This window comes from Grammomys surdaster, unplaced genomic scaffold (genome assembly GCF_004785775.1).
Source record: "Grammomys surdaster isolate TR1022 unplaced genomic scaffold, NIH_TR_1.0 126176, whole genome shotgun sequence".
Lineage (NCBI taxonomy): Eukaryota > Metazoa > Chordata > Mammalia > Rodentia > Muridae > Grammomys > Grammomys surdaster.
In genome coordinates this window covers 217,894-284,530 of record NW_021620983.1, presented here as the reverse complement: position 1 = coordinate 284,530, position 66,637 = coordinate 217,894, and the positions used below count along the sequence as shown (strand labels likewise).

General features: G+C 41.3%; 1 protein-coding gene and 1 long non-coding RNA gene across 4 annotated transcripts; one reads left to right on the top strand and one right to left on the bottom strand.

The window, feature by feature from the left end:
- Positions 1–11,437: 11,437 nt before the first annotated feature.
- LOC114612630 lies at positions 11,438–20,432 on the bottom strand. The gene is made up of 2 exons (XR_003710053.1): positions 20,205–20,432; positions 11,438–12,696 (listed from the first exon to the last, which is right to left on the bottom strand). It is a non-coding gene; the product is annotated as an uncharacterized LOC114612630 (long non-coding RNA).
- Positions 20,433–30,475: 10,043 nt separating this feature from the next.
- Resf1 (retroelement silencing factor 1) lies at positions 30,476–58,282 on the top strand. Of its 3 annotated transcripts, XM_028757597.1 has the most exons (6): positions 30,476–30,744; positions 31,160–31,219; positions 41,469–41,503; positions 48,435–52,776; positions 54,421–54,504; positions 57,374–58,282. In XM_028757597.1, the coding sequence occupies exons 4-6, from the start codon at positions 48,489–48,491 to the stop codon at positions 57,529–57,531; spliced, it is 4,530 nt and encodes a 1,509-aa protein (XP_028613430.1). In that variant the 5' UTR covers positions 30,476–30,744; positions 31,160–31,219; positions 41,469–41,503; positions 48,435–48,488; the 3' UTR covers positions 57,532–58,282. The 3 variants fall into 3 exon arrangements, with proteins under 3 accessions (XP_028613430.1, XP_028613429.1, XP_028613428.1); XM_028757596.1 differs by lacking the exon at positions 41,469–41,503 and having other exon boundaries at positions 31,160–31,201; XM_028757595.1 differs by lacking the exon at positions 41,469–41,503.
- The last annotated feature ends 8,355 nt before the right edge of the window (positions 58,283–66,637 follow it).

Genomic DNA, 66,637 nt, shown 5'->3' with positions numbered 1-66,637 from the left:
ACACACACACACACACACACACACACACACACACACACACACACACATTTTTAACCTGTCTTACTTAGTGGCTGGACTCTTCTAAGCCCTTCTCCTTACTCCTAGCTCAACATTTCTAAATCTGTTCTCAGTTTAGTTGCCCAGCTACCTTCTGTGAAGCCCATTGGTCTTGCTGCCCAAGATGCTTTTGAGCTGTCCTTCTGTAGGCTATTTTCACTTTCCACCTACATTTTGGAAGATCTCCCCTGCAGCTCTGTGTCTATTCTGTCTCTCTCTCCCAAGTATGTTGGAGATTGGTTGTAATGCTTTGAAACTATGTGTCCAGACACTGAAGGTTTTTGTCCCCAACTGGTTTATGATCTATGAATAAAGATGTCAGTGGCCAATGGCTGGGCATGGGAGGGACACTGAGAGTTGTGCTGTAGGATGCAGAGAGAATCAGGAGGACTGGGAAAGAAGAATCAGACAAATAGTGGCAGGAGATAAAGCCAACCAGCCATGTGAGTTTTCAGGTAAATGGCCACTGACCACTTCCCTGATTGGGCCTGGGGTAGCAGGGGAAAGTTGAGGAGGAGTGCCCAGCCTTTGAAGTAGTCAAGGCATTTTAAAATTAATTGGTGTGTGTGTGTGTGTGTGTGTGTTTTCTATTTGCAGAGCCAAGATAGCTCCTGGGTGGTTAGCATGGCCCACCCAAGATCATAAGGTAGAGTAGCAAAAACTACTCATAACAGTATTATTCTCAGGATTTTCCTGGGGAAGGCTTATAAGCAGCACTCCTGGGAGAAGGTATAAAGGATTCATTGAAATTTTCTATCAATCTAATATATCCAAGTTGCACAAATATTAAATACTCCCCAAGCATTCGAAACCAAAAGTGAAAGATAGCACAATGGCAATTGCAATGTGTAGCTCAGTTTTGCAGGATCTTTGTCAAACAGCTGTGCTGGTTTCATGACTTTCACTGTTCCCATCAGATATGGCTGTGTCAGACAAGAGGCCCAGCTCTTACAGCCAAGGTATCTCAAGGTCTGGCAAAGGTATTAAATATTAATTGGAAATTACATTGTGCATATAGGCCCTAGAACTTAGGTCAGGGAAAAAGGATGAATAGACTTTTTAAAGACATTCTGACCAAATTGGTCTTGGACATGAGAAAAATTCGGGCCAACCTCCTCTCCCTTCTCCTGTTCACAGCTTAATGTACTCCTTCTTACTAGAAGGAGCTTACTCCTTTTAAAATTATGTTTGTGATACCACCTCCCATCCTCTTCAAATTCCAAGATATTCCCCAGGCAGAAATATCTAATCATTTTCTTCTCAAGTCTTTGCAAGAAGCTTGCCAGGCCATTAACTGGACCATGAAGGAAAGTCTGCCATTTCTTACCTCTAAATCTGCCCAATCAGGAAAGCTTGTTTGAATAAAAAGCAACCCTTCCACCTTGGAATCTGTCTGGAAGAGACTCTTTATAGTTATAGTGACAACCTAACCACTGTCAAAGTATCTGGTCATCTCTTGGATTCATTACTCCCAACTGAAAGTGATCATATTGAACAATGACTGATGGGTGGATCACTACCAGAATCTCCAACTACCTAAAAATAAGGTTGACTTGAACCCCTTAAATGTGGATATCATCTTTTTTCCTCACCTTATAACCCTCATAGTCCAGAAATTTGAATTTGGGAAATGAGTTAAACAGAAATTGGAAAGATTCTCTTCAACCTGATTTTAGATGGTCAATCACTTTCCTGGTGGATCTTTGTGCCCTTGTGACCCTGCCTCTTGTAGGGCTAGGATGAAAATGGGGTCTAAGAGGATGGGTTGTGGCTCTGTTGCCATGGATAGGGACTTTAAGAGTCTTAATACTATGCATGTCCTGCAAATGATCCATCCTTCTGTCAAGAAAATGGTAATTATCGCTGTGCTGCCCATGGTTGCAAAACACAATATTCCTGGGATACAAGGATCTCCATATACAAATAGGAAGGGAAAAACCCCTTCAACCTATAATCATGGAAGATGTAGCCCCATGATCATTAAGGTCAAGGCCTGGACTAGGATAGGCACCACTATTAGGTCATGTGTAGAATGTAGAAAATCTGGCTTTATGGCAGTGGAAATTACCCAGAGAATCCATTTACTATCTATAAAAAATAGCTACCCAAGAGGGTGACTCTCATTGGGTCCAATTTTGCTATGTTCTTCCTAATCTGAATCCCAAAAGTGAATCAAAGCTCTAGAGATCCTACCCCACTTTCCATGCTTGTTTTGACTACCAGAGAGCTTAACTCACACTCCCATTCTACTCAGAGCACCCCCTTCCGTGTCAGACATGTTACTAAAGGTCTATTGCTTTTTAAACACTTCTGATTCAGAATTAGGGTAGGACTCCTGGTTATGTCTGTATCCATATCTAACTTTCTTTTTTTTTTTTTTTTTTTTGGTTTTTCGAGACAGGGTTTCTCTGTATAGCCCTGGCTGTCCTGGAACTCACTCTGTAGACCAGGCTGGCCTCGAACTCAGAAATCCGCCTGCCTCTGCCTCCCAAGTGCTGGGATTAAAGGCGTGCGCCACCACCGCCCGGCTCATATCTAACTTTCTTTATAGGAGTAGGATCCAATCAAACACTCTCCTGTTAAGGACTCTACCAATTGTGAATGGAAATAATCTAAAATTTGAAAATCTGCAAGAAGGCACCTGTATCATGTCTTCGTATTTTAATCTTGCTTTCTCACCTTATAATAAGATTTGTTCAAATGTTGAACAAATGAAAGCTGAACTAAAGGAATACATATTCTTCAATGCCCCTGAGTCTACCTGACTTTCTTACACTACTGATTTGACTAACTTTAGAATCCTCTGATTGGCAAGTCATACCTCCCACTCTCTATATACTGGTCTGCTATCCTCCAGATGTTACCTTCCATTATAGACGTTATTTCATCCATTTTAGACATATAGACATACAATGTCTATAATGGAGAAGACAGAAGAGCTCATATGGGCCTTGACGCAATGTTAATGAGGGTTTAAAAAGCCCCAATTCTGGTCTTGATCTTAGTAATGACAGAAATAGTCAATGCAACTACCCTAGGCACCTCAGCCTTGACTATTGGGATCTAAAACTTTAGGAGACTCAGTTCCAAGACATATTTTAGATCTAGGCCATTTGGAGAATTGTATTTCCAAGTCAGAGAGCCAAGTCAACTCCTTCTCAGATACAGTCTTACAAAACTTAAAGGGATAGACCTTTTTATGAAATATAACCCTCTTTCCCAGATTGAGTCCATAATTTGCATGCCCATATAACCAGTGGGAAATGTAACAAGGGCTGTAAATTTGACCCAACCTGCGGGTCCTAGTTATTTGTGGGGGCGAGGAGGACCACAACTTGAAAAAGAACGGGTGCGATAGAAGAACAGACTCAAGGAAGCAATTGCTATTTGAGCACAAAGCGCCTTTTTATGGTATGTTTTACAAGGGGGGGGGGTAAGAGGGGCCAGGTGGTGGAAAAGTACAGAATCTTCTTGGCCTGTGCCTTGAAACATTTCATGGTCTACACGGCACACTGCCGTGTAGAATTATGGTCTACCTGCTTTCCTCAGAAGATATGGTACACTGCCTTGAATCTATCTGCAGCTGCCAAGCAGGATCTTGCGGTTGCCAAGCTGCAGGGAACATTGTGCAGGTGGGGAAAAGTAGGGGGTGAGGGTAAGGGCGAGGGTCCTGGCTTCTGGCATAAATTGACTATGGTAATTCCATTTTAGTAACTCAGATGAATTTTGTCTTGTCCAATAAAGTCCTAGTAACTGAAATAGAGAACTTGAGAAAAACAATTTCAGGAATAAAAACCAGTAAAGGATATGGACTCTTTCCAAAAGTCATATTTTTGCATATTTTTAGCTGTTGTAATTATTTGCTTAACTTGCCATTGTGGGAAGGAAACTGTGATAGGTATTCTTGGCTGTCAACTTGGCAACTGGCATTAACCAAATCCCAAAAATGGAGGGCACCTCTATGAAGGATTTCTGCTTAATTTAAAGTGGGAAGATCCTCTTCTAATCTAGATATTTGGGGTAGGAGGACAAGCCTTTAATCTGGGTCAGCTGGGCTAGAAAAAGACACACTTTTAATCTGGATATTGAGGTAGAAAGATGCGGTGCGCAGCCTTGCTGATAAGGAGAATGCCACACTCAGGATTCTTCTGACAGCAATTTATTGTACAGCTCTTTTAGATGGCAGTGAGGCGAGGGACCCCAAGCCCCAAAAACCTGTGGCTTATATAGAGCCCTAGGAGACGTGCCACACACTCATTGGCTCTTATGATATCGCCAAATTAGCATACTGGTTTTCGCGCCTTGCGCAGGCGCACATTCAAGCAAGGCTCTCAAGAAGAACCAGGAAGCAGGAAACCGGCGCCATGTTGCAATGGCGAACGCGGCTCCTAACAGAAAGACATCTTTAATTTAGGTCATTTTAGTTGGGAAAACCCATCTCTAACTGCTGGAGCCTGCCAGTCAGTCAGTCATGAAAACCACAACTGGGAGAGTGAGGATGATTATAAGAAAAGCAGAAAGGACCCAGCTATACCACTCCTGGGCGTATACCCAAAAGATGCTCCAACGTATGCTTCACTATGTTCATAGCAGTCTTATTTATAATAGCTAGAATCTGGAAAGAACCCTGTGTGGATACTTTGGTCCTTCTTAGAAGGGGGAACAAAATACTCACGGGAGGAGATACAAAGTGTGGAACAGATACTGAAGGGAAGGCCATCCAGAGACTGCCCCACCTGGGGATCCATTTCAGAGTTAGTGATGGATGCAAGCTGACAGCTCTGTGATCCACTCAAGATAACTCTCTCTTGCAGACCAAAGCCCAGTCTTTTATTTGTATAAGCTACTTCCTTAGAAATTGCATACCAGTTTAATTATTTGCTCTAGGTTCCTGTTTGATCATTTATGAATCAGCATTTTATGACCATAACCCATTGACTCTTAGAAATAGAAGGTGAAATACAGAACACATTCAAGGCAAATGAACCAGACAACAGGTACATTTTTTTTTTTAAATATATCAAGTCTTATGTGGCTCACTGGGCACACAGCTTGTGGTTGTCAAGTCTAGACATAGAGGCTATTTTGTGAGAAAATTAGCTTTAAGTATATTTTTTTTGCAATTTAGCCAGCTCTTGTTTGTGCCAATGTAAGCAGCATTGAGGCTCTTAGCTACCTCAATAGATTCTTTAATCTTTGTCAGTTAATGTTTACATTGCTGGGATGAGACACCATGATCCTGGCAACTCTTATTAATAACAAACAAACAATTAATTGTAGCTGGCTTACAGCTCAGAAATTTATTTCATTATCCTCATGGTGGGGATAAATGACACCATGTAGGCAGATGCTGGAGGAACTGAGAGTTCTACATCTTGATCCAGTTCAGAAGGGGACTGGATTCCACACTGGGTGGAGGTTGAGCATAGGAGACCTAAAAGTCTGCCCTCAGAGTGACACACTTCCTCCATCAAGGCCACATCAACTTCAACCAGGCCACACCGCCTAATAGTGCCACTTCCTAAGAGCCAAGCATTCAAACATGTGAGTCTATGGGGGCCATACCTATTCAAATCACCACAACGATCAAAAAAAGAGGGCCACTCATGGGTAAATTGAGGCCCTACTGGCAGAAGGGAGATGCAATCTCTGTGGATCAAATCTTGAATAGCTGTAAAAAGGCATATTTATTGTTACACAGATATTGTTACACAGAAGTTGTATTTTGAGTAAAACAAGTTCCTCATACCAAAGCCCCTGATCAAATCTATATGCTTTGTGAAGGAAAATATCACACTTGTGGGACTATAGTCCTTATTGTGTACCAATTGAAGTACCCAATGATGCAAGATGCTCTAGGTGTGCCAGGGTTGTTTTGTGATCAAAGTCATGCCAGGGTTGTAACATTTTCTGAAGGCAGCAAAACAACTCTATAACTTTTTATGCCCAGATCATGAGGTCCCCACAGACCACCAGATACCACCAAGAATCCAACTTGTATGCAAAAACAATGAGTCTTTATTCAAGTCTGAGCTCAGATGCTCTAACCTCTCCAATGCACTGGATAAATGTGGAATTCCCTGAGCTGGTGAAGGCCTGCCTTTTTATCACAGTTATAACAGGGTAAAGGACTGTCCAATTTGGCAGTTACATGATTGGTTGATATTTGAACATTGTAGCTTGACACATTTCTATGGGCTAGTAATGATTTCAACTTAGTATGAACAACAGTGGCTAGCTGAAGCAATCTATTACAAGACATCTGGAACATTACGTGCATTCCTCCTAAGAGCTAATTGGTTGTTACTAAGGGTGGAGTAGCTGTTGCTAGGAATATCTCAGTTTCTGGAACAAGTTGGGGTTTTCCCAGTAACTGAGTTCAATCTAAGAGCAAGTTAAACATGAAATGGAATCTAAAAGTAAAATAGTGTTTGTAATGTTAAACAGGGCCCTACATAAATCATAGAAAACAATCACTGTTTTCTACAATGATTTGTTGAAGCTCTAAGTACTTGTAAAAAAACAACTATTCATTTTAATATTTACCATAGATACCATGAAAAACAACTTTCCCCCCCAATGTTTACCCTAGATACAATGGCTCTATCAGAATTCCACCGTGTGTGTGTGTGTGTGTGTGTGTGTGCATTCATTCTTTAAGTTACGTTACTCTAGAAAACATTAATACAGAAAACTGGGTACTTTCCAGCCAGGATGTTGCTTTTTTGTTTAAATGTTTGCTTTTTTGTTTTTTGCTTTATTTTGTTTAAATATGGACTCTAAGAAAGGCTCAGATCCCTCAACTCCCTAAAGTTTACCTAAATTTTTGTTTATAAGAAGTAATAAAAGTTTTATATATATTAGCATTACAAATGCTTGTAATCTTACTGAGATCCACATTGTAGAAAAGCAACCAACAGGTGTAACAATCTTTAATCTTAGCAATGAAAGAGTTCATGATTCACAAAGAATGATCCCCAGACTCAAACAGTATGCAAAAGCAAAGAGCATTTATTCTTCAGAGAACCAGCATGGAGGAGTCTACCATACATCAGGATGGAAGACAGAGATATGGACTTTGCAGGGTCAATTTAAAGCCTCTTAGGGTAGTAGTGGGTGACATTTACCTTTCTTCCCCTTGATTGGTTGGCTCTGTCTCCAGGGTGTCCTTGTGATTGGTTAAGGCTCTGGGGGATTTGGGGGACTTTTGCTGATTAACTATCTGCTCAAGTTAGGTAGTGGGGCAGCTTCTGACTGCCCCTCATTGGCTGCACGTGAGGGGTGTTTTTTCCTGGAATTGATTTGTTTTGGACTTTTCCAGTGCTGGAAAACAGAAAATTAGGCCTAGTCTCCCAAACTGCCAGTTTGTAGCCTGTCATGGAGTCAGCCTGGCTCAGGCTAACTCAGTCCTCTCAGTCCCATTTCTCTTTGGTTTTGTACCCTCACTAATAGACACATGTGGATAAGTCAGGCACACCCTCCAGGAGGCCAAGGCAGCCTGTGCACAGAATGTTTGCTTCTAGGAGAGCATTGGTTATTTTTAGAAAACTCTCCCTCTTGCAGTAGTGGAAATGGAATTCTAGACCTCATGTGTGCTACATGCTCTGCCCTTATCTAACCCCTAGTCCTGTTTGTTTTTAAATCCTAATGTTGTATATATAATTTTCATTGGAAAAGTACATTTAAAGTGGAAGGTAGTGAAGATTTTAATTTTAAGGATTATGCAGAAAGTTCCTTGTAGATTCAGCTTCTGTATTGCTGCCAGTCTTGTAGGAAACACCTACTTAACAGCTTTTTTATGCAGTATTAAAGAATATATATGGTTATCTGAAAATGATAGTGCAATTGTTTCTATGGGAAAACACTGTGTGAATGGAAGGCTGAGGCAGGAAGATTACTGCTACTTCAAAAATTGGGCTAGGGAGTAACATCTTCCCCAGTCAAAAGAAAAAGTAAAGAAGTATATGAAGTCAGATGGAGTCAGCTTGGTTCTGGCTAAGTTAGTCCTCTCATTCCCACCTCAGATTTGTAACGGAATCAAACCATTGATTTGCCTTTTTTTTTTTTTAAGATTTTTCTCCTTCTCTTTTCTCTTTCTCTCTAGCTTTGCTTGCTCCAAACCCCACTCGCTCAAAGGTTTTTATTTGTTTATTATATATAAGTACACTCTAGCTGTCTTCAGACACCCTATAAGAGAGCATCAGATCTCATTATGGATGGTTGTGAGCCACTATGTGGTTGCTGGGGTCTGAACTCATGACCTCCGGAAGAGCAGTCAGTGCTCTTAATCGCTGTTGGGAGCCGACTCTTAGCAGAAAGCAGCTATCATCTTTGCAACCATCTCGAGCCATATACCCTGACAAGAGACTTGTTTTCAACAGCCTACAACAGCTGAGCACACTCTGATAATTATCGTGATATACCCATAATTTCCTTTCAATCAAGGCCAGGCAGTGGTGGCACACGCCTTTAATCCCAGCACTTGAGAGACTCAAGGCGAGACTCAAGGAGAGACTCGAGGCGAGACTTGAGGCAAGATTAAAGGCGAAACTCAAGGCGAGACTTGAGGAGAGATATAAAAGGAGAGAACAGAGCATACTCCGTCTCGTCTCCAGGGCAGACTCTGTTCTATCTCCAGAGCAGACTCTCCAGATCAGACTCTGTCTCGTCTCCATTCTTTGTGTCCCCATCCCCACTCTCTCTCTTGCTAGGCCCTGACCCGCGGACCGGAACAACAGAATGGGCCGTTACAAAGTGGTGCCCAACGTGGCATATCTTTGGATACTCAACAAATAGCTAAGCCATCTCACAAGCACCACCCCCCCTTTTAATATGTTAAGAAATATTAATGTTATTTAACCAGGGTTAGGGTTAGGGTTAGGGTTAGGGTTAGGGTTAGGGTTAGGGTTAGGGTTTGGTTCACAGCCAAATATTTATTCTATAAAAACTTTACAGAGTGTACAGTTTATATATAGTTCAAACTACTGAACAAAAGAATAGGTCCCACAATTGCAAAAATACTGTAGCAATCCATCCAAGGTAAAGACAGATTTACACACTACACAGCCCTCCACATGGCCAGGGAGGCATCAGTTCTGAGTATAAACTTCAAAACTATATAAAAATGGAGTGGAGAAATGGCACCCCCTCTCCCTAGAGGCATGAACATGTTTCAAACATTTCTACATGTTTCAGTAGAGGGAGGGAGACAAGGCTAGCTTGCATTCTTTAGGGTCTGTGATCTAGATTTAAGAAAAAAAAAAAAGAAGAAGTAAAACAAACATTATTCCAAACTCTTTTTTGTTTGTTTGTTTCGAGACATGGTTTCTCTGTATAGCCTTGGCTGTCCTGGAACTCACTCGGTAGACCAGGCTGGCCTCGAACTCAGAAATCCACCTGCCTCTGCTTCCCAAGTGCTGGGATTAAAGGCATGCGCCACTACTGCCCGGCTATTCCAAACTCTTAAGTCATGGTTTGAATCAAGGAGCTGGCCTTGTGTAACCCAAAGCCCTGGTGTGCTGCAATATGAAGATGGAGCTGGAGCAGGGCAATGAGAGAGAATGTGAAGTATTGAAGAAGATCTGGGGATCAGCCCAAGGCATGGATCCCAGGTTAAAGTCATTACAGAGGAAAATCCATGAATTTTGATTGGCAGGCTGAGCAGGACACCAGTGACTCCCACTTGCTACGGTCATCCTTAACAGTAGCTTGTGCTTGGAGGCAGAACTGGAAACATCCAAGCTATTTATTACCGAGGAGTTTTTAAGTACTGTAACTTTACAATAACTACAAAGCTTCTTTGTCTAAGCGTCTTTATTTTATACTCATGTATACACAAGTATAAAAATGTAATTGAGCACTAGGCTGCTCTTGGAAGCTCTAATTTTCTTGTAAGCTAGTTGTGAATTTTTTTCGTTTTTGTTTTTAAAAGGAATTATGTTTTCATTTTGGATGACAGAAGAGTTTTATTTGTCATTTCTTTTTTTCCCCCAAGGTTTTAGTCATTGCCCAAGGGGTCAATTGGGACCTAAGAATTGTAGTTAGTGCCAAAATAGGAGCTTTCTTGACTTAGCATCATATCTTGTAAGGTGGGGTAATGGACATTGTATTTTTTCCTCTGTAACTGCTTCCTGCTGGCATTAGGACATTGTCAAAGAGGCCCAAGAAGGCTGAAATGCTAGTCAAAGGCTGGAGAATGGGTCCTTTATCAGAAACATCTGATTAGGTGATCCAGCTGAAAGACAGGGAAACTCATATTGATTGTGCTGGTTAATCATCAGCTTTCAGTAATCAGCATTCAGTAGTTTGCAGTCCTCAGGTGGTCCCTGGATATCAGCCAGGTGAAAATCTAAACAATTATAAAGTAGGGTCAGAAGTTAAAAATTTGTCTAATAATTGACAAAGGTAAGAAAACCTTAAGATCAAGGGAAAAATCCCACTCTCAAGGATAAGAGGCACCGCTGGGCACGCCTTTAATCCCAGCACTTGGGAGGAAGAGACAGGTGGATTTCTAAGTTCGAGGCCAGCCTGGTCTACAGAGTGAGTTCCAGGACAGCCAGGACTATACAGAGAAACCCTGTCTCAAAAAAAAAAAAAAAGAATAAGAGGCACCCATTTGTAGTCCATCTGGTTTGCTGCAAGTAGCTCCAAGTCTTATGACTCTTTGATTCCCTGAAGTTTATGTGATCTTTAGTTATAAGAGGATATACACTAATATTTATCATTGCACTGAAATCTGTATATTAGAAAAAGCAGATAACAGGTGTCTGTAAGACAATAGGAGTAGAATCATGTCTTTGAGACCTAGAAAAAGCAATAGTTTTGAGTTAAAAGACAGAACATTTTGTCTCTTAGTCCAGAGAGCTAGATATAGAGATTGAACTGAGATTTTTTGTTTGTTTGTTTGTATTATTTTGTTTTTGTTCTGTTTTTGCATGATAACAAACACCTTTAAGTCTATATTTAGAAGACAACCAAAGTAGATTTAAAACCTTAAGCTTGTGACTGTATTGTAAACAACCAATGCTCCATTTGCTTATCAGAATTCCTTTGATTAATGTGAAATTTTTGACCTTTTGAAATCTTAGTATAATAATACCACAGAAGAGGGAAAGAAATCTGAAACATTTTCCGTTTTTCAGATACCTTAAATTATAAGACTCGACCCTTGGTCAGTGGTACTTACTAAAAGAAATCCCCAAGTGAGACACCAAGATGAATATCGATGCAAAAGCAAGAGGATTTTTTTTTCTTTTTTCCAGTGCATCAGGATCGACCTTCAATTAGTCCCTCAAGACAAGTGACTAGAAGGCAACCCCAAATGGCTATTATAAGGAGTTTTTATACTTTTTAGGGGCACAGGTTATATCAGCAAGGTTACAGTTTAAACTTATTGACTAAGCATATTTATCTTTTTTTTTTTGTGGGTGCAGTGGACTTTATTGATGGTATTCAAGAGAGTAGGGAGGGCTCCCTAGTCCCCTCCTGTTATTATGGGGGTCGGGGATGGAAATTGTGAGGGAGATGCTCAGTGTTGGGGGCTCAATTGGGCAGGGACTCCTCAGCAACCGAGGGCCTCTCTCTTGCTCTCAGTGTCCTTGCTAGGGTGGGTGGTCTAGGGTTTCTTACTCCTTGGAGGCCATGTAGACCATGAGGTCCATGACCCTGTTGCTGCAGCCGTATTCATTGTCATACCAGGAAATGAGCTTTACAAAGTTGTCATGGAGAGCAATGCCCCAGCACTAAAGGTGGAAGAGTGAGAGTTGCTGTTGAAGTCACAGGAGACAACCTGGTCCTCAGTGTAGCCCAGGATGCCCATTAGTGGGCCCTTGGATGCCTGCTACATCAATTTCTTTATGTCATCATACTTGGCAGGTTTCTCCAGGAGGCATGTCAGATCCACAACAGACACATTGGGGTAGGAACACAGAAGGCCATGCCCACCCATTCCCATTCACCTCTGGGATGACCTTGCCCACAGCCTTGGCAGCACCACTGGATGCAGGGATGATGTTCTGGGCAGCCCCATAGCCATCATGCCACAGCTTTCCAGAGGGGCCATCCACAGTCTTCTGAGTGGCAATGATGGCATGGACTGTGGTCATGAGCCCTTCCAGGATGTCAATTGTCATGGAAGACCTTGGCTAAGCAATTGGTGGTGCAGGATGCATTGCTGACAATCTTAAGTTGTCATATTTCTCGTGGTTCATACCCATCACAAACCTGGGGGCATTGGCAGAAGGGTCGGAGATGATGAGTCTTTTGGCCCCACCCTTCAAGTGGGCCCCGGCCTTCTCCATGGTGGTGAAGATGTCAGTAGACTCCACAACATACTCAGTATCAGCATTACCTTATTTGCTGTTAGTTGGATCTCGATCCTGGAAGATGGTGATGGGCTTCCTGTTGATGACAAGATTCCCATTCTCAGCCTTGACTGCGCCGTTGAATTTGCCATGGGTAGAGTCATACTGGAACGTGTAGTTGAGGTGATTGAAGGGGTCGGTGATAGCAACAGTCTCCACTTTGCCAGAAGGCAGCCCTGGTAACCAAGCCCCCAATACGGCCAAATCTGTTCACACCGACCTTCAGCATCTTGTCTATGGGTCGAGGCTGGCACTGCACAAAAAGATGTGGCTGTCTCTAGAACAGGAAAAAGCAGAGAGCCACATATTGACCTTTAAATCTATTGGCTAGCAAGCATGGGCAGATCATGACACGTGTTTGAACTCTATCTGGGACTTTCCAGAGGGTCAGGTGACTATCAGTCAGTACATTCTGTGTTTTTTCTGAGGATTGTTTACTCAGGAATGTTCCTGTAAGTGGAGAATGGAATTTGGCCTAGCCTTGACCCCAGGTGGGAGGGGGAAGCTGAAGGAGGAAGGAGTGTAAGATTGGCAAAAAGCCCTTAGGGTCCTTCAAAATCACTTTCTTATACCTCTACAACTTGTATTTATACACCTTAAATAATTTTCAGACCCTCAGATCTTACCTAAGCTTTTTTTTTTTTTTAAAGATTTATTTATTTATTTATTTTATGAGTACACTGTAGCTCTCTTCAGACACACCAGAAGAGGGCATCAGATCTCATTACAGATGGTTGTGAGCCACCATGTGGTTGCTGGGATTTGAACTCAGGACCTCTGGAAGAGCAGTCAGTGCTCTTAACTGCTGAGCCATCTCTCCAGCCCCCTTACCTAAGCTTTTACACCCTCAAACCTTTATACACTTTAGAACACTCAGAACTTGCATAGACTTTAAATCTTTTTCTTTCCATTTAATCACTTATGAGAGACAGGGGTAGCTATTACTGAGAACAGTTATTGCAAAGCACATTTATTTTATTTTTTATTTTGGTTTTCTTGAGACAGGATTTCTCTGTGTGTAGCCCTGGCTGTCCTGGAACTCACTCTGTAGACCAGGCTAGCCTCGAACTCTCAAACTCAGAGATCTGCCTGCCTCTGCCTCCCAAGTGCTGGGATTAAAGGTGTGAGCCACCACTGCCCGGCCGCAAAGCACATTTAAATAAAGGAACAGTATAAAGCCACATCTGAAACCTGTTTATATTTTAATTTGGAGCCTGTTAGTAAAGCAAATCTGTCTGCCTTTTTAAAACAAGAGACCTAATGTTCTTATTTAATAAGTTTACCAATAAACTAACATAGTAGTGGATTACTTTGACATAGTAATGGATTAAGGAGCTAGTAGTCTGCTGTCCAGCTGTTAAGCTATAGGTAGCCATCAGTGTGATCAGAGAACTTGAAGGATATATTGTAATAAACTGACTAAATATCAATTAAAAAATAACAGATTTACCCATTACCCAGACAGCCACCACCCCATTAGGTTCCTGTGATGTCAATGGCTTCATTGGGAACACAGGTCTCAAGGTAGGACCAATCTTTGGCTATCAGGCCTGGCTAATCTGAGAGGCATTCCTGAGGAGGAATTTGGGAAAGATGACCTTGTGCCAGGGAAATGTTAGTGATCCCCAAAAAGATAGGAGCCGATCTGATGCAACTCACAGCAGGGTCTTTATTCTACTCAAGCGAGCTGGGGCCTCTACAACCCACCACCGTCACACAGGACGGTTTTGGTAGTGAGGGAACCCTGAATGTCTATCGGTTCAAGGCTTTATAGTAAGCAGCAAGCAGGGAGTACATGTGCAAGCATCTAATTGGAAAGCTACTGTGGCCTTTAACATAATTGGCTGGTGTTGGGAGTCATACCCTAAACTTAAATTCTGCTCCCCTCTGCACTGGTGCTCATTAGGCAAGGAGTGGGCTTGTAACCTGGGGTGCAGGTTTGTTGGGGGGAATAACCTGGAGACACTGGTCTTGTTAAGGATATAACCTGAAAACTCTGTTCTTGTTGAGGATTAGCCTAGAAACTGGAGCTAGGCTCAGATTTTGTTGGGGGTCAACTTGGAAACTAATGCTAGGTACCAGCCTATTAGTCTACCTGTGTTCAAACTTAGGTCAGGTTCTCTAAAATGGAGTCTGAACTTAAAAGATTTGTCATCTCAACCTCACCTTGTTAGTCAATTCTCAAGGTGTCCTTTGTTTGTTCACAGTTCAAACTAGGCCCTGGCAATTGGATTGGCGAGGCATTGAGGCAGTTATGTACAGTAGTTAGAATACCATAATCCCAGTGGTATCCTTGGTTGTTGTACCCTTTTCTTATTGGAGGCTTGGGGGGAGTGTCATTGTTAGGATTTGGGAGTCTCTGTTATAAGTTTAAATATATTAAATACCATATTCAGCAGTTCTCTGATTGGTTTGAGGGCTGGTATCTGCTGTGTTTTTAAAAAAGATAAAGAAAGGAGGAATATGTTTTGGTGGATGTGTGGTAAGGTATGGGGGAAGAGGGTGCCTTTGTGGGCCCATGGTGAGGCATCCCTTCCCCCTGAGGGACCAGCCACACGACGGTATAGTATAGAATAGAGTTGGGCTGGAGAGATGGCTCAGAGGTTAAGAGCACTGGCTGCTCTTCCAAAGGTCCTGAGTTTAATTGCCAGCAACCACATGGTGGCTCACAGTTATCTATAATGGGATTCAATGCCCTCTTCTGCTGTGTCTGAAGACAGCTACAGTGTACTCATATACATATCATAAAAATTTAGAATAGAGTTTATTTAGAGCATGGGGAGGGGAGTTGAGAGGGTAGTAGAGACAGAGAAATGTTGGGAGCTGACTCTGAGCAGAAAGCGGCTATCATCTTTGCAGCCATCTTGAGCCATATACCCTGACAAGAGACTTGTTTTCAACAGCCTACAACACTGAGCACACTCTGATAATTATCTTGATATACCCATGATTTCCTTTCAATCAAGGCCAGGCAGTGGTGGCACACACCTTTAATCCCAGCACTTGAGAGACTCAAGGCGAGACTCGAGGCGAGACTTGAGGAGAGATATAAAAGGAGAGACTTGAAGAGAATAGAGCAGCTCTGCCTCATCTCCAGAGCAGACTCTGTCTCGTCTCCATTCTTCGAGTCTCTGTCCCCACTCTCTCTCTTGCTAGGCCCTGACCCTCGGACCAGAGCAGCAGAATGGGCCGTTACAGAGAAAGACAGAGAGAGCAGAGGAGTAGAGAAATAGAGGCTGGCCATGAGCACATGGAGAGAGAGGGAAGGAGAGGAATGGGGAGAGATGGGGGGAAGGGGTGAGAGGACAGAGTGGGAGCAAGAAGGCAAGAGCAAGAGAGAGCAGAGGGGGCATTCAGCCCCTTTTATAGTGAGTCAGGCATACCTGGCTGTTGCCAGGTAACTGTGGGGTGGAGTTTAGACAAAATGCTAACAGTATCTACTTAGCATTTCTGAGTTAATCTTTGTTCTTAGTTATCTGCTGTAAACTGTTCCTTCCAACAGGAGACTAAATAAAGCTTTAACTTATAATTAACTACATCAGTTTTTAGCCTATCAATTCGTTACGTTTGTGCCTTAAATTCTGTTTTGAATTGACACTCTTCTAATATTAAAATAAAAATTTTTAACCCAAAAAACATACTTCATAAAGAGACATGACAGTTTCCCATATAGTTTTGTTTAAGCTGAAGCCACTGCCAGGACAGGAAAAAGTTAAAATGGCAGGTGCTTGGCTGAGAGAATTCTCTCTCTGGGCTGCTAAAGCCTTGCCAGAGCTCAGGCAAACTTGAAAGGAGAAGGTGGATTTTAAAAGCCAGTTTAAAACAAAGAAACAAAAAAACCAAACAAACAAGAAACTCCTTAATTATGTAAACTGTGCTTATTTTTTATTCTTGGTATTATATTTGATATAGGAAAAGGAAAAAGACAAAAGCTTCTCTTTTGAATACTAGGCCATCTCAAATCCTTGTGATGCTTCTAGGGGCTGGTATTGCTGTTTGAGAACCATCAACTGAACAGTGGAAGTCTGCTCTTTAACATACTTGACTAAAGCATTATTTGTACATGGTCCACAATCCAGGGCCAATATCAGAAGGATGAATGGGCTAGTCAACATTGAGACAAGGGTGGTTAACCAAGAGGACCGGTTAAAAAGAGACTCATACCAACCTTGAGACTGTTCTCTTTCCAATTTCCTGTCATTTAATCTTTTTCTAAGCTGAGCCATATTTTCTCTGACTATTCCTGAATGATCAGATCAAACACAGCATTCTTCTCCTAGAGCTACATATAAACTACTTTGCTGAATAATAAGTCTAAGCCTCTTTCTATTTTATAAAACTACTTCAGCTAGAGAGGAAAGGGAGTCTTCTAGAGAGTTAATAGATTTCTCTATTCTTCTTATATCATTACCTATTGCAACATGTAAGGTTCTGTGATACTTGTCTTGCTCCTGTGCCAGCTGCTCTAGCTACTCCTATACCAAGCTATTATGGATAACGTTGCACAGCCACAGCAACACTTTTCACCCGGTAAGCTGGAAAGTCTGATTGACTGGGAATGGCTTCCCCTGTATAGTTATTCAAGAAACTAGCCATATCAGAGTAAAGAAATCAGGGCATATATTTAGAACTAGAGTGTGAATGCAAGGGGTGAGTCCTGACACACAAGCCAAACAAGCATCCTCTGGAGACAATAGTTACCCATATTCTACACTGGTAGGTGTTGCAATGGGACTGCAGAGGTGTGAATGTTCTGATGGTATCTGACTTCCAACACAAGGGCCTTGTTCTTCTTCTTCTTTTTTTTTTTTTTTTGGTTTTTCAAGACAGGGTTTCTCGGTATAGCCTGGGCTGTCCTGGAACTCACTCTGTAGACTAGGCTGGCCTCAAACTCAGAAATCTGCCTGCCTCTGCCTCCCAAGTGCTGGGATTAAAGGTGTGCGCCACCACCGCCCGGCTGGGCCTTGTCCTTCTATTGACTGTAGGGTCAGATTACCTCTTTCTGATTGCTGCCATCTACTCTGTTGTCTGTGAATAGTTCCTAGGAACAGCTATTCCTTCATAATAGGGGAGTTGAACATTTAAGCATAACCAACAGTCTGTGTCAAATCTGGATGAGAGGAGTTAAGTACCTGGAATGAAGCTTCCAACCATTGTAGGGGTGGGTTCTGATCCAGGTGGTGAAGTGGGGTTTTGTTGGAGTAGGAGGTTGGTGAGGTTGCCTCTTTTTTTTTTTTTTAAAAAAAGATTTATTTATTTATTTTATTTATGAGTACACTGTCGCTGTCTTTGGACACACCAGAAGAGGGCATCCAATCTCATTATGGATGGTTGTGAGCCACCATGTGGTTGCCGGGATTTGAACTCAGGACCTCTGGAAGAGCAGTCAGTACTCTTAACCGCTGAGCCATCTCTCCAGCCCCGAGGTTGCCTCTTGGTGTAGGGGTGGGAATGGGAATACACGTAGGCAAGGGCTAGGGACCTGGCCTTGCTAGGACTTTATTGGGTCCAATGGGTACCTCTGGAATCTGTCTAATAACTAGTTGGACAGTGAACAGAATTCCTCCATAAGAGATCCCTACTCCTTAATAGTCTCTTAATCCCCAAATATAACCCAAATCCCATTCTGTGGCCTGTTTTCCTCTTTCTGTGAAAGTTTAGTATCAGGGGGTTACAAGGTTATTATGGATAAGGAAGAAAGGATGTGTTCCATTTCTAACTAGTTTGATAAAATCAGATTTTAACTGGGGGAAGGGTCTCCAATAGATGGAGCCTCTGCTTTCACAACCCCAGTGTGCACAGTAATACTCAGAGGCTCTTACATAGCCTCTGGCAAGCCTGATGTTCTGGGCACACATAAAAATATTGTTCTTGGAGATCTTTTCTCCCATAGGGGTCTAACTGGTAATGTTTTGTGGCAATTTTTAACAAATCTTTCAGATCAAAGTATAAGTCTAGGAACCAAAGTATAGTATAAGCAGTGTGGCTGACATGGTGGACAAATATCTTGGTCAAGGTTAGTGATTACCCACGTGATGTTGAGAGGCTGATGGGTGTTGGGAGCCAACTCCTATCAGAAAGCAGCTATCATCTTTGTAGCCATCTCAGGCCATATACCCTGACAAAAGACTTGTTTTTTCAACAGCTCACAACAGCTGAGCACACTCTGATAAACATTTTGTTTTTCTCACATATCTTGTTTTGTTGTATAGTGTCCACAGGTGCAAGGCACGTGGCAAAGTGCCTTCAGCTGTGTTCCTCTGCTTGTCCACAGCTTTGAGGCACGTGGTAAATTATCTTCAGCTGTGTTCTCCTGCTTGTACCTATAAATACCCAGGATTTCCTTTCAATAAATGGGACTTGATCAGACTCTCTTGTCTTCATTCTTCGAGTCTCTTGCCCCTCCATCCACACTTTCTCTCTTGCAGACCCTGTTTACTGACCCGCATGGACTGGGTCACCTGGCCCTCAACATGGGGCAGTGCAGGCCGGATCAAATGGGGATTAGAGGTAACAATTGCAAGATGCAGGCATCTAGTGAGCAAATTTTGGAATGTTGAAGTTACAGCTTTAGTGAATCCACTGGGTGAGAGATGACCTTCCACTGCTCTTGTGGCAGTTGTCTGGGAGCTTTGTCTTTCTCCTGGCAGCCTTAATATGGGAGTGGTGTATCCACATTTGGATCCTGTCCATCTTAATAGCTGTTGGTATGATCAGGATCACAGTGTGAGGCCCTTTCCAGTGAGGTTTTGGAGTCTTGCAGTTATGTCTCTTAACCAGGACTTTGTCACCTGGTTCCAAGAGCAGTGGAGGTTAAGGGAAGGGACTCGAACCTCATGTATGATGGACAAAGTTGCTTCTGGACTCTATGGAGACCCTCCAAGTATTTTAAGAACTTATGTTGGTCATATTCAACTAGAATGTCAGACTGGAGATTAGGCAGTATGGGAGAAGGTTTCCCAAATAGGATCTCAAAGGGTGTAAGACCTAAGGAATAAGGAGTATTCCTGGCCTTATATAAGGCATAAGGTAGGAGAGACACCCACTCACTGCCAGTTTCAAGGGTTAATTTGGTCAAGGCCTCCTTCAGGGTCCTATTCATCCTCTCTACCTGCCCTGAACCCTGGGTTCTATATATATATAATGTAATTTCCAATTTGTGGGGAGCATATCTGGAGTCAACTTTGGCTGACTTCCTGCTTATGATTAATCACGAATGAGTCTGCTGACATCTCTCTTTGTTTTTAGTTAAGGCATGTGTCATATCCTGCCAAGTTCCTCCATTTACACATATGTCCTTGACAGACTGTCCAAGCCTGAAGGAAATGGCCTTGGTCAAACATAGATACTATGTACCATAAACTCGCTGTGTAAGCGTTTGTGGTCATTGTTTAACTTCCTGGAATTGGTGATGCTTTGTGTTGCTTACCTTTAAAAGACACTGAGAGAATAAACTTGGAGCACAGTACTTGCTATCAGTCCTTCTGACATCTAATCTCTCTGATTCTTCTTTCAAATCCTCACTCCCCTAGTTGTGGTTTTCCTATTGACTGACTGGCAGGCTCAGGCACCACTTGGTCCCCAGAACCTGTGCTAAAGATTGAGTTACCTGAGAGATGAAGACTGGTCCATTGTCAGACCCAAACAGAGTAGGCAAACCATACTTGGGTATAATATCTTTGCCACTACACTGGCAGTCTTCTTTGTAGGGTAGGCTTCTACCTATTCTGAAAAGGTATTTATAGAAACTAGCAGATATTTGTATCCATATATGCCTGGTTTTACCTCTGTGTAGTCCCAATAGGCTCCTGGTCATTGGCTTCTGACTCTGGTTTCTGAAATTTCGATTGGTGCCAGAGGGGTTCATGGTAGCTGCCTGTGGCCATGGATCAACTGGGTTCATCTGAAAGTGGGGCTGGGAATGAAAGGTGGACGGAGGGTGAAAAGGGATGAAGCCAAGACAAAGTTCTCTGATCAAGGCTCAATTCTTTAATGTTCAGCTCTCAATTTAAAGGGAAAGGCCCCACCAAAACCCTTTCTGGTTTAAGCTGGAGATGGGTGGGATAATCTGTTCTCAGTCAGGCCAGAGATATCTCAAGGCAAGACCAGAGGCAGTTCTTCTTCTAAGTTCCCTGCAGCCAAGGTGGGTAACTCCATCTAGATCCTATCACTTGGTCTGTTGTGGTAAACAAGGTCTTTCAGGCCTGCTCAAGGCTGGGGGAAGGGCACACTGACAGGTAGGACAATTTGAGATTATCTAGTCTATCAATTGACCCATATTAAATATTTTGTATCATGACTCTTAGAACAGTTCCTTCAGTTTTTAGTGACCCAGGTGTGATGCTTGATGAATCTGATGGATGGGTTGTTTAGTGAACTCCTAGGTAAGATGGTGCAGCCCTTTGCAGTGTGTATATATACTATCGATTTCCCTTATAAATCCCTTGACATTTGGCCTGATCCTATTTGTCCTTTGCAGTATATTCAGGGATGGCTGGGAGTGCTGTGGATGTTAAGGCTACCAGAATGTTCGTAGTGAATGTTTGCATGGCCTCCCTTCCTGCTTCATCAGCTTGTCTGTTCCCTTGAGCTATATCTGATGTTCATTTTTGATGCCTAGAGAAATAGATTATGGCCACTCTGAAAGGAAGGCATGTCTTCAGAAAAGCAAGTATTTCTTCCTTATTTTTGATGATCTTTAAGCAGTTAATAATCTTCTCTCTTGTTATATAAACCCATGTACATGTACAAAGCTATATCTGTTTTCAGTTTAAATGCTGGTTATAGTCCCCTCTGCCAACTTCAAACTTAAGTTAAAGCTATCAACTCAGCCTTTTGGGCTGATGTTTCTGGCATCAGAGCAGTTGTCCAAACAACAGAGTTCCAGTCCACCACCACTACTGCATACTTGCCTCTGTTCTTGATGAAGTTGCTCTCATCTGTGAAGTAGTTGCTGTTCTGTATCTGGCTTTGGTTTAAAAGCATGAATATTTTTCCTCTGTTCAGAGAGCTGAACATACAGATTGGATGGAGATATTTTAGCATGATGAGAAGCACATTTTTGTCTATACCTAGAAGACAATCAAAGGAAATTTAAAATCTTGAGCTTGTGACTGAAATTAGTAGTTAGTGCTTTATCAGCTTAACAAAATTCCATTGATCAATATTAAAACCCCAAACCTTCAAAGTATCAGGGGTAAGAAATCTGAAACATTTTTTCTTACCTTAGATTGCTTTCTTATACCTTTATAACTTGCATTTACATACCTTAAAACACCAACTTTCACATTCTCAGACACTTTCCCAGACCCTCAGAACTTACTTAAGCTCATACATTTTCCATCTAACCATTTGCCAGAGACATGAGTAGTTATTACTGAGAGCAGTCATTGCAAAGTAAATTCCTTTAAATCCTTTTGTCTTTTGTTTTGTCCTTCTCTGTCATAATCAGGTGGCCTTCTAAATACAGGACAGAGTTTGGAGAAAGCCTTTAAGCAAACATGTTTTGGTCTAGAGGAGAGGGAGCTATAATCCAACTTCAGAGCCAGCTTCCAAATAATGAGGAACAGCATAAACCAACTTTAATATTATCCATACTCAAAAGACATCTGAATTCTTGCTAAACAGAATCCAGTAACCAGAAAGCACAGAGATAAATTCTGAGTGCTGGCCACCAAAGCAGCCAAAGCAAGTAGCATTGGTATTAATGGTAGTTACTAGTCCAGCAGGATCAGAGAAAGCGGAAACAAAACTGTCCTGTCCAGTGGGGTGGTGAACTGGGACTAGGGGACCACCTGAAAGATAGAACTGAGGGACAAGGGCACTCAGAGAACTTCAGCAAGTCAAGAAGTCTGATCAAGCGGTCAAATTTTTATTGTTCCCACACCAGGTTATATACACATAGAAGCAGGATATGGGGAGGGGGATGACATAGGGTCTCTTTGTTTCTGGGGAGTGCAGGTGTTCTCAGGGGGAGTATAGATGTTCTCAAGAACAGGATATTGGCTGGGTGAAAAGTTCGCAGAAGAAACAGAGCAGAACAGGTTGCTAGGTACCTGTCCATAAGATCTATTGGTCATTTGTTCTTATCTAAGCTAGTACTTTCCCACCAAGGCTACCTGTCCATAAGATCTATGATTATTTGTTCTTAACTGAATTAGTCCTTCCCCACAGAGCCCAAGACTTTGTGCTAGTAGGCACATATAGCTGACTAAGGAGTTGATGTTTAAGCAGGGTTGCTCCTGATACAAAACCAATAAACACAGAACCTAGAAAGCTCACACACCCAAAAATCAAACATGTGATGTCTACCATTATTTATACATTCAGTTGATTCTGAGCAATTTCCATCTTGAGTCCCATGTTTGCCACAAGAAAACATAACTTATGTCTAGAAAACAAGGACACACCAGAAAACAGGGTCCCACCTGTACACACAAAATAGACAGATAAATTTTCCCAAACAATCAGGACTAGGTGGGTAGGAGACATATCACTGTTTTGCTTTTGACAAGAGTAAAAAGGGATAAGAAGAGGATGACATTTGGCCATAGAGGGCTTTTAGGTACTCCATACTCAGGGATGTACTTGGGAAGTTGGAAAGGGAAAAGGTATATCAGATTGTGTGATTTGGAGGAGAAAGATGAAGGGAATGGCTGGTGAGCCTGAGGTCAAGCTGATGGGGAAAGTGAAGGAAATAGAGGCTCTTGCTTTGACTAGGAAGTCCATCCCCAGCAAGAGGACAGGACAGGTTCATGCTACTAGGAAGAAGTAGGTAAGGGTGATACCCCTAATTATACAAATAAGCGATAGAGTTTGGTGAAGTTGATGAGGCTGTCCTTACCATATGGCCTTATATACATCCTGATAGAAAATAGGGGGTTAGGTCCATGACACTTCACCAGGACTGAGTAGGTAACCCTCCAGAAAAGAGGTGGGTTGCCCTGATACTGTTATGACTACCCAAGTCTCTCAGAGATGGTAATGGTTGGGCAAGGGAACCTATATCCCCTCAGTCATCCATGGTCATGCCTAAGAGGGCAGCTAGAGGGCAATCTGGGCCTGGTATGCCCACACTGTGAGGGACATGGAGCAGTCAACAGCCCAATGTCCCTTTTGATGACATTTTAGACATTATGGTGGTCTGAATGAAAATAGCTCCCATAGACTCACAGAAGTGGCATTATTAGAGGTGTGGCCTTGGAGTAGATGTGACCTTGTTAGAGGAAGTATGTTACTTGGAGTGGATTTTGAGGTTTCAGATGTTCAAGCTAGTCCTAGAGTCATTCTCATTTCTCAGCTACCTCTCTAGCACCATGTCTGCTTGCATGCCATCATGCTTCACACCATGATAATGGACTAAACTTTTGAACTATACATCAGCTCCAATTATATATTTCTTTATAAAAATTGTTAAGGTCATGTGTCTCTTCATACCAATTGAAAGCTTAAGTAAGAAAGACACAGTAGAAGTGGTTTGTAAAAGTAACTTTTATTCACTAGATGTAATTGTTTTCTTGGAGGCTTACTGCTGAATAAGCTCATCCCTTCCAGCTCTTACTGAACTTTGGCTGACTGGTTAACTCAGCTCTTCTGGCTCAAACTTTTCTCCAGGCTGACAGATTCAAACTGGTATCTGTCAGCTTCTGACTGAATTGCTCTTCTTGGCCTCTAACTCTAGCAATCTGTTCTAATCTTCTGGCTCCTTCTCATTCTTTGGCTCATTCTGTCTTCATTTGTGTCTAGCTTGTTCTCTCTGCAACCTGTCTCTATAAAACTGTTCTGGTAAAAACTGCCTTTGAACTCCACGAACTGAACTGTCACCAACTTGGCTCCCTTGCACTGCATCTCAACTGAATTCCAACCGACTGACTCAACTGAAAAACTGACTTCAACTCCTTCCTGTGCTCTCTTAAGGAGCCTCTCTTTCCTGTGCTGTTCTTGTGAAACTTGATTATATCTAATTCTGTCAAAGCTTTCTCTGATCTGTCACCTTATCTGTCCCTTAATCAGACAACATTGTTTGGGACTGAAGGTGTGTACTAAGGGCATGTCTGTATTCAAGCCAGAGGGATTAAAGATGTGTGGTATATCTGTATTCCATCCAGAGCACACAGACCTAGATAGTCTTTGAATGTGATCAGAGCAGCCATATTTCTGGATTATAATTCCTTTACAGTGGTTTAAGAGGCCCAGTGACTAGGCCCGATGTCCTCTGGCTTTGGGAGGTGAGAAAGCCTGGGCAGTTGCTATAGCCAATTGAGAGGCCTTAGCCAACATCAGGTATTTTTGTTTGGGGGCTTTTAAGTCTCTCCCATGGTACACCTTGAAGGCTACCTCTAAGACTTCTTAATTTAAGTTTGGCTCTAGTGTCAAGGAAACTGTGGGAGAAGTAGGTCATGAGGAGTTGTTTTCCAACTGGGGTCTTGGGATCCAAATTGCTATTGTTGGGGTTCAAGAAATGCCCCACAAACTACTCAGACACTGATACCAGTTAGACAGGGATAGTTTATTGAATGCATACCCTGAGACTGATTGGTTATGGACTCTTAGTTTGGGTTTCCATTGCTGTGAAGAGACACAGTGACCAAGGCAACTTAGGGCTGGCTTACAGGTTCAGAGGTTCAGTTCATTATCATCATGGCAGGAAGCCTGGCAGCATCCAGGCAGGCATGGTGCTGGAGGAACTAAAAGTTCTACATCTTGTTCTTAATGCAAAGAGGAAAAAGACTTGCTTCCAGGCATCAGGAAGAAGGATCTCAAAGCCTACCCCCACAGGACACGCTTCTTCCAACAAGGCCACACCTACTTCAACAAGATCACATCTCCTAATAATGCCCCTCAATGGGCCAAGGATATTCAAACCACCACAGAGATTCAGGAGCTAAAACTGAAACTCTAAGCCAGAATGCTACAGATATTTTAAGCCTGAAATTCACAAACATGTGCCAAATTATTCTACCAATCAGGATTTAGGGATAGGGGACTTCCTTAGGGACATGTCTTTGTGGTACACTTATCCTGTTCCCATTTGTTGGGTTATTCAATTGTGGTGGGGTAACTTGCCTAGCATTCATGTCTCAACTTACCAAACAGGATGTCAGTTTCCACGGGAGGTCTTAAGGACTTAAACTTTACTGTGATTGGTTCTAAAGTAAGGCAAGGATTTGGGGGAGTTTCCAAGATCACCAAAGCATAGAATATAACAGAATGTACAATCAATTCAGGCATGAGAAAGTTTCCTAGTAACTGTACATAAGACAATTTCGTCATAACAACATAATATGGCTGGCTGTAGGCATAAGAAAAAATGGCTACAGTGATATCAGATAGCAGCAGTTACTCAGGCCTTAACCATATATTAGAAAAGGGCATTTAGCCGGGCGGTGGTGGCGCACGCCTTTAATCCCAGCACTTGGGAGGCAGAGGCAGGTGGATTTCTGAGTTTGAGGCCAGCCTGGTCTACAGTGTGAGTTCCAGGACAGCCAGGACTACACAGAGAAACCCAGTCTCGGAAAAACCTAAAAAAAGAGAGAGAGGGGGAGAGAGAGAAAGAGAGAGAGAGAGAGAGAGAGAGAGAGAGAGAGAGAGAGCGAGAGGGAGAGGGAGAGGGAGAGGGAGAGGGAGAGGGAGAGAGAGAAAAGGGCATCTATAAGGGAGTCTACGGTTTTTATGATTTGTCTTGGAGGACTTCTTGTATTTTTCATAATTTACTGCTTTAATCATAGCTTTAGAGAGACCAACCAAGTGGCAACTAGCATACCCATATTACTTCCCAGAGTATTGTAGGTTCTTCCAAGGTCCCAGTTGGGGACTTCTGGAGTGGTTCTGATGCCTTGATCATGAATCTGCATGTGAACACTGAAGGTTCTGTTCCCCAATTGGTTCTTGATTGGTCAATAAAGATCAATAAAGATCAAAAGAAAGCCAATGAGCTGGGTGGAATAGGCGGGACCACGGACAGGCTAGCAGATGGAGGGGAGAATAAAAAATATTTGCCATGCTTTGGAGGAAAAAAATGCCACCAGCTATGTGAGATCTAGGGTGGAGTGGCCACTGGCAGATTCCACAACTGGGCCTGGGTTAGTAGGCAGGAGATTAGGAACATAACTAAAACTGAGGGCAGATTTAGGGTGTTAAGCTGGGAGTTAAAAGAAGGGCATGATAGCCAAGGAAGGCTTAGAAGAAACCAGCCATTGAGCTAAAGCATACAAAAAAATAAGCTACTGTGTGTGTCTTTCATCTGTGGATCCGAGGGAACCAGGGCAGGGTTGGTAGCAAGGTCCACCTGGAGCTTAAAGTGGGGTAGTAAAAACTATATATTACAGGGGACTGCCTCAGCCCTGATTGAGTGAACAGCATTAGTTTGATGAATTTCATTTGCATATGCCCTAGGTTGGTATCAGACTAGCCTGTGTTCCTCAAGGAGAAAGTTGTTGGTGAGAATCGTTTAAATCTCATGGAAAATAAGGTTGTAAGAGTAGATGATATATTGGAACTCTTTAATTAAAGAGGTTGGATTAGCAATGTAAGATCCCAACCTCCTTTTTCTACTTGAGGGAGGGAGAGGGAGAGGGAGAGGGAGAGGGAGAGGGAGAGAGAGAGAGAGAGAGAGAGAGAGAGAGAGAGAGAGAGATCAGTAAGAAAGTGCCCCAGCAACCTCCTGCAAAGGGAGAACTGGAGCTGGGTTAGGTCAGGTAGAGGGAGTTCTGAGGGGATCCCTTGGTGGAGCAGGAGCAAGTAGCAGAAGGACTGAAGCCTGTCAGTGGGCTAAAAGTGGGTGCCAGAGAGCGATGATTAGGGTGGCCTGACCCTGGAGAGGGAAGAGTGACTGGAGGGAGAGAAGGAGCTGAGGGTTGAGGCCAAAAATGATTGCAAAAGTAAATAATTTTGGGACCCTTTAGTTGAGTGCCAGGCAGAGAGGCTGGAGGTTTTTAAAGAGGCATCTCAAGGGCCAGTGAGTGGGTATGGATGATACAATTCCCATGGCTGGGGGTGGTGTCCAAGTGGCTGTAGATGATGGTGTCCTCAGGGAGGACCAAGCCATTTAGTGGGCTATCACAGCACTCAACAGGGTCAGGTCTAAGAGCCTAAGGGGACGCAGCACCTGGTACCAGAGCTTTTGATGCGGCCCGAAGGCTCTCCAAAAGGCAATGAAAAACTGAACTCAGGAACTAGGTCTCATCCATGAGAAAGTAACTGGGAGCAGGGTCTCATAGTCTCACGAAAACAACGAAGGCACAGAGACGCTATGGGATTACTGGCAGCTCTTGAAGAGGAGGCAGAAGGGTTGGGGCATGAGAGGTTCACAATAATCCAGTCAGGTCTAAGGAAGCTTTAGAATTGTATCTCTGAGGTTGTGTACGTATGTGTGTGTGGTGTTGGGGGAGTGTTGGTGAAGAGAGCCAGTGGTAGCCATAAAGACCTTGCTGAGGGTATCCCTCACTTCCAGAGGAGTGCCAGACACTCAATGGTCACTTCCTCTGACTTAGGGAAACTTACCGAATGACCTCTGGTGGATGAGGTGCAGAGCGATAGGTGAACCAGAAGGTGAGTCTTGCGTGTGGTCTGAAGATGAAGAGTAGGGTCCCAATGTGGCTCAGACCCTGAAGGGAGCACAGGCACCGGGAGAGCCTATGACACCAATGTATGGGCTTCTCTGGAACACGGGCATCTTGGCAGTCCAAAGGCAATGAATACCACAAATTCACCCCATGGAACAAACCTTACACAACAGATTTACTGGGGGAGAAAAACAGCATTGTCGCTGCTTCTGAACAGGAAGAGAAACAGCAGAAGGTCGACTGAGTGGAAGGCTTTTACACGTTTTTTTTTATGAGCATGCACAGAAAGTATCTTAAAATAGAAACATTGTTTGGCCGTTAAGGAGCAGTCACAGGAGATTGGGGACTTCCAAGTCTCTGAGCTTGTGGTCAAACCTGGGGCAGGTGGTTTTTCTTTGGCTTACTTATTGGGCTTGGGATCATGCCAGGGTTAGGATGGTCTTTCCCTATCTTTTACCCTACAGGTCTATCTCTGACTAGTGGGCTACATTGTATTGCAGCAGCTGGTCCAAAAGAGGTATACATGTTTAATTCATTTGGCTAACTAATAATCTTGTAGAATTAAAGAGACAAAAAGCAGCCAACACACACCCCAACCCCCAGCAAGTCTTGGCGCCGAAAATTAATGTCCTTGAAGTGATAAGACCCCCTCCCCATGTTTAAGCTGTGGGAAAGAGACAACCAAGTATTCCCAGCATCAGAAAGAGACATAACAGCTGTACTTAGCTGATATCAACAGGAAAGAATGCACTGGTCACTGATAATGGGACAAGTTATTCCTTTCCAGGTCAAAGAGGTCCTTTTCCACAAGTATGGTCTCTCCTTGCAGTCTGAGCAAATGTTATCAATTTGAAGGATAACATTCCTTAACCCCTTTACATGATTATGTAACACCAAGGCTCGAAAGCCCCAGCTTTTTGATTTTGGTAGCTGGACCTTGGTGGTCAGCCTCAGGAATAAGTCAGACACGAGGAAGTAGTCAAATAAGGAGTCTAGCGGGACTTCTAGTGGTTTAGCAGAAGAGAAAGGGGAAGGAGCAGGACCCATGCCATGTTTGGGCCTGTCAGAACCCTTCAGCATTTTCTATTTTTTTTTATTTTTTGTTTCTTTGGTTGATATAGGTTCTCTCTGTATAACCCTATGTAGGTCAGGATGGACTCATTCACTCACGGATCTGTCTACTTCCCCTTCCCAGATTCTGGCATTAAAGGTGTATGGCACTAAAACCAGCAGAGAGTGTGTTTTCTTTCATGTACTTTGTAGAAGATGTTGCCATTCCATTTGCAGATCATTGATGATGTCATCAACAGCTTATCTTTGTTTAAGCCTACCTCCACTAGCTGTAGCCACTTTGTTCCATGCATACCAGCTATCTCATATTGTTGCTATAATATGCCTGCTAGTCATTAACACAGGAAAATAACGACTCAGAGGACGGTAATGCTGAACATATATCCTGTGATGTCCTGTATGAGATTTGCTAATCTTTAGAAATTCCACAAAGCTTTACGTAGGACCCATCAAATTAAAGGTCAATATGAACTGTTATGTCTAAAATGTCTTGAGTCAGAGCTGATCACTGGGCAGCCCTTCCTGTACCTACGTATGAGCTCACCGTGGTTTTTGTGGGTAACACTGAAGAATGATACTAATAAGACAAAAGTTATGATTGTAATACTCATGCTCTGTTATCTCAATGAAATTACCCTGTTCAACACCCATGTACACCCCCCCACCTTACTCAGGACCAGTCATCTTAAAGGTTAGCTGATACTTTTCTTAGTAAGCCTACTGCTTTCCTCCTTGCCCTTTAAACTTTTGAACCTGTTTTTTTTTTCCCCATAAAAAACCTACCCTGAGAGCAGATGAGGACTACAATTATGTTTCTGAGTTCTTTTTTGCAGTCCTTAACATTCATCAATAAGGGTATGTGTGCAGTAAGCTATTCTTGCTTAACTGAGACCAGTGTTCATATAGTTTTGTTAGGGTACATGAATCGTTGAAGTATGATACCCTTAGACTCAAATAGTATGCAAAAGCAAAGAGCATTTATTGAACAAATTCCTGCACGCAGGGGCCCAATTCCGCTAATTCACTCCTTTCAGTTTGTGTGGCGATTCCTGAACCCCAACATGGAGTTTCATTCCAGAAGCCCTTGGGTGATTCTCATATAAATTCCAGGTGCAGGGCTAAGCTTTCTTTTCCCCTCAGACTGCAGAATGCATACTTGCCCGGCACTAGGACCATGGCCCTGGCGCAAGCGCACGGGGGCGGAGCGCGGAGCCTGCTAGACCCGCCCCGACGAAGGCCGCCACCAAACCTCTGCGCGCTCTGCTCTCGGCGGAGGCCTCGTTTGGTGCTATAGTGTCTTAGCACCCGCCAGGCAGGTCTGCTTCGGATCAGGCTTTTGTTCTGCGCCCTGGGCTCCGGGCTAGGTTTCGGCCACCCCGGGTCCTCACTGCACCGCGGGGTCGCTGCGCGCCGGCCGGGCGCGGTCTGCGGTTGGTGGCCTGAGGTAGCAGGCGGGCTTGTTGCAGCTTCGCGTTCCTTCCGGTTTCGGAAGAAGAAGCAAAGCTTTGTTTTGCTTTTCGGTTTCTTTCTGTGTCCGTCTTCCGCGCCCTGACCCTTGCGACCCAGAGAAATTGCTTTGCGCTCCGCCCTTGAGCGCCCGGGCCTGGATGAGCGCCGCGGCCCGCAGCATCTCGGAAGCTGTTTGCATTTGTGGTACTTAAGAATGCCTTCCTAGAAAAATGGAAAAACAGGTAAAGTGGGTGAGCTGGTGTGCATTTCAGTAGGCCGACTACAGAACTTGTGTGGGGATTTAAATTGTCTAATGAATGTGCTAAGGTTAAGGGGAATCTTAAGTTTGTTTCTTGTTACCATGCAGGTTTGCTAAAGTCTTAGTTCCTGCTCCACTCAGCCCCAATCAGGTTCTCCTTTATCAGTCCACTAAAATTACTAAAGAAGTATTTTAGCTTTGGTATTACAGGATAATAGTGAACTTGGAGAAGCCCGCTTGAATTCTAGTGGCAGGGAATATTTTGAGAGTAGCCTAGTTCAGTAGTTTTGTTTTTAGCATACCTGATACCAATTCAGTAAACTTAGTATGCTCTCATTACCACTTTAAGCGAAATAGATTAGACCTTAACTCTTAAAAATGTTTCTTGCTTTTCTTAGGATTAGAGGCGTGAATATACTCCTTGTGGAAGAGACTAAAAGGTAAAATTGTATTTACAGGTAAGTCTGCCTTTTTAAAAAGCCTATATTGGTTCTGCTGGATGACTGTTTACATTATACTACGGAGTAACTTATTTTGGAATAAAGAATATCACTGTTTAAACCTACAGAACTTGGCCTGGCATGTGCTTGCCTTTAATTTCTGCATTTGGGAGGCTAAGGCAGGCAGAGTTTAAGGCTAGCCTTGTCTACATACCAAATTCCAGGCTGGCTGGGACTGCATAGTGACTCAGAAACTCACCAAACAAAACCTTCACAGAACCAATGGGACACAGTGGATTTGATGGCAAAGTTTAAGAAATAGTGTTGTTGGTATGGTACTTAACAGTTTATTTTTTTCATTAATGAGATGGGAGAGATGATTTTTGTTTTGTTTTGTTTTTTTCATTTTGGCAGTGTTAGAGATGGAACTCTAGGCCAGATTGCTACCCTAGGAAAGATTATGATAGGTGATGAATTCAAATTACTTAGACAGAGGCTAGCTCCTATTTTTGGTGGAAATGTGGTACCAGGGACTGTTTCTTATTTATTTTTAAGTTGCTTTATTTTATGGGCATATGTACGTGTTTTGCCCACATGTAAGTGTAGTTTGTGTGCTTGCTGTGTGGAGTCCAGAAGGCCTGGATCCTCTAGAACTGGAGTTTCAGGCAGTTAATAGCCACTTGTTAGTGCTGGGACCCCCATTCTAGGTCCTCTTTTAGGGCCACAAGTACTCTTAACTATTGAGTCATGTCTTTAGTGACCTCTAGGGTTCCAGTCCATGACCATAAAGTGTGTTAGAAAGCCTCTTCTAGCCAGGCGGTGGTGGCGTACGCCGTTAATCCCAGCACTTGGGAGGCAGAGGCAGGTGGATTTCTGAGTTCGAGGCCAGCCTGGTCTACAGAGTGAGTTCCAGGACAGCCAGGGCTACACAGAGAAACCCTGTCTTGAAAAACCAAAAAAAAAAAAAAGAAAGCCTCTTCTAACTGGGGCTATAATTCCCACAGTTATGTTGCTTGGGTTCAGGTCTTGCTTGACCCCTCCAACTTGGCTCTACCATTCACTGTAAAATCTCAGAAGAATTTGACTTTCCTGCTCAGCTTCCTCATCTATAAAATGGGATAACAGCAGTACCTGCATTATGGAACTGTAAGTTACAAGGGGGAAGCAGAGGCAGGAAAGTCTGCAAGTTCCAGGCCAGCCTAATCTACATATTGAGACCCTGTCTGAAAAAACTATTCCCAAATAAAAACAACCAGTCAACCAACCTCTTAGAACACTCTTAAAATAGCTCCTGGCACATAGTAATTGCTTGATAGAGTTTAGATTAAAAATTTTATGGCTTTAGGCATTTTAAAGCTAGGCTGGATTTGAACTTGCAAACTGACAAGGATGACTTTCTACTGATTCTTCTGCTTTTCCTCCTGATTGCTGGGATTAGATTTGCCAAACCTTCCTCTGTTGTCTGTGGTCTAAACCACTCAGTGGATTTCTTGGCTACAGTAATCTTGCCCTAGGCTTTTTTGTTGGTTTGTTTGCTTGCTTGCTTTTTCCTTTTACCTGTTTGATTAGTTGTGATATTTTGTACGTTATCAGTGCTTTGATTTTAGGGATTTGGCTGTTTTTAGGGAATTGCAATCTTGTTAAACTTTTTTTTATAATAAAGGTGAACTTCAAGAATTTTGGTTTAATAGCGTTTGCTTTCCATTTCTTCTGAAAACTAATCCATGCAAAACACAAGTAGGAGCCATTCAGGTAGAGGTAAAGCAAGAGGTTGCACCAACCCAGGCCATAGGAATGCAAACTAAGTGCAAATGAAAAAAACCTTAAGACCCTGAATTCTGTTTTTTGTTTTTGTTTTTGTTTTGTTGTTGTTGTTTTGTTTTTGGTGGCAGGTATTCAGTGCTTAAAATTCTTGGTATGCTAAATTAACTAGTAAAAGAAGGATGTAGTTAGAGCTGGCCCTGTGGCCTCAAGTGAGATTAGAATTACCAACAAGCAGCTGTCTTTGAGCTGTACTATTTATTCTCTTTCTTGGGTTCTTAGCCAGTCTTGGAGGCTGGGGTTTTTATTTTCATACAAACTAAAATGTATAAATTGGGAGACTCAGTTCAATTAGAAATAAAACAAAGGCTGCTTTAAAGGAAATGATTAAAAAAAAAAGGAACAATGACTAAAATCACTTTTTTTGAACAAGTTTTCTTTGCTAGTTATTTAGAATGTATATTGGTGCAGGCAGTCTGCTTATACACTTAGGTCAGTGTGATTGGTTGCTTCAGTTTTTAGTAATTTAGTAAGGCTTAAAAAGTGAAGGAAGAGTATGTGCATGTTAGGGCAGGTGCCCTTGGAGTTTGGAAGAGGGTATCATGTCCTCTAGAGCTAGAATTAAAGGTGGTTATTGAGAGGACTATATTAGGGTTCTCTAGAGCTACAAAACTTATGGAATGTCTATATATTAAGAGAATTTATTGTGATGACTTACAGTCTGTAGTTCAGCTAACCCAACAATGGGCAGCTGTGGGTGCGAAGTCCAAGAATCTAATAGTTGCTCAGTCTCACGAGGCCAGCTGGTCTTCTGTAGAAGTAGGGTCCAACAGATGTGCTTTCAAGTAAGTACAAGCGGTTGAATGTTCTTATGTGGGCCTCTAGCAGAAGATGTGGCCCAGAATAAAGGTAAGTAACACTGTGCCTGGATTTAGGACTTGCTTTGTCCCAGGCTGACCTTGAGCTCTGAGATCTGCTTGCCTCAGTTTCCAGGAATTAAAGATATGTACTACCTTGCCTGGGCCTACGCTTTTCATGGCCACTATACCTCAAGATCTCCATGTCAAGATCTAGGTCAGAAATCTGTGTCTTTCAGCCTCAAGATCTGGATCACAGGTGTGTCCTCCAATTCTGGATTCTAGTCATTCCAGATATAGTCAAGTTGACAACCAGGAATAGCCACCACCACAACAATATACACTCCATTTTAGGTCTGACTTCAAAATGACCATAACATGCCCCTCCCGGCCCCCAAGTCATCAGTCCCAGGAACTAGGCCATAAATTCCAGAAACAAGGCCATAAGATTCCCCATCCAAAGAACACCCTGGAGATACCCACAAGGATGGAGAAATATTTTTAGGATGGGCCATCTGTGCTGGGCTGCCTTAAATAAATGGTTTGAGTATTTCATCCTGTGGTTAAATGTTTATGAAACAGGAATGCAGCCCACTGACCACCTGGACATAAGCCACTCAAGAAACCGACCCATGTAATATCCTCAGCACTCACAAATAAAGTTTTAGATTTCCTAACCCTAGCTAAATTTCCCCTAGTTCCCCATGAAAAGGCATATGTACCTTTGACTGGGATCACTATTTTTGTAAGTAGCTGTCCCCTGTGTGCAGGCAAGACTTGGTATTCTGTATTCTTTTTCTCTTACAGGAAAAAGTCACTCTTAAAGCATTAAATATGGCAGGGGTTGTGAGTATTTTATTTTTGCAGTTTTGTAACCCTCAGCAGTTCTCACGTAGATTTTTGATTGTAGTAACAACAGGGGTGTAAGTACCAGCGTTTTTGAATCCTTGTCCTCTTTACATAGGACAGTCATACAGTGATATTACCAATGAACATCTTTATTCTTTTCACCCAGGGAGTTTTATTGAGCCTGGTAGCAATGTGCACACTCCAAGTCCCCATCTCCTTTCTGGCAAATACTTGGAGTGCTTAGAGGGAGGAATACTTCTTAAAGCTCCTTCCTATGAATGAATATCAACGCTATATTACCCTTAGATCACTACTTCAGTTGATGGCAGAGTGACCTTTTTCCTATCACCGGGAAATTTTCTATTTCCCCATGCCATTCTCTTGGGCCCAAGTTGGAAAGGCAGTTGGGATATTTTTAATATGCTTTTACTATATCTATTGAGATCATCCAATTTTTATCCTTTTTGAATCTTTTATTGATTCTGCATTAGTTTGGAATGTTGAGCTATCCTTGAATTAGAGTCATGACATAGAATTTTAATATGCACTTGGATTTTACTTACTTGCATTAATATTTCTTGAGGGGGCTTTTATATCTGTATGTAGCCATCTGAGCCCAAACATTTCTTTGTGGGTAGTTTTTTGGCTAATTGTTATGGCTTGAATGTGAAATGTCATTTCCCCCATGTGATGGTGTATGCCTCTAATCTTAATACTTCTGAGGCAGAGTTAGGTAGACCTGAGTTTGAAGACAATCATATAGTGATATTACTAATAGAACATCGTTCTTCTTTTGACCCAGGGAGTTTTATTGAGCATGGTATCAATGTATAACCCAGAGTCCCCATCTCCTTTATGACAAATATCTGGTCTGGTCAATCAGAGCTATGTAGTAAGACCCTGTCTCAAAACACAAACACGCATGCATACAGAGATTTTTTTTGTTTTTGTTGTTTTAGCTGACCATGTTGGCACAAATATGAGGTCAGTCTCTACTATGTAATGAGTTCTAAGCCAGCTTGTGCTAGGCATCATGACTAGTGAAATTTACTGTTCATTATGCCACTAAAGACTAACTGTTATGAATCCTGACAAGTCTATGTGTTTAAATTCTATATGAGTGATTTGGCTCAGCATGTCATTCTTTTTTTTTTATTGTTTTTTTTTTTTTTAAGATTTATTTATTTATTATATATGAATACACTGTAGCTGTCTTCAGACACACCAGAAGAGGGCATCAGATCTCATTACAGATGGTTGTGAGCCACCATGTGGTTGCTGGGATTTGAACTCAGGACCTCTGGAAGTGCAGTCAGTGCTCTTAACCACTGAGCCATCTCTCCAGCCCTCAGCATGTCATTCTTAAGTGGCAGGTTTTTGAGAAGAAGGGAGGATGGGGAGGTGAGAAGTAAAGAAGACAGGAAAGCTAAGGTTTTGAAGTTTAATGCTAAGAAAATTTATTAAGAATAGCATCTTAGGCCGGGCGGTGGTGGCCCACGCCTTTAATCCCAGCACTTGGGAGGCAGAGGCAGGTGGATTTCTGAGTTTGAGGCCAGCCTGGTCTACAGAGTGAGTTCCAGGGCAGCCAGGACTACATAGAGAAACCCTGTCTCGAAACCCTGCCCCCCCCCAAAAAAAAAGAAATGAAAACAAAAAAAGAATAGTGTCTTAGGATTTACAGGGGAACAATGGGACAGTCAGCAGAAAGCTATCATACAATGTGATGAAGTCATCTGGAAGCTAGTCAAGCAATGGCACACAAAGAGACACAGGATATCTCAAATGCATCACAGACTGAGCACTCAACATCCTTGAGACTGATAGCTCCAGTCTTCTTCAGGGGGTAAAGCCATGTTCCCAGGAACTGAAACCCTAACTCCATTGAGGCCCTGGCTCTAACCTGGACCAGACTTTATCATGTCTGTCCCTGGACAAGGACATAGAACTAGTTCCCTTTGTCTTTTCATCAGGGCTTCTAGCACAGAACACATACCAATGGACAAATACTGTGATTAGGGTAGCTTAAATTTTGGAACTAGTCTGTAACTGAGTGATTGAAGTAAATCTACTTAGTTGTTAACAAGCTTCTTTGCCTCCTGAGACATTTCACCACCTCCAGTTCTGCAAATCTTCAACCATGAAACATGGGAATCCTGGGGCTAGTCCTGTCACTCATTAGCTGCTCCAAGTTCTTCTTGCTGATTACCAAACCCTTGGTAACCTAGTAATGAATGGAAACAATCAACTCTGCTTTATTAGTCATGGTTTCCCATGGTCAGGTGCCAAGAAAGTACCCTGTATGACTGACTGCAGTGTGACTGATGGCAGGGTCTGTTATACCCTGTTTATTGTGCTGACAAGAAGATGTACTCTGGCTAATGAGACCATTGGGATTCTTTAAGTCTCTTTCCATCATTAACTCCAGCCTTCAGTTTGTAAGATCTAGGCTTTCCTTCCCAGGTTTACAAAAAGTCTGTGTTGCAGTTCTTGTAAACAGCTAACTGAGCAGAATCTGAATAACCAGTGTAGATCCTGGAGTGTGTGGCCCGTGTGACCTATAAATAACAGAGAAACAATTCCATCAGGTATCTCTTTGAAACCATTTGGGCTCTTAACAGGAATTATTCAGTTTTTCACAAGGAGGTCTGTCTACCCCAAGGGGCACATTTGGCTTGTTCCTTATAAGGAGTGGTACTTAAATTTTTGTATGTCATACTTAGTTTTATATTTCATCAGAGTCAGTTGACTGTGTCTGTCTGCCTGTGTCTGTCTTTTATTTTTGATAGAGGGTAACTCAGAGTAGCTTTGAACTTTGATCCTTCTGCCTCCATCTCCTAAGTTATAGGATTACATATCATATGGTAGTTCCTGCAGGAATGTTGTTTCTGAAGGCTTGGCTTATACTTCCTTACTACACATTAACTTACTATGTATACTTGGAGGTAGTTGTTAGGACTTTATAGTTATTTAAGACCACCAGCTTTTTGGGCATGGTTTTTATCTCAGCATCCTAGGGAAGATTATATCAATTCGATAAGAGGATTTTTTTGAGTTTTAGGCTTGAAAGAACCTAGCTGGTCCCGTCCGGGCCCTTGCCCCAAAAAGACTCAGATTGCTGCAAGCAAGCATGAGATTTATTGATCCAGTGTGCTGTGGTCCCCTCACACACAGGCTAGAGGAACCCTGAGCTAAAGCTAAGAGCAGTTTTTATACAGTTTTCACAGGGCTCATGAGGGCAGTTTTACAATCACCTCTTAAACAGTGCTAACCACAAGGCTGACTGCAACCAGCCCCCCCCCCCCCCCCGCCAGGTTTCCTGACAACTCATATTTGCACATTATCTTGTGACAATGAGTATTAGCTAAGTCTATCTTACCATAGCTCCTGTTTACGCAGGTTTATTGTGCTAAGGGTCCAGCTTCCTGATAACCTTTTAATTCTCTTATCTGGGGCCCTTCTCCTGGAATGTGTGTGTAAGTCTTTGGAATGTGCTTCTCCCGAACGCTTCTCTGGAGAAGTTAATTTTTAAGTTTAGGCTGAGACCTGAGATTCCTTCACGCTAGCCTCAGCTGCAGAATGAGACCCTTTTTCAAAAGAAGAAAAAGTTCTTCAGGGGTAGAAAGATGGCTTAGCAGTTAAGGGCAGTTGCCTTCCAGAGGACGTGAGTTTGGTTCCCAACATCCATGTTGGGCAGCTCTGCAAGCCTCTGCAACTCCAGTTGCAGGGACTTTCACACCTCCCTCTGACCTGAGGCCACCCCACCCGCACATATATTACATAGACACAAACACAAATAAATAGTAAATATCTGTTTAAAGAGCCTCTACCACTCTAGTGGGTCATATTCCTTGGGATAAATACTAAAACAAGACACTGGGCAAATTTCCAAGAATGATATTTTACTTCTTTATGTGTTTTCTGTAAAGTTGAATTCCAGTGATAGGATAGTAATATAGCCATAATGTCTACTCAACATTGAGTAAAACCACACATCCTTGTATATATGTAGTCTGTTGTTAACTGAGATGTTGTCTAGTCTATGACATTAAGTTATCTGATTGAGAGGCCCATGTCTCTGAGTAGAATTTGTATTTTAGTTGGATTCATTTTTTTAAAAAAGTGAAATAACGGACTGGAGAGATGGCTCAGCGGTTAAGAGCACTGACTGCTCTTCCAGAGGTCCTGAGTTCAAATCCCAGCAACCACATGGTGGCTCACAACCACCCATAATGAGATTTGATGCCCTCTTCTGGTGTATCTGAAGACAGCTACAATGTACTCATAAATAAAATAAATAAATCTTAAAAAAGAAAAAAAGTGAAATAACAGTTGCCATAATTATTTACTCTTATTAATAATCAACCCAGCTTATGTCACCTCTTACATACCTTATGGGAATTGTGGAGGCACTGAACTCACTTAGAACCACAAGAATCAGACTTACACAGCCACAGATTGTTCTTCTGACTCCCTAGTTCCTATTGACAGGACCTTACAACTTCCCCTTCATCCTGGTCTAAGAATGGCCCACTTCCAAGCTTCCAGTAGCCCATGTTTTGACTGATTAATATAATCCTTACCTGTTTTTCTGGACTAACATGGAACTATGCCTTCTGTGTTCTATGGTTGAGCCCCATTCTCAGCTGTGCATCTAAAAAACGCTTTGAGGTACCAAAACCAGAAGATGCTTATATTTGATTTGTATTTTGTAAGTTCTGTTTATTCTCCTGTGTACTACATCATTTCTAGGTTATTTAAAATGCTTGATACAAAGTAAGTGCTATGTAGACTGTTGTTATACAGTTGTGTTTAGGGATTAGAAACATGACAGAATCAGTACCAACACAATTTCTCTTGTTTTTAAATTTTTTATTAAATTTATACTTTGTATATGATTGTATTTTGTTGTCTGATTATGACTAAGTTAATGCACATAAATTGCTAGTAGGGAGCTGCTTGCCTTTGTTAAGACATTAGAAAGGTAACGTAGTTAAAAGATTCAGTGCAATTATTCCTTGTTCTATGTTCATCTGGTTTTTTTTTTTTTTTATTTATTCGATTTATATAAGTATACTGTAGCTGTCTTCAGATACACCAGAAGAGGGCATCAGATGTTACAGATGGTTGTAAGCTACCATGTGGTTTTGGGAATTGAACTTGGGTACTCTGGAAGACCACCTGGTTCTTAACTGCTGAGCCATCTCTCTAGCCCTCTCTCTAATCACATGTCTACATAACTGCTCATTCTTTAAATCTAAGCATGAAAATGGATAGTTGCAATTAATCTTCATTCTTCATAGTCTTCATTTCTGAAGTTTCCTGTCACATAAAATGTTGGTTACATTTATTATTATTACTACTATTGAAAGACCCCCAAGAGGGGAGATCCTCACTCAAGTCATGAGAGATCATGGGCACCCAGAAACTCACAAGAGACCGATCTTGATGCAACCAGCAAGAGGTTTATTAGGGGATCAGCGCACTGAGGCCGAGGCTCGTAATCCATGCAGGGGTAGAGGAGTTTTGACCCTGAGGCCTGGGAGTGAAGGGTATTTAAAGGAAAAAACCACTAACCAGTGGGGTGAAGGTGAAACCAAGGAAGAATTACCATAAAAACAGTGGAAAGTCCCAACCCATTATTTAGTCAATCATAAACCAGGGCGGAGTATGGGAAACATTCTGTACGTATTTTTCTTGGGAATTTAACATTGTTCAGTCATTTATCTTATGGTCAGCCATTTCCCAGAACAACCCAGCTGACCTGTATTTTTAGTTCTGTTCCTCCTTTGTGGTCAGCCAGTTCCTGGAACCTGGAGCCTGTGAACTGGCTGGTCTACATTCTTGGCTCAGTTTGGGGTCATAAAACTTTCTATATCTTTTATGATTTTTTATATCTTTCACTATTATTTTTAAAATGAATGTTTCTTAGTGATCAGAGATTTTTGATTTTTTTTTTTTTCGAGACAGGGTTTCTCTGTGTAGTCCTGGCTGTCCTGGAACTCACTCTGTAGACCAGGCTGCCCTCGAACTCAGAAATCCACCTGCCTCTGCCTCCCAAGTGCTGGGATTAAAGGCATGGGCCACCACTGCCCGGCTTTCTTTTAAGATTTTTTTTTTTTTGATATTTTCTCAGCAGACATTGACCGAACATTTTTTTACACTCCCTCAACTCAGCTTGCTGTTTATAACTTCCTACATACTTTTTTTTGATAAGCATCTTCTCAGGTTTCTCATAGGAAATAATAACTGTAATACCCTATATGATTAAATTGCCTACAAAACTAAATGGCAGACTTTGTCTACTTCTAGGTAGTCGACACTACCAAGACTATCTAGAAGTAGGTACTTTTGGACATTGATGTGTAGTTTGGGCTTGCCAAGATGGACCTTTTATATATATGTTAATAGCTCCTGTCCTTGTTTCCTTCCTATTGCGATAATGTGCTATTCATATCCAATGGAAAAGGCCAAATACTTAGACTCAATTCAGATTCAGATTAAATGAATTTATTCTTACTGCTAGCAGAAGGACAACAGCCTTATTGCTGAACAGCATGCCCTACAGAAGGTGGGTTAAGGTGAGGTTTAAGGTCGACATCAGAAAGGTGTGTATTGCAACAATCCACGGAATTCAAAGCTGGGCAGGAGAATAGTTTGACTGCCCTCAGTTGTTTCCTACTTTTCTACTATACAATAATAAGACCATTCATCCCTTCCCACAGCAATAAATAGGTTTTACAGAAACAAAGGCAGCTGTTAATACCTCAGGGCCTATTATCCTATTCTTGTCTCCCCTGCAGGCTACTAGGACTTCCCAGGCATTCCAGAGTAAAAGGTCAGTGGCCCTTGGGGGATGGATGTCTGGCTCCATATTAAGTTCCTTTAGTCATCCCAGGGACCTGTGTAAATTATTACTCAGTTCTAGTAGCACTGTAATGACTGGGACAGAGAAGTTCATTTCTGGGCAGGCAGACAGTACCATCGGATTAGGGCTGGCTGTCATGTCTCCACAATAAAATAACCCAACAAAAGGTATTTTAAGGGAGAGAGAGGTGGGTTTTTTTTTGTTTTGTTTTGTTTTTGTTTTTGTTTTTCAAGACAGGGTTTCTCTGTAGTCCTGACTGTCCTGGAACTCACTCTGTAGACCAGGCTGGCCTTGAACTCAGAAATCCGCCTGTCTCTGCCTCCCAAGTGCTGGGATTAAAGGCGTGTTCCACCACCGCCCGGCCGGAGAGAGAGTTTTTAAGGCATACAGTTCTAGGTTATCATTGTGGGGAAGCTGAAGCAGGAATTTGAAGCACCCGGTTCCATCCATAGTTAAGAGCAAGAATGAGAGCATGCGTGTTCAGTTTGCTTTCTTTGGAAGTCTAGGACTCAGAACCACCTCAATTAGTTAGCATAATCAAGATGCCCATAAATCAACTTAATCTAGGTAATCTCTGATTTGGCTTATTTTAGGCGATGGATTCTAGGTTGTGTCAATTTGATTGTTAAAACTAACCATCACAGGGGCTGGAGAGATGGCTCAGAGGTTAAGAGCACTGACTGCTCTTCCAGAGGTCCTGAGTTCAATTCCCAGCAACCACATAGTAGCTCACAACCATCTGTAATGGGATCCGATGCCCTCTTCTGGTGTGTCTGAAAACAGCTACAGTGTACTCATATACATAAAATAAATAAGTCTTTAAAAAAAAAAAACTAACCATCACAGACTCTTAGTAAGATCTTCATAAAATTTTTGAGTGAAAAATCTTTACCTATTCATCCTCATCCTATCCACCCTCCTTCAACTCAGCTTTATAATTTCCTACACTTTTTAAAAATAGTAATAATATTATTACTATTTCCTATAAAGCAAGGAAATAGTAATAGTAGTAATATCATATAAGATTAAATCTCCTGCAAAACTAAATGGTAGACTTTGTTTGCTTCTAGGTAGTAAATTTTGTTACTGTCTGAACACTGGGGTTTAAGTGGTCCTCTTTCCTTAGCCTTCAACTCCAAGTGTACACTATCATACATGGTTATTGTAAGGGTCCGAAAATTGCTGGAGGAAGACCTGAGATTCAGATAGTATGCAAAGACAAAGACCATTTATTCTGCAGAAACATCTAGCATGCAAGGGTTACCATTTTTTCCAAAAGGCACACCCTCCACTTCCCAGACATTTGAGTTCCTTTTATAACATGACTGCTTAGTTGCTTGGGAAATAACAACTCTAAAGCTTAGGGCACATTCCAAGGGGTTACAGAAATCATTAACTGAAGATCATAAAGAAGATATATACCACAGGACCCCAGGTGCAAAAACAGGAGATAAGATATTGACTGAGTTTGTCTAAACAAAACTTCAAGGATTAATTAGTCTCTTCCCATGACCCTCCAAACTAGTAACAAATGGTGAATGCCAGATAATTGCTCCTAGTTGTATGTGCACGTAGGCATTCTTTGTTTTAGCTTCTTTTTTTTTTAAAAAAAAAAAGATTTATTTATTCATTTTATGTATATGAATACACTATTGCTCTCTTCTGACACTCCAGAAGAGGGCATTAAATCCTATTACAGATGGTTGTGAGCCACCATGTGATTGCTGGGAATTGAACTCAGGACCTCTGGAAGAGCAGTCAGTGCTCTTAACTGCTGAGCCATCTCTCCAGCCCCTCTTATAACCTGTTATTAAATTTATAACTGAATTTATGTGCAGACTTGTAGTGAACTTTTTTTTTTTTAACCATGTGAACACATGCTCTAAGTTGTACAAGTACTGAGAACAAAGGGCAGAGATAAGTCCTCCCGTTTTCTCCTGATACCTCAATTTAGAGCCTCACAGTTCCTACAGACTGCTTTCTCTAGCCTCTCACTGTATCACTTTGAGGTGCTAACTGGAGGCTGCAAAAGCCAGCCTTAAAGCAACTCAGGTAGATCAGTTGCAGAACTGCAGAAACCTTTCACCCAGGATAGATAGCAAATGGTCCATGGCCTAGTTTCTGAGTGGAGATAAAATGGGATGTGAAAAATGAATTCCTCCATTATATAAGTGTGGTTTTGCTTGTTTTTAATTTTTGTTTTGGAGACAGGATATTATGTTTCCAAGGCTGGCCTCAAACCTGATAAATGCATCTCATGTGGGAAGTGGGATTACCTATACATGCTATTATGCTGGAGCCAGCCTTTACATTTCCTATGGCAAGCACTCCGTCCATTGCCATCATTTCTTTCCTTCATGTTGCTGTGATATTCTGGCAAAAGAAATTTAAAGGGAGAAAGTATTTATTTGGTAATAATTCCAGGTTAAAGTCTGTTATTGCAAGAAACTAAGGCAAGAAATTTTGAAATATTCCTGAGAGAGAATGCATGCATTTGTGCCAATTTCTTTTATACTGTGCAGGGCCCAAACCCATGGAATGGTGCCGTGTACAGTAGACCATAACAGTTAACATAATAGTCTTCCACTGACGTGATCACAGGGCATCCTAATCTAGACGATTCTTCTTTGAGACAAGTTGAAAAGCACAGCTAACCCTAACACCCACTGAGCCATTTCCCTAGCTCTTGTTTTTTTTCTTTTGAGGTAAATGGCTTTGCTGTGCAGCCCACATTGGCATGGAATTTATGATACACCTACTTTAGCCTTCCTTCCAGGTGCTACAATTTCAAGCAGCTCCACTATACCCGGCTTATTTCTGATTTGGGCAGAGTATAATAGAGTCACTTGAGTAGAACAGTATTTGATAAACCTAAGCTTTTAGAAATTTTTATGAAAATTTTGAAAATAGCAAGAACAAAGTCTCAAAAATAATGATTAAAATTTAAACAAGTGGCCGGGCGGTGGTAGTGCACGCCTTTAATCTCAGCACTTGGGAGGCAGAGGAGGTGGATTTCTGAGTTCGAGGCCAGCCTGGTCTACAGAGCGAGTTACAGGACAGCCAGGGCTACACAGAGAAACCCTGTCTTGAAACCCACTCACCCACCCACCCCCCCCAAAAAATTAAACAAATGGAAGGGCTTACTGCTTAATTTATTTAACCTTTAACCATTGTGCATTGAGAACATGTATCAAATTATACTATGCCCCTGAACATGTAAAATATATTTCAGTAGATAAATTTTAAGAAAATCTTATGCTTTGATTCAAAAAACCAACTTATGCTCTGTCTTAGTACTTTTCTATTGCTGTGTAGACACTTTGACTAAGATAATTTAAGCAATAGTTGAGAGCTTATATCTTGGTCCATCAACAGGAGACACAGAGCTAACTGGGAAAGGTGTGGTTTCAAAAGCCACCTCTATTAACAATCAATACCCCCATTTTTGAAACCTCAAAAGTCCATCTCCATTAACATCAACCCCAGTGATCCAACTCCTCCAACAAAGCCACATTTCCTAATCCCTTTCTAATAGTACCAAGTGGTGGGAACTAAGCACTCAAATATGTGAGCCTACATGAACCATTCTCATCCAAATCACTACATGCTCCTATGAAATAACTAAAATACATAGGGTGTAAGGGTGTTTACTGTTTAACCAAGTAGATCCAAATTTAAATTCCCAGCACCCATGTCAGAGCCAGGAATTGGCATTTCAGATATGTTAGCTGGCCATAGTCCAGGTACAGTGGTTTCCATTCTCCAACGTCCATTATGGGGTTACCAGGATGTATAGTTGTTTTTAGTTGGTCATGGTTGAACATGTTTTGTAATTACAGCACTTGAGAAGTAGAGAGGTAGGAGTATCGCCCCAAGTTAATGGTCAGATAAGGCAAAATAAATAGTGAGGCCCAGTCTCAAATCTGTTGGTATTAGGGGAGCTTTGTTCAGAACTGGGACAGTGTTAAAGTTTGATAACATTTTGTATTATACATATGTGCGCGTGTACACACACACACACACAACATAGTAAAATGCTCAGCCAACATTTTTGTTTCTGAAGCCTGGAAGTCCAGAATTTTTGTGTATCTTAAAGTTTGTCTTCAGCGCATGTTCCTTGCAAGGTCCTTTGGTTTGCCAGCTACTCTAGTGTGTCTCTTCTCATAACCCACATGGTTTTAATTCTGTATTCTCATATTCATACACCACTTGTAACAACAGGGAATTTTCTCCCTGCCAACTTATTTAGTTTTGTTTTTGTTTTTTTTTTGTGCATACCTTCTGGGTATCCTCCCCCCCACCCCCATCCAATCCTGTATCATCAAATTCCACTAGTTAAAAGGCTCAGTTCCACAAGACAGTCCCAGATCCCATTCCTGGGAGACTTGCACTCTGATAACTATTGTAAAACTAAGGGATATCTTGTGACAATCCTTTCTTTGCTATACTTAATAAAACTGAAGGATGAGGTGGATTTGGCAAGCTTTTTTTCTATGGGGTGCGTGGAATTTTCATTTCTAGTCAGAACATACTACCCTCTTAGTACTACCTAATATCACATTTCACTCAATAGTGGTGTTTGCAGAGTTAAATTCTGGCTCTTCTTCTCTTTCTAAAGCTATGGGTGGGGTTGAAAGGTCTATCTTTTTGGTGCTAAGTGCCAGCTGGGTTCTTCCTCTTATCTCAGTAGTGTAAATTCAAATATGAGGAAAAGAAGCTCTTGACAGATGAAAGGAAAAGAAGATGTTCCTGTCAGTCAGAGCATTGCAAGTGATGTAATTTTGTACTAGGGACAAAGAACAAATATATTTTTCTTTTTTGTTTTTATGGCTAGGCTAGCACAACCATGGACAACACAGGGTCCTGGAAAAGGAGGGGGACAGTGCTAGACAGAGACACAGGACTCTGGCTTCACTTCATGAATGATTAAGTTTTGTTTTTCCACAGCTGTCCCTACTGCAGTTTAGCTATCTACTAAAGATAGAATTGAATGCAAGGCTTCTTTGTCCCAGTCTTTGAGTTCCTCTTCCACACTTCTCTAGTTTTGTGGTCTTGTTTGTGCTAGAGGACATTTCTACATTATCTCACGCCTGCAGCTTTCTGAAGTCATGTTGCTACCTTTTGTAGGGTTTGTGCTTGAGAAAGAACCTTCAGACCGTCTGAACCCTCACAGTTTTAACTTTTTACTTTGAAATGGGACACTGAGTTGTCCAGATAGGCTTCCTTAAACTTGCTGTCTTCCTGCTTCAGCTTTTAAATTATAGACATACACAACCAGTCCTGGCTCAAGTAAATTTCCTGGTATGTCAAGAGTAATATAGCCATTAGTAGAATGCCATGTAAGTAGATACATTTCTAGTGAAATAAAATAACCTGCCTATGTATGATAATAAAACACAGACAAACAGTAGATTGTGTTTGGTAGGATTCCATTTGTCTTAAAAGATGTTTTAGATTTTTGCTTGATTTTTTTCAAATAGGGTCTCTCCATATTGTCCAGACGTTTTCACAGTCCCACTTAGCTTCTTGAGTAGCTGAGAGTCAAGTAGAAAGCTTTATTTATTAACTTTTGTGACCAAGCCAGTTCAGTCAGTCACCAGGTTCTCCAGCGCAGGAGTGAGGATTAAAGGAAAAGAGACAATTAGACAGTATTGCAGCATGACCCCCATCCAGTTCTGAGGCTGAAGGCTGAGCAGGTTTATTTTTTCCCAATTTCTTTGTTTTGTTTTGTTTTGTTTTGTTTTGTTTTGTTTTGTTTTGTTTTGTTTTGTTTTGTTTTTCCGTGACAGGGTTTCTCTGTGTAGACCAGGCTGGCCTCGAACTCAGAAATCCACCTGCCTCTGCCTCTGCCTCCCAAGTGCTGGGATTAAAGGCATGCGCCACCACTGCCGGCCCCAATTTCTTTTAAACCATTTTAATTACATGCAAGTATTTAGGTCAGTTCTAGGTTGAGGAACCAACAATACAATAGATGCAAATAGTCAAGGAACAAACAAGACAATAAGCAAGTCCCTTGATCCACTCTCATGATAACTGTTTCTAAGGGCTCATCAGGATGACAAAATATCTGAGCCTACTTCTCTGTTCTAGCCCACAGTCATATTCATGCCTGAGACCTACTTCTTTATTCTAGCCTAAGACTTAGATTCCTGACTGAAATTACTTCTCTGTTTTAGCCTAAAAGTAGATTCCTGCCTGAACTTACTTCCTCGTCATGTCCCAATGTCAGATTCCTGCCTAAACCCCATTTCCTTGTCCTTGGCCAAGGTCAGATTTCTGTCAAGCAGCCCCAAAAGGTCTCCACACTTTTGTTTATGCTTAGAAATTTATGAAAAGTAATATTGTGTACTCCAATATAACTGTGTCAGGGATATTCAGTAAGAAATTTTTATGTAAGCTTTGCTTTACAACTAGCATGGATTGGATAGAATAAATTATCAAAATAGTGGAAACAGGTTAACATATATAGTTAATGGTAGAATGAATGTTTAGCATACCTGAGACTTGTAGTCCATCACCTACACCTCAAAAATAATAAGAGCAGAGAAATGCCACTTAAATGTAACAGAAGGTGATAGCTGCTTTCTTCAGAGTGAATCTTTACTATTGATCTTGACAATTTTCTCAGTTATTGTTGCAGCTTCCGTTACTAATTCTCTTTCCAGATTAAGTGTACAACTTATTAATTTGAGGTGCTTTTTTAGTTACCATAGACATGGTTTGCTTTTTTTTAAAATTTTGTCTGGGTGGTGGCATTACCATAAGTTTGAAGCCAATCTGGTCTACAGAAGGAGTTCTAGGCCAGAAAGACTGTCTCTCAAAAAGAAAAAGAAAAAGAAAAAAGAAATAGGGGGTGGAGAGAAAAGTTTTTATTAAAGATCTTTGTTTGTATTTCTTGCAGATTTATGACATTCAAAAACCACAGACTTTACAATTCTGCTAAGTCAGATCAACTATGAGTTGGAATACAAAACCAGACAATATTTGCAAACCCCCACCATATTCTAAAACCCAGTCATCTATATTACAGCAGTTTTTAATGACTTCTACAACATCTCAAAGTTCTTTCAGCTATCCTGCCCATAACCAAGAAGCATGCATGTATTCTAGTAATTCAAATTCAGTTTCACAGCCACTTCTGAGCAGCAGAAATTATATAACTCCTCAGACTCAGATCTCTGTTTCTAATATGCCTAGCAGGACAATTGTGGCCTCTCAGTCTTCAGTGGAAAGAATTGTATCTACAAATGTTAAAGGACCCCAACAACCAAACCACAATTTGCAAACAGCGTCTTCAGGAGTTATGCAAAATGCCTGGTTGGGCTCTCCAATGAAGAATTTTATACCTTCCCATACAGAAGCAACCATATCCCATAATCCTGATGGAGGGACTAATATGCCTTACATGCATCCACCACAGAGTCAGCTTGTCACATCAGATACCTATTCTATGCAACTACAAATGGTTCCTTTAAATTCTGGAAAAGTACCTATAACATATCAAGGAAATCAGGGACTTAATCACTTCATACCAGATCAGCTGACTGACTGGACACAGTATACATCCAATGAACTTACTTATCCTGAATACAGGCCACCTCCAAAACATTACTCTTACATACTGCCAGATACTACATCATCACAAGTTAAAAATAATCAGCTCCCAACGTATACACAGAGCTTACAGTCAAAGCATTCTGTACATTTGTCATCACATCAGTATGCTGCAGAAACTAGCCAAAGACTCTCTGCCCTTCCTTATAGCTGTAGATATGGAAACCAACATGTGCAAAATGCTCAGCCTGTTTCTAAACACTTGCCTATGGAAGTTCCACAGAGTTCAGAAGTGCACTCATCTGAAAAAAAGAAAGATACTTACAGAGGCCTTAAGCAGCAGTGGCAGAACACTAATGAAAAAGTCACCATTGGAAAGTTCTGTGAATTGAAAGTAAATACCAAGCAGTCTTACAGTGAATCTGTTAGATCTGGGAATGGTGTTGAAGCGCTCGTTCAAAATCAAGAAAAAAGAAAATTTTCCTACAATCCAAGTACAAATCAAGTAATAGACACAAATGCCACAAAAGAAAAGCTAGCCAGGGATATTAAATCACTCGTAGAAATCAAAAAGAAGTTTTCAGAACTTGCAAGAAAAATTAAAATTAATAAAAGCCTTTTGATGGCAGCTGGTTGTAGTAAAACAGCCAATACTTCTTATACTGAACCAATTCAGCATTCTGAATTTTCAGCAAAAGAAATGTCTGCTAAAAATGGCAATGACTGCTCCATGGAATTGCTAGCAACATGTCTTTCTCTTTGGAAAAATCAACCTCCAAAAACCACAGAAGAGAGTGTTCCAAAACCCTTAGAAGAAAAACAGTGTAACACATCAAGAACCAATACCACAGTAGTTGGCAGTTCAAATCCCACAAATGAAGTTCATGTTAAGAGTATTTGTTCCAGTGTTGGAAATTCTCAGAAAATGATGAGCTCGTCACAAACAGTATTGTCAGTTCTCACACCGAGTTGTGAATCTTCGGGTGTGGCTGTTGGAAAAGGAACAGAGCTTCAGATTGCTGTGGTGTCACCTTTAGTTCTTTCAGATACTAATACCTTACCTGGGAAAGAGTTAGTGCCTGAAGCTTTACCTGAAACACTGTATCCAGTTGTTAAGGAAGGTAGTGTTTGTAGCTTACAAAACCAACAGGCTTTATCTTTTGATAGTATAGGAACAGTAGCAGGTTGTAACCTATCAGCAGAGATTTCTCTGCCTGTTCATAAGGAAAAGCAGCACAAACCAACACAGGATGCTCCAGACATAGCTGATAGCAGCTTAGGAAAGCACTCTCCCCTGGGTGCTGAAGCTCTGCCTAAGCCTGTGGACAGCACCATTGTGAGTGGACCCATGATACAAATCGAAAGTATCTGTTCTCTTGCAGAAGGGGATGTATCTTACAATTCCAAGATAGCTGAGATATTCAACTCTGTACAAAATGAGCCCCAGAAACCTTCACCTAATCAGATAACTAATAGTCAACAAGAACAAGTGCATGATACCACTGAAAGTAAAGACTTTAGCTTTCAGAAAGATAAGTGTGTGCAGTGTACAGATGTTCCTCATGAGGTCATCGAGCAACCAGAGCCTCTGCTGCTCAAAGAGCCAGCATCTTGTGAGTATGTGGAAGCAAACAGAGAAACCGTAGAGGAAAACACAGCTAAGGATATGTGTTTACCGGCTGCTGATCAGCAGGATCCTCACCCTCAGGAAACTGAGATGTTCAGCAATAAGTCAGTCCACAGTCTTCCTGAAATAAATGAGAATAATGATGAAAGTGAACCTATCTTATACCTACATGATCAGCTGTCAGAGCTTTTAAAAGAATTTCCTTATGGCATCGAAACTGTTACCAGACGTGAAGTGTCTGTGGATCGACAAAAGACACATAAAATTATAGAAAATCAAACTGGTGGTAAAACTAGTAACGTGTCTGGGGATAGCACAGACCAAATAAAAATTACAGTATTAAACTCTGAACAAATCAAAGAACTATTTCCTGAAGAAGATGAGCCCTATGAGTTAGACAAGTTGGCAGAACCTGAGAATAAAGAAATTGTTACAGAAGTAAAGAGCCTATCTGACTCACAGGTCCCTAGAGAAGAAAGTCATGACCTTGGAATGTTGGACCCAGAGAAAGACAAAATCCATTGCTGTGCTTTGGGTTGGCTCTCCGTGGTTTATGAAGGTGTGCCACAGTGTCGTTGTAGTTCCACAGAAGAGAAGGAGAAAGACCGGTGTTTGGACATCAACAGCAACAAGCAAGGAGAACAGCCCTGCAATAGTGGAATCACTATTTTTGAAATTAATCCTGTTTCTGATAACTCAAAAACTCCTCTGACCCAAGCAGCTGAGAAAGACCATTTTTCTGAACTGCATGGTAAAAAGACCGAAGCATCTAAAACAAAAGACAGCAGGGAGGAACAATCAACCTGTCAGTTTTTAGTTAAATGTTACAAAAAAGATAAAAAGGGCAATTTTAAAATAAGGCATGATGGCTCAATGAAAATGGAGCAAAAACTAAAAAATATTTCATCTAAATGTGACATACGAAATCCCTCAAACAGCAATAAAATAGCAACTTCCGAAATACTTCATGTAATAACTTCTAATTCTGCTAAAAACATGCCATTTTCTAAACAAGCTTCTCAGGAAAGCCGACAGAAAAAACACACATCCCAAGACTCGGGTCCAGTAAAAGCACCTTTAGAACCTTCATCAACTACAGATCCATGCAGGAGGAATACCTTTTTGGTACAGTCAGTGTCTCCAGAAAAGAAAAAACTAAAATTCAAAGCAGGTGGCTCCAGAGTGAAATATTTTGAAAAAAGAAAGATAGACCACGCAGTTATTCCAGATGTGGAAATAAAAAAAAAGAAATATGACAAGCTAGAGCAGAAGAAACATGCTGGAGACACACTCAAATCGTGCAGTGCTCTCACAGAATCAAATGAAAGAGCCAGTGTTCAAGAAAAGACTGTCCAAAGTCCTGAGTCCTCAGACTCAAAGGGTAGCACCTCTAAAAGTACTAGAGTTATAACAGTGCAGGAATATTTACAACGGCAGAAAGACAAACATGTAACTGGGAATAGTGTTTCCAGAAACACGTGTGTAGAAAGTGTGCTGTGTGACTCAGAACATGTGAAGACCAGTAAGCATTCTGAAGCAGTAAGCTGGGGAAAGTTAATTGAGGGGCCGAGTAACAGTGCAGAGACCTCAAAAGAACTGGAAAATAATTCCACTGGCCATGGTAAAGGTTTCAAGATCCACCATTCTGAGGTGTCTAGAACACACAGCTTGTCAAATAATAGTCAAGGAAAGTTTGGTGGGAAGCAGCCTGTCAAAACCTATAATAATCAGCCTGACAAAACCGATAATAATAAGACACGTATGAGTAATGAGTCCAGCCAGATGCCTCTCCAGGTAAAGGAACAAAGGAAACAGTACCTGAATCGAGTTGCATTTAAATGCACAGAACGGGAAAGCATATGTCTCACCAAATTGGACAATGCATCCAAGAAGCTTAGTACTGAGAAAAGCTTAGTACTCAAAGCAAAAGACATAGACAAACCTAGTATGCTGGAGTTTAAGTTATGTCCAGATGTGCTATTGAAGAATACAAGCTCTGTTGACAAGCAAGATGAACCTGGGCCTAGGCCTGGGCCTGAGAAAGTGCAAGCACCTGTGCAAGGTCCAGTATAATTTTCTCTTCTTTTTCTTTTCCTTGGGGGAATGGGGAAAGTTCTACATAGTTCAGGTTGGTGTTAAACCACTATATTATCAAGGTTGTTTTAATTCTGATCCTTTTGTCTTCATCTCCCAAGTGGTAGAAAAGTAAGCCACGGGACCCAATTATTGGTTTTATGTATGAGGAACAGTAGAGGTGTAATCTTAGGAGTGGGTGAATAAATAGGATAGCATTTGTTTTATGTTTGTTGCTTTTTATTTTAAATAATAGTAAATTACTGCTGACAAGATTTTCAACTTTAACATTTACTGAATACAAATATTTAGTCCCAAAGAAACTACACTGTGAAAAGCATTTCTCATAGTGAAAGTTTAAAAGAATCAAGTATACATTTATTTCAAGAAGTTTTGAGTTTTGTTGTATTGGTGATCAAACCACTGGTATTAGACCCTGAACCTCAGCCAGAGTCTTGGTTTTAGTTTTAGCTTTTGTACTTATAATTTCAAAGAGGCTCCTATTGAAACTTTGTTCCAAATATTGGGAGGTAGTGTACTTGTTAATAATGGGTTCTTTTGTTACTTTGACACTGAAGATGAAGATGTTTCCCCAAAGTTAAAAGGCAGCATCTATTCTGTCTTAAATAGAAGGCCTGTAAGATCTGTAATTGCTTAGAACAAATTAATCTCAAATTAGTCACAAAAGTCTAAATGGTGACTGGGCAAAGTGGTATATGTGGAATGCTGGTGGCACAAGAATCTAGGGAATTTAAGACCAGCCTTGGCTACAAGGTTTTGTTTGAAAAAACTAAAAACAATGAATCAAGAATAGCAATCATGAGTCATAGGTAGCATCTCTGTGAAGTGCAGAATTAAGGGGAAATGTGGGTGAGTAGTTGTGGTCATAAGAGAAGGTTATGAAGTTGTAGATATTTTAGCTAATACATTGTGCAATGTAATTCAGATTGGAAAAATACGAGGTTTTAGTTGAAGTTTTAGTTTAATCTGGGATTTTTCCCCCCCCTCTGGTTATATTTGTTGAGGTGAATAAAACTATGGCATAAATGGTATTTCTTTGTGGAAGGTTGTAGGTATAGAATACAAAAATAATTTAGTTTAGCTGATTTCAAGGTCAGGCATGCTGGCACATACCAACACTTAGGAGGCAGAGGCAGGTGGATCTCTGTATTTGAGACCAGCTTAGTTTACATAGTGAGCTCCAGGCCATCCAGAATTACATAATGGGATCCTGTCAACAACAAATAAAACTAAAATCAAAAAGGATAATTTTAATAGGCATTTTGTATTAGGTTTTTAGAATCTGAGAACTTGGGTGTAAATAGAAATTTGGGATTGAGCAGGGGCAGTAACTTTCTCATACTTGTAAATGCCGTGAGAAATGTTGGTTATTCAGCCAAGGTAAGAAAATGCTTTCTTAATGTGACAATTAAAAACTATTCATTTTTCTGTTATAAAATACTCACCTGGGGAAAATGATTTTTTAAGCCCTTTAGAGAAGGTTGTGTTACCTATGGAATATAGGTATAGTATATCATCAGTATTACATACATTTAGGTGAGGTCTTGGTTGGTTTCTTTAAGCTAAAATGGAGGAGTAAAGATTATATATCTGAAAACAAATATTTAAACAGTTTCAGGAATAAAAAGTACAAAAGAAGACTGGTTAAAATGCATCCCTACAAGGACAAAGATGCCTGAATCAAGTCAAGAAATAGGTAAGCCATCATCTGTTTCCCTTTTTGTTGTGTTTTTAAGTTGCTGGCTTGTGTATGAAAAACATGGATATAATTACAATATTATCACAATGCACAGTTTTATTTTACTTGTTTTTTAGTAACTTGGTGTTTGTTTCTGAAGGTAAGATAGTGTTGTTTTCTCTGTCAGGATGGAGTGGGAAACCAGGGTCTATCTAGTTCCTTTTAACAGGAAAATAATTCTATCACACTGAATTAGGTAAGGGAGTTTTTGAACCTTTTCCCTGAGTAGGGGTAGAGATAATGATTTTCTGAATTTGAGATGACCTCAATTCTGACATTGTATCAAGTGATATGTAAATAAGAATATTGTGTAATTGTGATTAAACTCTTCACTAAGATCTGTGGCAGGCTGGATTGGCCTCAAGTAATGTCTTTCAGTTGCCACTTAATTTTTTGCAGGCTCATTCATTCAATTCCCTAGATAAAGTAGGCAAGTACATTCCCATTTGTCGTCTGGCTTTCCACATTGCTAGAATAAGGATTTGGGCCTGGTCCCTTTCTTCAAAGTTTATTGAGGAGAATGGTGTAAGTATTTAAAATACAGAAAGCTAATTATCATGGTAGCTTTTATTTGTTTGTTGGAGATTGGCCTTGGCAACTATCTAGTATGGTAGCCTTATACTCACCATGAACTTCTAATTCTCTTGCCTCCAGCTCCCACATGCTGAAGGTTTATGTGCTGCCAAGAATAGAATCCAGGGCTCTCTTCATGCTAAACAAAAACTGTATTAACTGGATCCTCATTGTCTATTAGCTAAAAGTGGAATGAATGTACTGTCTTGGGTTTCTGCATTGAGAATTAGAAGGTAGAGCTGAAGAGTTGTGTCTTAAATTTTGCTTAGTTAAAAGAGTTTCAGAGTCTTGTAATTGGAAACAATTTTGTTAGGAACAATGATAGAATTTTTAAAAAGATATTTAAATTTAAGTGACTTGTAATAAGTGGGTCTATGGGTGTGTGCACATGAGTAAGGTCCCCTGAAGCTGGATTTATAACAGTTTTGAGTCACCAATGTGGCTGCTCGGACTACATCTTGTGTCCACTTCAAGAGGGGTGTGTACCCTTAATCACTGAGTCATCTCTGTCTAGCTCCAAATTTAACAGAGATGAGAATAGAGATTCAAATGTGTATAAGCAAACATGTACAGATTGAGTCATAGAAATACCAAGATAATGCTTATATGAACAAGCTTAGCTATCCATGCTGTTTGCTTGTAAACCCTGTACTTGAGGGGATGAGGCAGGAGGATTATAGAGAGTGGGAGACTAGCCCGGATTATAGAGCCAAGGAGTGCTTGCTTTGCTGGGTTCACACTCAGTGCTGAAGGGATTAAAGTAGCAGAATAAACTCCATTTTGCTTTTCAGACTCCATTTTAAGTTAACTTGTCCTCAGAGTGTCTTGACCCCCAACCTGGAGTTCTGAGAAAAACCGTGAGATATTCTTAGCAGTTGCAAAGTAGACATAACAGCTGTGGCCAGCCAATAATAACAGGGTGGGCTAAGGAAACATGAGTTGTTCCCAGGGCAAGATGTTCCCTGTAGATGTGTGGTCTCTCCTTGTGGGTTGACTAGACACTGTGAACCAATCAGCTTAAAGGCCAACATTCTTTTACCCAATCATGTAATGCCAAGGCTTGGAAATCCCTGCTTCCCCCATTTCCTTAGACCTTGAGCTACTCTCTTATCCTGTTCCATCAGGAAGGTTTGTGGTCCAGGCTTGAGCCTGAGTAAAGACTTTTAGGTGCTTGCATTGGAACTATAGATCCTGGTGGTCTCTTTGGGGACTGAGAGTCCCGCAATCTGGGCATAACAGTGCCAGCCAGTGAGAGGAATGGCTAAAGCAGGATCGAAAGTGCAGGTGTAGTGAATAGGGGAAGGAGGCCCTGAAGTGAGAGAGTTCCATCTAAATGCCTAGAAAGTAGAGAAGCAAAGCTAGAATATCAAAATTACACCCTTTGCATTCACTGTTTGGAAATGGTCATACTTTTTCTGCTTTTTTTCTTAAAGATGGTGTCTTATATAGGCCCAGGCTGGACTTGAACTTTGTGTGTAGTTGATACTGATCTTGCACTCTGATCATCTTATCTCCACTTTCTAAGTGCTGAGTTACAGTCATGTGCCTACTCCCTTTCTATATTTTCTCCATTTTGTTTGGCTGTTTGTTTGTTTTTGAGACAGGGTTTCTCTATGTTGAGCTGGCTGTCCTGGAACTTGTCTTGTAGACCAGGCTGGCCTTGAACTCACAGAAGCCCATCTGCCTCTCCCTCCCAAGTGTTGGGATTGAAGGTGTGCACCACCACTGCCCAGCTTGTATTTATTTTTAATTATGTGTATGTATGACAGGGGAAGGGGTGAGGTGCATGTAGGTGTTGTGCTCTTAGAGTCCAGAAGAGGACATTAGATACCCTAGAGCTCGTAGGCAGTTGTGTGCCCCTACGATGTAGGTGCTGGAAACCATAACCAAATCACTTGCTTTTTTTTTTTTTTTCCTTTGGAGACAAGGTTTTGCTATGTTTTCTTAGCTGGATTGGAACTTTTTAGGTAGACCAGGCTGGCCTCAAACTCAGCTGAGACTTAAGACAGTCACCACTAAACTATCTCTCCAGTTCTTCCTTTGGTTTTTAGGCAAGTTCTTGCTGTGAAACTCAGACTGGCTTTGAACTGAAGATCCTCCTGCCCCAACCTTGAAAATGCTGAGATGATAGGCATGTGTTGCCATCTCAGCGATCTAGCACTGCTTTCTGTTCCCACAGATACTGTACATTTTGCCTCACTTCTGATTGTATATCTGTTGTACCCAACATTAAGTATCATTTTTGTTTTCTTAGACATTGCTGACTCAAGACTTTCTAAGAGAAGCCTCAGTGCAGATGAATTTGAAACGCTACAAAACCCAGTAAAAGACTCAAATGTCATGTTCCGGACCTACAAAAAGATGTACCTTGAGAAGAGAAGCAGAAGCCTCGGGAGTAGTCCAGTTAAATAGTCACAGGAAGTAGTCATTTTTGTTTTTACCACCAGGACATCCCTAGTCTTTTCTTTTCAGACTTTTCATCCCTTACTGAAAATAACTCAGGACGGTCACATTTGGATTTCTCAGCCAAGGAGTTCAGTTACAGCTTATGTTATATTTTTCACTGATACTGTGTGACTGAATTGTTGGATTAGCTGCTGGTAAGCAGGCAAAGGGAAGATTGCATTTGTCTGGGAACTACAAAGTGTGTGATATCTGGATTGTTGAACTGTGTTTACTGTTTGAAGTCTTGCTGATACAGTGGTGCACACCTGTGACCCTAACATTTGATGCGTCGACACAAGAGGATCAAGAATTCAGGGTCATTCTCAGCAGCATAGTGAGTCCAGTGAAGTCAGCTTAGGCTTCATGTGACCCTCTCTCTAAAAGCAAAACAACAGCAACCAAAAAGAATATGAAGGTGGCTTATACAAACCTTACTTTGAACCACTGTCATCCTGAGGTAACTATTCATTGCTGAGAACTTGGTTGTTTGACTGGGGCTGTAAATAGATTCTTGTTTCTAAGCACACTAGCAAAATTTATTTTTGAGAAAGTGCCCACTGTGAATGTCAAAGTATATTCCTAAGTATTTTGTACCTCATTGTAAAGGTTTTTTCAGAAGTCTTGTTTTATACTTTTGTTAAACTGAATGGAGTTTTTTGGGAGATGTCTAAACTTTACTTTTCATACTTGAAATAAACATTTATTTTTTGAAGAACTACAGTTTAGTCTTTATGGTTCTGTAGGGGTCCATAATTCCTGAACAATGATGCCTTAGTTAGATTCAAATAGTATGCAACAACAAAGAGAATTTATTCTGCAGAGAACCAGCATGGATTGGTCTACCATACATCGGGATGGAAGACAGAGATACGGACTTTGCAGGGTCAGTTTAAAGCCTGTTGGGGTAGTAGTGGGTGACATTTACCTTTCATCCCCTTGATTGGTTGGCTCTGTCTCCAGGGGTATGGGTGCCTTTGTGATTGGTTAAGGCTCTGGGGGATTTGGGGGACTTTTGCTGATTAACTGTCTGCTCAGGCTAGGTCGTGGGCAGCTTCTGACTGCTCCTCATTGACTGCACGTGAGGGGTGTTAATTTCCGGAATTGACTTGTTTTGGACTTTTCCAGTGCTGGAAAACAGAAAATTAGGCCTAGTCTCCCAAACTGCCAGTTTGCAGCCTGTCATGGAGTCAGCCTGGCTCAGGCTAACTCAGTCCTCTCAGTCCCATTTCTCTTTGGTTTTGTACCCTCACTAATAGACACATGTGGATAAGTCAGGCATGATGGCACACCCTCCGGGAGGCCAAGACAGCCTGTGCTACACTGGGCTCAGTATATTTGCTTCTAGGAGAACATGTGGTTATTTTTAGAAAACTCTTGCCTCTTGCAGTAGTGGAAATGGAATTCTAGACCTCATGTGTGCTACATGCTCTGCCCTTAACTAACCCCTAGTCCTGTTTTTTTTTTAAATCCTAATGTTGTATTATATAATTTTTATTGAAGAAATACATTTAAAGTGGAAGGTAGTCAAGATTTTAATTTTAAGGATTATGTAGAAAGTTCCTTGTAGATTCAGCTTCCATATCACTGCCAGTCTTGAGGAAACACCTACTTAACAGCTTTTTTTAATGCAGTATTAAGGAATACATATGGTTATCTGAAAACCTATAGTGCAATTTTTTCTATGAGAAAACGCTATGTGAATGGAAGGCCGAGGCAGGAAGATTGCTGCTACTTCAAAAACAGTCTGGGCTAGGGAGTAACATCCTCCCCCAATCAAAAGAAAATAGAAGTGTATATGAAGTCAGATATTCTTCAATATACTACAGCCACAGAGAGAATATACATGTAGACAAAAACATTCTTCACCATTCTTCAATCTTAAATGTATTTTGGTATTTTCATTTATTATTTTATGTTTGAGAGTGTTATTCTTGAATGTGTATAAGTGTACCATGTTCATGGCTGGTACTTGAGGTTTTAAGAGGTTTTAGACCCTCTAGGTCAGTAATCACTGGTGGTTTTGATTTGCTCAGTGGGTCTTCTGCAAGAGCAACAAGTATTAACTGCTGAACCAATTCTCCCATCTCTGATTTTAAAGATTTATTAATTTTAATTATGTCTATTTATAAATGTGTATATGTTTGCCACTGCCTGTAGAGGCCAGAGAACTATTTGATTCTCCTACCCTGGAATTACAGTTACGAGCTGTCGGGTGTGGGTTCTGGGACCCGATGTTGGATCCTCTGACAGAATAGCAAGTGTTCTTAACTGTGGAGCCATTTCTCCAAAAGCTTTTAATTTTTAAAGCCTTGTTTAACAGTTGCATTGGCTATAAATAGTGTTTACCTGTTAACATTTTCTGCCTCAGTCCCACGGGGCATTTAACTGGGTTCTGGAGGACCTGGAAGAGAGAACTGGAGGACAGGGAACTTGGACAGTGGCTTGTCTAGAGTCTGATCAAATCGCTATTTTAATTTTTTCACACAGGGGTTATATACACATAGAGGCAGGATGTGGGGAGAGAGATGACACAGGAACATAGGTGTTCTGGGGGGGTGGGGCGGGGGAGTACAGATATCTTCCAGAACAGAGTTTTGGCTGTGTGAAGAAGCAGGGCGGAACAGGTCACAGTGACTCTGTCCATAAGATCTATGATACATTTGTTCTTATCCAAGTTGGCACTTTCCACCAAGTGCCAGGTCCACGAGACCTATGACTATTTGTTCTTATCTAGGTTGATCGTTTTCCACCAAGGCTGCCTGTCTACAAGATCTATAGCTATCTGTTCTAGGGTTAGTGTTTCTTCACAGAGACAAAGACTTTGTGTTAGTAGGCATGTATGGCTGACTTAGGCCTTCAGTGTATAAGCAAGGTTGCTCCCAACAGTTTTCAGTTTAGAAGTGACTTTTACATGTTAAATTTAGAATCTGTTTTATAAGTGGTAGTGAATGTTTTTGTGGCAAGTTGAAGTTCGAATTATTCTCAGGAAAGAATGGAAGAGAATTGTTTCTGTGTAAAAGATCAGTTAATTCCCAAGTTTGCAGTTCTGGGCAGTAAGATATAGAGTATTTCTTCCTCCCTAGAAGGCAGATGCTCACTGAAAGAAAAAATAGTCGAGTTTTTACAGGGAAAATAAAACTTGAAAATATTTTATTAAGATGTATATGTATGTTGGTTACACTGAGATATTCCACATGTGCACAGTCCGTACTGATTAAATCCATCCTCTCAGCAATCTGTCTTACCTCAGCAATCAATATTCTAAGAAGACTCAGGTTGGCTTTTTTTAAACTTCTCATGAGTACATGTGCTACTTGTCTCTTAAATGCTTAATTTATTAGACATTCCAGTCTCATCATTTTGTTGTACTTGGTAGAAATTTTGTTACTTTATTCTCACTTGTTAAAAGGCACCTAGGTTAGGTCGATGTGTAGTTTGTTATTGGTCTATAGGTGTCTGACATGCCTATTCTTTGGTCATTCACATAAGTGACAAAACAGGATCAAATGATAGTTCTATATTAGGGTTTTGTTTGGGGGTAGGTTTATTGTTGTTTATTTTGTTTTTTTGTGTGTTTTGTTAAGGCAGGGTTTGATTGTGTAGCCCTAGCTGACCTGAAACTTGTTAAGAGAGTACTCTATTTTATGAGTGTTCAGAAAGTGAGTTGATCCACACATTGCAGCACATATTTCTAAGAGTAAAATCATATGGTGTTCAGTTTCCTTCCATTCTTAGGCTTTTGGAAGCCCTTGAGGCTATTGGAAGTAACTTGGCAACTGTGTTGCATAGGACAATGTTCTATGACCTGAACATAGGGGTGCTTTGAATACTTGTCCGTGTTCCATCCTGATACTCAAAAGAGATCTGCCTGCCTCTGAGAGCTAAAACTAACTTATTCATTTACATTAGCATTTCAAATACTCGGTTTTTTGTGGCTGGTGACTACTAAATAGGACAACATACCCCAGCACATAAAATGTGCTCAAGTGGCCTAAGCATTTGGATCATGGACAGTGTAGTTGCCTAGTATGTTCAAAGCCTTGGGTTCTAAACCCTGCATCACCACAACAAAAGGGCTCCATTATCTATAGGATAAAAGAAATGCTCAGTGTTTTGTGGAATTGGATTTGGTTTCCTTTGGTTTGGATTTAACATTTATCAAGTACTATGTCAATTTATTGCTTGATCCTTGGTTCATTTATATATGTGTGTGTGTTTGAATATTTGTATGCATATATGAATATATGTATGTGTATATCTATGTATACATACATATATATGTGTGTATATATACACACTATCTTAAATGTCAAAAGAAAATAATTTTTTCACCATTATATTCTCATTTCCACCTTTTGTTTACTTTTCCTCCCTTCAGGGTTTTACTCAGACTGGCTGACCTAGAACTAACTATATACCCACCTTGACTTTAACTCAGTGCTATGTTTTCTCTCTCTCTCTCTCTCTCTCTCTCTCTCTCTCTCTCTCTCTCTCTTTCTTTTTCTCTATCCTTCCTTCCCCCCCACCATGTTTGTTTGCCTTAAACAGATATATTGCATTTGTGTGTGTGTGTGTGTGTGTGTGTGTGTGTGTGTGTGTGTGTGTAGCCACCCATATCATGGCCTGCAGAAGTCAGAGCATAGCTTTAGGGAGATGGTTCCCTCCTTCTACAGTGTAGATTCTGGGGAATTGAACTCAAGTTGTCAGACTTGACTTCAAGTGCTGTTACTCACTGAGTCATCTCCTTGGCTCCTGTTTGTGTGGTTGTTGTTTATTTGGTTGTTGTTTGTTTATTTGTTTGTTTTGAGACATGGTCACTCTGTGTAGCTCATCCAGTCTTTCAGCATCCTGAGTGCCGGTATCACATTTGTGTATCATAGCACCTGTCCACTTCCCGTGATCTGCTAGTCAATTACTGTTGCCTTTTTGCACTGTACCAGTTTGTAGCTGTTGAAAGGTGAATAACCAAGGTAGATACAGTATTGTAGTACTCAAGAGGCGGAAACAAGATATTGAGTTTGAGGCTAACTTCAGTCATATGGTATATTCCTGACTCATAAAAGCATAGAAGAAAGTGGCTAAGGAAATGGCTTAGTGGGAAGAGGGGAGCTTGGTATGAAAGCAAGTGGACCTGGGTTCAAAAAACCTCTAGTGCCCAAATAAAACATGGCAACATGTGTGTCCAATCTCAGTGTTGAAGGGTAGAAATAGGCATATTCTGGTAGTTCCAGGCCAAGATGGTGAGCTTTAGGTTCAATGAGTGGCTTTGTCTCAACCAAAAATGTGGAGACTGATAAAAATACCAACCTCCTCTGGCCTACATATACACATGCACGGATGTGGGCACCTAAATATATGTGCACAGGAAATACACCCTGACAGAGAAAAAAGCTAAAACAAAAAGCTAAACCCAAACTATTAAAAATCATACTGGAGAAAGAAAGTTTTTAAAAAGGAGAAGCATGCGTTAGGAATTTGACAGACTCTGAGGAACTTTGTTGGCTACTCAAAATGTGGCTTGGGCTATTCCAATTTAACTTAAACTCTACTTCTATAGCTCCTATAAGGTCCTTTCCTCTGGGTTGGGGATGATTATTGCCATCTTGAAGCACTGCATTTGCTATTTCCAGGCATTTTCATGACATTGGGCCTGTTAACATTCCCATTTGGAGCAAGAGGCAGGTTCATGAGGCTGCTCCCTCCAAGGTTATATAAATGTTAAACAATTAGAAGACTCTTATGTATAGCTTGTCATTGAGTTGCCCATATTCCTGTAAGTAACCTTAATAAGCTCACTTATAGCTGGATTTGGATAGAATCCTTTCTTTTATTGCTTTCTAACTGGGGTAAATAGAACTAGTTACCCAGGGAGTCTCATACTAGTAGTTCACTAAGAGTTCTAGGTCAGTACTGGCTACTGCTATAAATGAGATTAAAGAATCTAAAGGAATTTCGACCAGGCCCAGAGGCAGCTGGGAAACTAAGAGGCATGCAAAATAATCTTTATTTTGTGTGTGTGAGGGTAGATAACTAACCTGGTGGAGGTTTGCAGGGAGCCATTTTATATACTAGGTCAGGTGTTAATTCCCAACTGAAGGGTTGGTAGATTTTCAGAGGAATTTGGCAACATAAGAACTTGGTAAATGCTGGGTGGTGGTGGCGCATGCCTTTAATCCCAGAACTTGGGAGGCAGAGGCAGGTGGATTTCTGAGTTTGAGGCTAGCCTGGTCTACAGAGTGAGTTCCAGGACAGCCAGGGCTATACAGAGAAACCCTGTCTCGAAAAAGAAAAAAAAAAAAAACTTGGTAAATAAAAATATAGAAGTTGATAGCAATTTAGGATTTCTTCACAGAACATCTTATAAGAGTAGATAGAGGTCAATTAAGGTCAGAATGTGAATTAAATTACATAGGTTGTGGAATATGTCAAATTCCACAAAATGGGTCCAATCCCAGTGTGGTAGTTTGAATGAGAATGGTCCAAATAGACTCAAAGAGTGGCATTATTAGAAGTGTGGCCTTACTAGAGGAAGCAAGTCACAGGGGATAGGCTTTGAGGTTTCAGAAGCTCAAGACAGACCCAGTGTCACTAGTTTTCTGCTGCCTGCCAATCCAGAAGTAGAACTCCCAGGTACCTTTCCAGAACCATGTCTGCCCACTTGCTACCATATGTTCACTCATATGCAGATCTGTAATGAGAAGGAGCAAGTTGGGCAAGAAAAAAACAGAGAATGTATAGTTTGAGGAGAAAAGGGGCACCAGGAAGTGGAATATAGTTAAGTCCTGTGTTCAAGGAGATAGATTAAAGAAATGCTTGATGTTAACAAAGAGAGTGATGATCTCAGGGCAAGATCCCACCCAGCTAAGCTTCCAATTTGTGAAACAGAATTAAAGAAAAGCTTAGGCTTTTTGAGGGGTGGGGGTGAGGTATGGTGATTCAAACCTTTAATCCCAGCACTTCGGAGGTATATCTCTGAATTTGTGGCCAGCCTGGTCTATAGAGCAAGTTCTAGGACAGCCAAGTTTAGGAAGCCAAGGAAAACATCAAAGAAACAAACAAACAAAAAGCTGGTGAAAATGTATTTGAGTGAAGGGCAGCTTCGGTCACATGGTTCTGACTTTAGAGTCAAAGATAGAAGAAAGGGGTTAGGAAATCTCTCTTCAGGACTAAGGAAAGCTGCTGTGGCCAGGGATATCCCTGCATGGAGGCCTACAGAGGCCATCTGTGAAGCTGTAAAGGTGAAGCCTGGGTTATGTTGCAGACTACAAGATGTTGGAGATGCCAGAGCCGTCGGATACCTGCAGAGGAAAACTGTAACAGAGTGGAACTGGCCCAAGAGAAATGTGGCACAGTCAACAAGGCTGAAAGGAATTGGAGATCTGAAGAGTGTTTTGACATCCGACATGAAGATGCAGAGTATGGAGTAAAATCTGGACCTGATTTTCCCCAGATCCCAATTTGCCTTGGTTTATAGAGTGGCACCAATTATACTTTTTTTAAAAAAACGTTACATTTATATATGTGTGCACTTGTGCATGCATACATGCTGCAACATGCATATAAAAGTCAGGGGACAAATTGTTGAAAATGACTCTTTCCTTACACCAAGTATGTCCAAGTATCTTGAGCTCATCCCTTTCTACTTTTAGGAATAAGATTTTTTTATAGTCTGTGCTTTGTGGGTGGTTCTAGGTAGTTGATATTTATGTTTATGTATATACCAAGTTGTTGATTGACCCTCTATCCTTAAAATGCAATCTCTCAGGGGAAGACACAGTCTGAGGAAACAATCTTATACACTATGAGTAACTCACAGGAGAGTATAGGCAAACCCAATACATACTAAATTGTCAGTGTAAACCTAAAGCAGCAAAAGAAGTGGAAGTATCACAGTTACCTCCTTAGATCGGAATACCGTGTTGAAGGAGGGAGGAGTCAGCACAGTTTACCTACATTAAGATTTAAAATACTACACAAAAGGGAAGAAAGTGGGGTAGCTGGGCTTTGTTGAGGCCTATTGAGAAAAGGAAACTTCTCCTACTAAAGCAAATTTATTTTTGTAGATTTTAGAAGTTATTTGTCCTTTGTGTTCAACCTGTTGCATTATTTTTGGTTAAAAGAATGAAATCGGGCTGGAGAGATGGCTCAGAGGTTAAGAGCACTGACCGCACTGACCGGACTGACCGCTCTTCCAGAGGTTCCGAATTCAATTCCCAGCAACCACATGGTGACTCACAACCATCTGTAATGGGGTCTGATGCCCTCTTCTGGTGTGTCTGAAGACAGCAACAGTGTACTTTAATACACAAAATAAATAAAATCTTTAAAAAAAAAGAATGAAATCTACATTGTATTGATGCAGGAAAAAACTTGAATAAAATTGATGTTATAAAGGATTTACCAATAAATTTGTTTAGAAAATATTATTATATAAAGTTATATTTGGCTAAAGGCACATTGCCTCTGATACATATGACTGAAAAGTAAGGGACATGCCTGACTCCATTTGGAAGCCAGGAGCCATTTTGCTGTTTTGTTAAATACATTTCTATTTAAGAATTCTGTTGCGGGGAAATACTAAAAAAGAATGGCAAGTTCCTGTGCTAAACCCAGCTACTCTCTGCCCCAGTGGGCTGGCCGGCTATGCACTAGCAGCAGTGGCCAGCCTGTTCTTATGGAGACTCTCTGACTCGGCTCAAAAATCTCTCTATCCAGCTGGCAAGTTCCTACTGGCAAGTTGCTACTACCAGCCCCATGTTTTAAAACCCTCAAGGCCTTTGTGGTGCTCATCCGGCAAACCCATGCTTTCTTTCTAGAACCCAGTAGAACCGCCACAGGAAGGAAAACACCATACAAACCTAGTTCAGAAACAATGGTAACACAATCTCTGGGTGCAACAACTAGAATCCTAATCTTGTATCTATATTAAATCTAAATCCTCCGGTGGTGAATTCATGCTGATGCTGTCCCCATCCAAAAAGAGACTCTGACTCTCTCTCTCTCTCTCTCTCTCTCTCTCTCCCCCTCCCCCTCCCCCCCTCCCTCCCTCCCTCTCTCTCTCTCTCTCTCTCTC

Coding starts and splice junctions, on each gene's coding strand:
- Resf1 (XM_028757596.1), top strand. CDS start 48,489: ATGAGTTGGAATACAAAACCAGACAATATTTGCAAACCCCCACCATAT. Junction 52,777..54,420: donor AGTGCAAGCACCTGTGCAAG/GTCCAGTATAAT, acceptor ATATTTAAACAG/TTTCAGGAATAAAAAGTACA. Junction 54,505..57,373: donor TGAATCAAGTCAAGAAATAG/GTAAGCCATCAT, acceptor TTGTTTTCTTAG/ACATTGCTGACTCAAGACTT.